The 56,716-nt window shown below is 51.7% G+C and overlaps 5 protein-coding genes across 8 annotated transcripts; 4 read left to right on the top strand and 1 right to left on the bottom strand.

Moving 5' to 3' along the window:
- Positions 1–12,083: 12,083 nt before the first annotated feature.
- Fbxw5 (F-box and WD repeat domain containing 5) lies at positions 12,084–16,699 on the bottom strand. Of its 3 annotated transcripts, none has more exons than XM_051184839.1 (9): positions 16,567–16,699; positions 15,322–15,537; positions 14,944–15,101; positions 14,478–14,652; positions 14,242–14,390; positions 13,630–14,059; positions 13,193–13,340; positions 12,897–13,109; positions 12,084–12,816 (listed from the first exon to the last, which is right to left on the bottom strand). In XM_051184839.1, exons 2-9 carry the CDS (start codon positions 15,512–15,514, stop codon positions 12,573–12,575), a joined length of 1,710 nt encoding a protein of 569 aa, XP_051040796.1. In that variant the 5' UTR covers positions 15,515–15,537; positions 16,567–16,699; the 3' UTR covers positions 12,084–12,572. The 3 variants fall into 3 exon arrangements, with proteins under 3 accessions (XP_051040796.1, XP_051040797.1, XP_051040798.1); XM_051184840.1 differs by lacking the exon at positions 16,567–16,699 and adding an exon at positions 15,891–16,547; XM_051184841.1 differs by lacking the exon at positions 15,322–15,537 and having other exon boundaries at positions 16,567–16,673.
- Positions 16,700–16,810: 111 nt separating this feature from the next.
- C8g (complement C8 gamma chain) lies at positions 16,811–18,729 on the top strand. Its single transcript, XM_051184843.1, has 7 exons — positions 16,811–17,324; positions 17,431–17,567; positions 17,752–17,822; positions 17,914–18,015; positions 18,250–18,351; positions 18,434–18,472; positions 18,560–18,729. The coding sequence occupies exons 1-7, from the start codon at positions 17,190–17,192 to the stop codon at positions 18,571–18,573; spliced, it is 600 nt and encodes a 199-aa protein (XP_051040800.1). The 5' UTR covers positions 16,811–17,189; the 3' UTR covers positions 18,574–18,729.
- A 4,611-nt stretch (positions 18,730–23,340) lies between these two features.
- Positions 23,341–25,826, top strand: Lcn12 (lipocalin 12). The gene is made up of 5 exons (XM_051184009.1): positions 23,341–23,527; positions 24,128–24,204; positions 24,269–24,385; positions 24,520–24,621; positions 25,738–25,826. The coding sequence occupies exons 1-5, from the start codon at positions 23,520–23,522 to the stop codon at positions 25,764–25,766; spliced, it is 333 nt and encodes a 110-aa protein (XP_051039966.1). The 5' UTR covers positions 23,341–23,519; the 3' UTR covers positions 25,767–25,826.
- Positions 25,827–44,120: 18,294 nt separating this feature from the next.
- On the top strand, positions 44,121–47,553 carry Ptgds (prostaglandin D2 synthase). Its single transcript, XM_051184838.1, has 7 exons — positions 44,121–44,336; positions 45,059–45,198; positions 45,304–45,380; positions 46,070–46,186; positions 46,359–46,460; positions 46,952–47,012; positions 47,431–47,553. Exons 1-6 carry the CDS (start codon positions 44,217–44,219, stop codon positions 46,969–46,971), a joined length of 576 nt encoding a protein of 191 aa, XP_051040795.1. The 5' UTR covers positions 44,121–44,216; the 3' UTR covers positions 46,972–47,012; positions 47,431–47,553.
- Positions 47,554–54,775: 7,222 nt separating this feature from the next.
- On the top strand, positions 54,776–56,286 carry Paxx (PAXX non-homologous end joining factor). Of its 2 annotated transcripts, none has more exons than XM_051184837.1 (7): positions 54,776–54,978; positions 55,050–55,110; positions 55,274–55,323; positions 55,416–55,606; positions 55,700–55,768; positions 55,912–55,996; positions 56,073–56,286. In XM_051184837.1, the coding sequence occupies exons 1-7, from the start codon at positions 54,854–54,856 to the stop codon at positions 56,089–56,091; spliced, it is 600 nt and encodes a 199-aa protein (XP_051040794.1). In that variant the 5' UTR covers positions 54,776–54,853; the 3' UTR covers positions 56,092–56,286. The 2 variants fall into 2 exon arrangements, with proteins under 2 accessions (XP_051040794.1, XP_051040793.1); XM_051184836.1 differs by having other exon boundaries at positions 56,069–56,286.
- Positions 56,287–56,716: the final 430 nt, after the last annotated feature.

Raw genomic sequence — 56,716 nt, 5'->3', positions numbered from 1 at the left:
TAATGGTGTTAAAGTTTTGTTTCTAACAGTGGGTGTCTAACAGTGGGCAGTTCATTTATATGTAATGTGTACTTATTTTTCTTTAGAAATGTGTTTTAAAACTAGCATTAATTAGGTAATTGAGATTGAAGCCTGATTTTGTTTGTTTGTTTTTGTTTTTTGGCTTTTGGTTCTCGAATTTCCTGTATAGACCAGACTAGCCTTGAACTCACAGAGGCATTAAAGGTGCCCACCACCTTGCCCAGCTGGTAACTTTTTAAAGGCAGAGTTTCTAGTCCTAGCTTGGCCTCTGACTCTCCAAGTAGCCATGGATAACTTTGACCTTCTGGCCATCCAGCTTCTGCTTCTCGAGCGCTGTCGCACAAGTGTATATGGCTATGGTGGTACTGGGGATTGAACTCCAGGCCTCTTGTAAACTCTCTACCAATATCAGCCCCAAACTGGTGGATTGTCACATTGTAGTTATGTTCTTCTCATTAAAGGGAAATAGAGGGACTGAGGGTATAGTACAGTGGTAGAACACACTTGTCATATGCAAGCCTCTGGGTTCCATCCCTACTGTACCCAACATCCAACACACAGGAGATGGAACTGTAGAATAGAAAGTTATCCACAGAGGACCGGGCATGGTGGCATGCACCCTCAGTCCTAGCATTTGGGAGGTAGAGGCAGTTTGGGTCTCTGAGTTCAAGGTAGCCTAGTGTACAGAGTGAGTTTCTGACTCAAGAACACAAAACAAAACAGCAGTGTCCATAGTGACTAAGTTAGGGAGGAGTCATAAGAGAATCTGAACCTGTGCAGTGAGGGAGTGCTTCCAGCAGCAGACGGTTGCAGTGGTCAGCTCTCCATCTGTTGCAGCCCTGGGGGTGGGGAGAAGCTTGCAGCTGACGAAGTTGCTCAGACCTCTGAGCAGCTGCCTTCTAAGTCCTTGCCTTCTGTCTAATAAGATAGATGTTGAATTGTCCTCTTCCTTGATGCCACCAGGGAATTAGGCTACAGGGAAGAAGAGAAGTCTAAGTCACCAGCTCTATGGAGGCAGCCCATGAGCAGGTGTGGCTTTGCTGTACGTTGCCTCCCAGGGAGGTTACTAGCTACAATACATCTCATGAGTCCCCAGGTTTTACAAACTCTTCCATCAGCACATGTACATATTCAGGATAATAACATTAATTAGAAGTGTAATGCCTTTTAGCATGATGCTTTCAAGGTCCATCCATGTTATAGCATGTGTTAGAATTTTTTCTTATGTGGTGCATTTGTACACATAATGTGTGGGCACCCATGTGAAATTCTGAAGTTGATATGGGGAGTCTTCAGTCAGTTTCTACCCTGTATATTGAGACAGGGCTCCAAGAATCCCATCCCTGCTTCCTGAGGCAGACCACCATATTTGTCTGATATGTACATGGGAGATCAAAACTCTGATCTTCACTCTGGCTGTGCAGCAAGGGCTTTATCCACTGAGCCATCTTTCCAGCCTCTGCTAGAAAATTTGGTATCATAGGTGAGCAATGATGGTGCACACTTTTAGTTCCAGCATTCAGGAGGCAGAGCAAGTTCCAGGACAGCCAGGGCAACACAGAGAAAACCTGTTTCAGGAGGAAAAAAAAGTTATCTGGATAATGTTTTCCTATGTGCATGGAACATTTTTATTTGTTGGTTTATCCATCATTGGATATTTGAGCTTTTTCTACTTCCTGGCTGCTATGAAATGCTTCTGGGAATATTTGCTTCCTGTTGGTGTGGATACACTTTCATTTCTTGCAAGTCTAGTGAAGCTATTAGGTTGTATGCCTAGCTTTTTAGAAACCATCACACTGTTGGGTTGTCATATTCCTGTAATCTCAGCACTGAGTTAGGAGGATGGAAAATTCAAGGCCAGCATTGCCTACATTTAAAACCCTGTCTTAAGCAAAAAAAAAAAAAAAAAAAAAAAAAAAAAAAAAAAAGAAGAAAAGAAAGAAAAAAAAGTGCCAAGCTCTTCTACACAGATATATCACTGCATAATCTACCAAGGAATTATTTTTAGTTTTGTGTGTGTGTGTGTGTGTGTGTGAGAGAGAGAGAGAGAGAGAGAGAGAGAGAGAGAGAGAGAGAGAGAGAGAAAGAGAGAAAGAGAGGGGGAGGGAGGATCACTCTATGTAGCCCTGACTGTCCTAGAACTCAATGTTGTCAACAGGTTAGCTTCAAACTGCCTGTCTCTGCCTCCTAAGCACCACCACACCCAGCCTTTTTTTTTAACCATTAAAAATTTAAAATAGGTGTATATATACTGACCTTTATTTCAAGTGTATGTTGAGTGCCCACATTTATGTTTATGTAGTGCTGTGTGCATGTAGTCCTGGTGCCCAGGGAAGCCAGAAGAGATCCTGGGATCACCTGCAACGAATTACAAGTGACTGTGAACCAAGTGGTTGCTGGGGACTGAACCTGTGTCCTCTAGAACAACACATGCTCTTAACTGCTAGCCCCTAAAGATTTTATTCGTGTGTGCGCGCGCGCATGCAAACGTTCCCGCATGCACTAGCACATTTGCATGCTGGCGCCTGGGGAGGCCAGAGAGTGGATCAGATTCCCTGACAGTCGAAGTTACAGGTGGTTATGAATCATCTGACATGGATGCTGGGAACCAACTCCTGTGCTCTATAAGGCAACAAGGGCCCTTAACTACTGAGTCATTTCTCCAGCCTCAGGAAAAACAATTTACACCCCCTTTGGCCCTCCTTTCCTATTATTACCTAGAATCAGTTCCATCATGTGTTTTTGTAACACTAATAGTTTTAAATATTCAAAGCAGGCACTTTAACAACAGCCCTGCCTCCTGTCCTTTCTTTGCTCTCTTGCCTCACTCCCCCTTTGAGAGAGTCTGAGACTACATCAAACCAGGCTGACTTCAGACTGCAGAGATGACCCTGCCTCTGCCTCCTGAGTCTTTTGTTTGCCTCCTCTTTTTGGTGAATTTTTTTTTTCTTTTTGTTCTTTGTTTATTTGTTTTTCGAGACAGGGTTTCTCTATGTAGCAGCCCTGGCTGTCCTGGAACCCTGTAGACAGGCAGGCCTCAGACTCAGAGAGATCTGGCTCCCAAGTGCTGGCATTAAAGGCATGCACCACCACTGCCCAGCTCAATCTGTCACTCTTTTTACAGTTAAAATATTAAGTAGATTCTTTAAACATCACACAATAAATTCAGATGTTCTTCTTGGTATAGTTATGATAATCTCAAAGCATGGGCAGTTCTGTGCTAGCTCCATGGTAAACATGACATGGATGAGTGTCTCCATTAACCTCAATCCCCTCCTGCTCACCCACCACTACCAGAACCTCAGTTTGTCCTCCTCAGTGAATTAGGTGACTATTGGTAAGATGATACTTCACAACCTCAGCAACCTGGTCCAGGTTTTTTCAGCTTCCACATTACAGTTCATCAAAGGTAATCAGGACAGGAACCTGGAGGCAGAAGCTGATGCAGAAGCCATGGAGGGTTGCTGCTTCCTGGCTTGCTTAGCCTGTTTTCTTAAAGAACCCAGGACCACCAACCCAGGGATGGCACCACCTACAATATGCTGGGCCCTTCCCCATCATGATGTCACGAAATGCCCTGCATGCTCAGTCTTGAGATTTTCTTATTTAAGATTCTGTCCTCTCAGATGACTTTAGCTTATATCACATTGATGTAAAACTATCCTGCACACCAGGTTTCTTTATAAAAGAACACTCCGGAGGCAGAGACAACTGGATTTCTAGGAATTCAAGTCCAGGCTAGTTTCTATAGCAAGTTCAGGTCAGCCAGGGCTATATACTGAGACTTCAAAGGGAAAAAAAAATGTCCAGTGTCTTTCCTTCTACAGGATGGTGTTCACCGAGAACTTTTTAGGTTTTTTTGCAGCTGACTGCAGCTACTACAAACATCTGTGTTCTACATCTTCATTCAGCAAGCTGTATTTCTCAAAGCCACAAGAGTGAAGCTGCCAGGTTATGTATTAGATGTGTATGGGTTGTTTTGTTCTTGAGACAAGCTTTCATGTTCTGCTTTTACCTTCCGAGTGCCAGGATTATAGGCACCACACCAGGTCTATGCAGTACTGGGACTGGTGTATTTATTTAATCCATTTATTTTATTTATTTGGTTGGTTGGGGTTTTTCTTGTTTGGTTGTGTGTGTGTGTGTGTGTGTGTGTGTTTTGTTTTTGAGACAAAGGTTTCTCTGTGTAGTAGCCCTGGCTTTCCTGGAACTCACTCTACAAGACCAGGCTGGCTTTGAACTCATTGAGATCTTCCTAGCTATTGCAGCTGGCTAATGCTGGGATTCTAACTCAGAACTTTGACTTGTTAGGTGAGCACTCTTCCCTACCAAATGAGGTACGTCTCCAGGCTCTAAATACATTCTTTGTTGCAGGGCCTTGCTGTAATCTGTGCTGATCTCATAGTCACAATCCTGCCTTAGATTCCCTAGTGCTATGATTACAGATTACTATGCCCAATGGAAAATGGATTTCATTTAATCTTTTTGCTTCCTTATTGAGATAGGCCTTGCTATGTTGCCCAATCTGGTCTTAAACCCAATGGATCCTCTCCCTCAGCCTCTCCTCCCCTACCCCCAGATAACTGGGCTATAAGCATGCCACCATCCCTGGTTGGGTTTTATTTTTTTGAGACAGGATTTCTCTGTGTAACCTTGGCTGTTCTAGAATTTGTTTTGTAGACCAGACTGGCCCCAAACTCATAGAGGTCCACCTGCCTCCACCTCTCAAGTGCTGAGATTAAAGGTATGTGCCACCACACCTAGCTGAAGTGACTCTATTTGAAATCTGAGAAAGGCGGTGTCTCACGAGCACCACTGCAAGCTGCATCCTTGTTGCCCACACCCCAAGAGCACTTGGCTTTGTTTTCATTACAGGCACTAACCAACATGTAGTCATATCCCCCCCACCCCCACGGCCCCTCCCCCCACCCCCGGGACGGGGTTTCTCTGTGTACCCTTGGCTGTCCTGGGGCTCTGAAGGCCAGCCTTGAACTCACAGACATCCTCCTGTGTCTGCCTCCCATGTGCTGGATTTAAAGGTGTGCTCCACCACCACAAGCCCATGTAGTCATATTTTTCTATAGTTTAAATTTGCATTTTCTAATTCATATCTTTATTAGGTTATATCTTTAACCTTTACTTTATATATATATATGAGTGCTCTATCTGCATGTTCACCTTTATGCTGAAGAGGGCATCAGATCCCACTAGAGATGGTTGTGAGCCACCATGTGGCTTCTGAGAATTGAACCTGGGACCTCTGGAAGAGCAGCCAGTGCTCTTAACCACTGGGCCATCTCTCCAGCCCTCTCTTTAACCTATTTTTAAGTTGTATGTCTTATTAGTGTTGAGTTTGAGACTTTTGTTTTTGTGTTTTGAGACAGGGTTTCTCTGTGTAGCCCTGGCTGTCCTGGAACTTGTTCTGTAGACCAGGCTGGCCTTGAACTCAGAGATCTGCCTGCCTCTGCCTCCCTAGTGCTGTGGAATTAAAGGTGTGCCCCATCACCACCAGCTCACAGCTTATGTGTGAGTATAACTTGTGGAGGTTGAGTCTTTTTGCTCACATTGTAAGCATGTTACCAATGAACTATCTCCCTAATCCTCTCAGAATTCCTTGCTAACATCAAATTAAGACAGCCTTTTGTGATTTCTAGAAGTTCTGGAGTTTCTTAGGTAACAGTCAGGTATGTTATTTCTTAGTTTGTTTTGTTTTTGCACAAGATGTAGGATTTGTGGTTGCTTAGTTGTTGCTGTATTGAGACAGTGCCTGTGGCTCAGCTCTGTATGAAATGCAGATTCTCTAGCCCTGGGTTGGCTTTAGCCCTTTTGGAGGAAGATTAGCCTTTCCCCAAGGAACTGCTGTTTCCTGTCATACGTTTACTTGTCACAGCCATGTGATCTGTGTGCTTTCTCAACACTAGTGTTCTGATCATCTTGTTTATAACAAATATTAACTCAAATGGTGTAGTTTGTTCTCTCCAACTTTATTCTCAGTTTTCAGAATTGAACTGTTTCTGCTCTTTGGGCAATGCATAGGAATTTTAGAGTTAACTTCCCTGTAGTTATAAAATAGGCTGGGATTTTGATTGGCATGTGTTGAGTCCGGTGACGTGTGGAGTTGACACTTGCTGTGATATGCTAAGTCCCTTGCTCTCTGTTTATGCCCCAATATCCTCACCTAGTGGTTCTCCTACTTAGGCTGTATTTGTTTATGTACTGGGGATTTTTTATGCAAATGGCTATGTCACCTATAAGAAGCAACAGTTTTGTTTTTTCTTTCCATTTCCTTTGTTCACCCTGTTCCAGCAGCTCAGGCTTCAGTGTGAGACTGACCAGGCATGGTGAGAGTGGGTGTCCATGATGCTCTAGCCGCCATACTGTTGCTGTGATGTCGCTGGAGGGGTGTGGGTGCCCTTCATGGGGAGCAGCTCCTAGCAGTTAATTTTTTGTTTGTTCTGCTTAAATCACAGCTGAGCGTTTTGTCACACGCCTTCTTTTGCTTTGAGAGACACATCCTTATGGATTTCCTTGGTCCTCTGCCTATGGTGGCAGCTTACACTAATTGATCACACATGTTGTGCCAGCTTTGCATTGACTCTCACACCACCCTGGTATTAGCTTCCTGCCTGGGTACCTGAGATGTGGGTCGTTCCTTCTAGCACGTCCACCCTGTTTCCTGCTCACTCAGTCACTTACCCATCTCAGGTATCAGATGGACGCATGGTCTATAGAGCGGCTGTCTTAATCTCCTAAATACCTGAGCACAAGCACATGCTGGCAATTCAGGCCTGCTGAAGAAAAGTTGAAAGTGCCATGTCTTTCATATTATTTGTCTACTTATTGTGTGTTATATGTACTTGTTCGTGTGAGGGTTTTGTTGTGTTCTTTTTTAATGTGTTTGTGAATGCATGTGCTTGTGGAGATCAGAAGTTAACCTAGGTGTCATCTCTCACTCTATGCCTTTAATATCTGGAGTAGGGAAGATAGCTGCTGGAATTTATTTCTGTTTGGTGCAAGTCAGAGTTATGGGTTCAGGAAAGCTCAGTGGGATGAGAAAGAAGGGCAGGTAGGCAGGACTCCAGCCTAGTACCACAGAAGCCTGGGCTGGTGCTTCTGCAGGTCCTGGTACAGGGGCCTGACACTGGCCTGTTGGGATTGGCTGTCTGGCTGTCTGGCTATTTCCTCATAGTGTCAGGAGCCAGGCCACCAGTGACCATGCTGTTGGAGGTGGGGGATGGGAGACAGTTGCCATGAAAGGAAGAGTGGAGATTATAGAAGATGAAGCGTGGAGAGATAGATGGCTGAGTGGTTAAGTGGCTGGTCTTCCAGAGGACCTGGGTTCCAGTCTCAGAACCAGCATCATTAGGTCACCACTCTCTAACTCCAGTACCAAGGGATCTGATGCCCTCTTCTGGCTTTCTCAGGCACTGCATACATGTGATACTAAGACATGCATGAAGGCAAAACACTCATACGTATAAATAATTTTTTTTTTTTGAGACAGGTTTTTTCTGTGTGGTCCTGGCTGTCCCAAAACTTGCTCTGTGGACCAGGCTGACCTTGAACTCCAAGATCTGCCTGCCTCTGTCTCCAGAGTGCTGGCATTAAAGGTATGTATCACCTCTCCCAGCAAAATTATTTAAAAAAAAAAATAAAAGATTTGAAAACTTTTTGAATAAAAGAAACATTTTTGTTTTGTTTTGTGAGACAGGGTTTCTCTGTGTAGCCTTGGCTGTCTTGGAACTTGCTCTGTAGACCAGGCTGAGACCTGCCTGCCTCTGCCTCCCAAGTGCTGTGATTAAAGGCACTGGCACATAGTGAGCCCAGCTAAGATTTATTTGTGTATATTAGTGCTACATCTGCAGGGACACTTTTTGTGCCAGAAGAGGGCACCAGATCCCACTAGAGATAGTTGTGAGCCACCATGTGGTTTCTGGGAATTGAACTTGGGACCTCTGGAAGAGAAGCCAGTGCTCTTAACTGCTGAGCCATCTCTCCAGCCCCTTATGTTGAAATTTAATGATCACTGTAGCATTATTTAGAGGAAATTACAGGGTAAATCTCCGTCTTCGTGGATAGGATTGGTGCTGTTTCACAAGGCACGCTCCCCATCCTGAGTCCTCTCTACCAGATAGGGATGTGCCGAGACTCTCACCACATGCTGGCTGCTGCTTCTTTGACTCCTGCTCTCCACAGCTGTGAGTCAGTTACACTGTTGGTTACGTGTTAGCTGGTCTCAGGTGTTCTTTTTATAGCAGCCAAAATAGACTAAGACAAGACCAGAAATTTTTGTCTCACCCAAACTCTTATGTTGAAACATGCCTCCAGTGAGACAGATTTTGAAGGTGATTGAATCATGAAAATAGAACCTTTGTGGGCCCAGGGAAGTGTACTCATGCCTCCACCATGTGAGATCTGTCAGAAGATAGCCTTCATTACCCAGGAAACAGCCCTCACGGGACACCGAGCCTACAGCACCCCAACCGTAGACTTGCAGCCTCCAGAACCGTGAGAAATAAACTCTTCTCCATGAGCCACTCGGGCTGTGGTGTTTCATGAGTGGACCAAGACACAGAACTATTCGGTCTTTTAAAAAGCTTGGAGGTGTTGGGATTTGCTTGGTGATCCACCCAGGCTGTGGTCTGACTTGGTGGGTTTTGTTTGGGCACTGTAGGAGGGATATGTCCTGCTAATGGGTAGTATGTTCTGCACAGACCTGTTTCATACAGCTAGTTCATTGCAGAGGGTGGATTCTACACCCTTCACTACCTCAGAGAACTCCTAGGCCATCAGAATGGAAAGTAGAATCCTTAGAAAGTTAGTCAAATTAAGACAGTCATCAAAGTGGTTCCTAATCCATCCATGGCCCAATGTCTTCATAAAAATGGGAGCCCTTGATAGACACACAGCAAAGGTGACAGGTTACAGGGGACAGATACCTGTGGGAGGACAGAAGACATGAGTGCTGCTATCACAAACCAAGATTGTTTCAAGTCACCAGGAGCCAAGAAAGACAAGGACAACCCTCTTGGCCCTGTTGACCTCTGGAGTCAAGGACCCTATTATTTGTGCCTTCCAGAGCATTCTGCAGTGCCGGTGGCTCTGTCTGGGACGCTGGCTGCCCCACAGCCCTGGGCTGCTTCATTTTTCTCCATCCGAGGCTCTTGCTAACATTCCTTTCTCCACAGAGCACTGTTCCTGACAATGCTGCTGCTCCCTTGGGCTTTGAGGGCACGTAGGTAGCGACTCTTGACACCTGGATTCTGGGGTGACATTTGTCTATTCTTTAACTTAGTTGTGCTGGTGGACTTTAGGGAGTCCCACAGGCTTGCTGCCAGACCTCACAGCAGACTTGGATTGAAGTTTTTATGCACTATGTGGTGGTACACACCTATCGTCCCATCTCTCAGGAAGCCTCAGCAGGAGGATCTCAAGTTTGAGGCCAGCCCAGGCTATATAGTGATACCTGTTAAATGAAAAGGTCTTTTTTATATGATTTTTTATATGCTTAGATGTTGTGTTCCACTGGTTTTCTGGTTTGCCTACCTATAATGGAATGGTTATTTGAACATTCTAGTGCTCTGCTATAGTTTATTATCACCTTAACTATCTCTTTGTATAGTAATTTTAGCATTCCAAAGATTAAAAATACACTTTAGGGCCGACACGAGAAGGCTCATTTGGTAAGGCACTTGCTGCCAAGCCTGAAAACCTGAATCTAATCCCCAGAGCCCACATGGTGGAAGGGAACCAACTTCTGCAAATTGTCCTTTGGCCCCCAAAAGTGTGTGTCCCCAAATTTTTAAGAATTTAAATATGCACTTAAGTTTTCAGTGGTCTGCTTGGAGTTGTTATTTTGAACTTTAATTCAAATGTAGAATTCCCACGGTGTTCTGTTATATCTTTGCTTACTGAAACTCTACCAGCAGATGTTGAAATTTATTCTTTTCACTTTCCTGTGCTTCCCCTTCAGGTCCCTCATTTGGCCATTTAGCCAGATGTTTGGGGTTCTAGCCACCCAGCTGTGCTGCCCTTCCTCGGCTGGACCACAGTAGCTTCCCTATGACAAGAGGATAGAGGGAGAACAGTAACACAGTGCCCACCTTCTTGGGACTGTAGCTGTAAGGCAATGTGGCTATCTCCCGTCACCACTAGGGTACCCAAGAGACCCAGCAAATGCAGGGCATTTCCATGTAGCCCACGCCATCAGTGCTCTTTCCAGGCTCTGGCTGCATGGAGTCAGGCCCTGGATGCCAAGGGTTGGTGTCCAGAGTGAATGAATACTACCAGCTAATGGGCTGCCTCCTGCCCTGCACTCCAGGTTCTCAGTTGTTGCTCTGGTCAGTTGCAGCCACATTTGTGGAGCTGGAGCCAGCCCCAAGACCTGTTCTGTCTACTCTGGAACCGGACTGTCTCCTCAAGAGACAGTCCTTACTGGGCTGAAGTTTCATGGGCATGTGTGCAGTGTGCCAAATTTAATACTGAATCTCTCACCGTCGCTGTGTAAGTGGGAATGAGTGTCTCCCCTCTTTTAAAGTTTTATTATGTTTTTATGTTGTGCATGTGGGGACCATGGCAGGCGTATGGAGGTGACAAGACAATTGTAGGCGTCAGTTCCTTCCTTCTTACTTGTGGGTCCCAAGGACGATAGTCAAACTTGTGGCAGACTCCCTTACTTACTGAGCCATCTTGACTAGCGTGTCACCTCTACCTCTTCTGGCCTTCCATGATGCTCAGTCTACTCCTTGACAAGCAAAGCCCAACATTTAAAAAGGCTGAACTTGTAGTTTGTTACTATTATCTTCCACAGTTCAATTTTAAATCTCTACATGCACCTTATTTCTCCCTGGTTTTGTTCTGTAGTGCACTGCTTCTGTTATCTAAATAGGTGCTACTGTTTTCTTTTTACTTTAAATCCGACAAATCCAGAGTCCTTTTCAGGCAGTTCCTGCAACATCTTGGGAGTATATATGAACTTGTTGGACTTGGGCTAGGGCGAGAATAGTCTCTCCTGAGCTCTGACTTCTTAGGTTGAGGCTCGTCTTGTGTGGAATGATCAGCATTGTTGCTTTTGTCATGCTAGGGAGGGAACCAGGGCCTAAGGGATGCAAGGCAAGCGCTCCACACTGAGCCCCAGCCCAGTCTCCACACAACCATTTCCTCCTGGCTTCCCTCAGAGGCTTTTGGATGGCCTTGTGGTCCCAGTGCTTTCCGACGGAGGCTGCCTCCTGCCCCTTGGCACTGCTGTTCATGCTGCTGGACACTTGCTGCATCAGCAACAGGTCACAGACAAGGCCTGGGTTCCTGGTGCCATCTGCATGCAGTGTCCTGTCCCATCCCGTTGATGCAGCCAGTGTGGTTCCCACCAGAAGGATCGGAAGCAATCCCTGTTCACTCAGCCCCCTGGGTTAAGTTTCCTGTTCTTCATAGCAGGGCAGCTAATGAGATCACAGTGTAACAGGCTGCTCACCCAGCTCTTACTTGGGTCACCCAGCTCTGTCAAAGCCCCAAGTCTTCCCAACTGCCACCATCACACACGAAACCCTTAATTGGATAAGGCAGATGATGGGAGCTCTGAGGATAACCTAGAGCAACCCTTGCACCTTGGGTTCTCACACATCCTAGGAGTTTTGTGTTTTGGTGGCACTGGGAAATCCAGTGCATGTCAGGCAAGCACTATTACTATTAAGCCACAACCCCCAACTTTCTTTTACTCTCAAGCCGGAGACTAACCAAGTTGCCTAGATCAACCCTGAACTTGTTCTGTAGTGCAGGCTGGCTTTTAACTCTGTCCTCCTGCCTCAGTCCCCTGAGGAGCACTATATCCTGCTCTGGAAGTTCTCCTGATGGTACTGATTGTGTTAAAGCCCATCCTACCCCAAGCACTGTGTCTACCCTCCTGCATCCATCGGCAGTTATGGACAGGAATCCCTGAAGGCCTGGGGTACACACCTGAAGCAGCACTTCCTCTTCAGCCTCCTGGGGGATCCCTGAGGCAGACACCACCAGGATGACATTGACCAGCAGAGCCTGCCCCCCCCATAAACAGACTAGATGGCATGTGCTGTTGCCAACTGTTTATTCATTAACCCAAACAGTTAATGAGTGCAACATGCAGCACCCACGGTCCACTGCAGGCTGCTCAATCAGTAGCGCAAATCTAATTATCAGAGACCAGAGCCTATGGCCTGTCACTCAGGATATCCGAGGGTGTGGGTTTTGCTCAGCATAAAAGGTAACCAGGCAGTGGTCAGCCTGGAGCTGTGTGAGCTGCAGCCCAGGGGACGAGGGTAAGTGAAGAACAGGACTTCTACTGTCCTGTATACTCCAAGCTGGCCAAGAGGCTGACATGGGATCTCTGATGCTGCCAACAAAGGCTACCCTAGTGTTGAGCCTGATGGCTAAGTGAGCAGGTTGCATGTGAGTGTGTTGGGGTCAGGCTGTCCCCTCCTAAGGCATTACTGCTGTGAGCTATTCTGCCCCAGTGCAGTAAACAACCACAGGGTATCATTTTCCCCAGTGGGTCCAAATGGCTCAAGTCACTGATGCCTTCAGCGCCTATGGCTGGCAAACCAGGAGAAGAAGGGGCGTGGGCGTGGGCGTGGGGCCTGGAGGACACGAACAGTGCGTGGTGAACGCCAGGCTTTGATAGTGGCATCATCGCTGGCTGTCAACAAGAGCTCCTGCTCCTGGGGGCTAAAGGCTACCGAGTTGACCACATCCTCGTGCCGCAGCTTGGCTAGGCAGATGTTGTAGTGGCGGTCCCAGATATAGCCATGCCGATCTTCAGCCCCACTGTGGGATAGCATCTGGATGAGCCCACACCCACCTGCTCAAGCCCATACCCAAGCCCTGGGGCCCACCTGAGCCCACACCTGGCCACAAAATCTCTGCTGACATCCAAGAAGATGAAGAAGCACTCGTCATTGGGTGTGTAGGCACGGTGCGCTCGCAGAGCCCGCTTCACCTCCCGCATGGTCTTGAGGTCGAACACCAGCAAGTCAATCTCCTCTGCAATGGGTGGTGGCTGCATGGGGTCAGCAACCACTGAGCCAGGAGGCCAGGCACGGCTATTCACATAGAGGTACCTGAGCAAGGGATACATGTTAGGTACAAGCATGCTATTAGATCTGGGCCATCTGTGGTGTCCCACCCAGCACACCAGGCCCACCTGTTATCAGGAGACAGGCCCATGCCAATGATGTGCCCATGCACGTCAATGACATGGTCCAGTGCATCAAAGAAGGCATCGGAGCCCCGGCCCTCACCCAGCACAGGCCCTGCTGTAGTCATCTGGTGTGGCAGTATCTGTTTGATGCCTGCATGGAGACCAGGGTTAGGGGTCATCCAGAGCCTGCAGGGACATCACCACCAGGGCACTCCCAATCCAAGAACAGCCCTAGTGGTCCACAAACACTGCCTACACTTAGACTCAAGCACAATTGCCCACCTGGTCATTTGCCAACCAATCCTCTGCCTGGGTTGTCACCGCTCTTACACGGAATCGAGTGTGTCAAGGCCAGAGCTGTGCTATGGACTTGCTGGTCTTGGAAGCACCACAGTGGTTTCTGACCCTCCCAGGCCCAGCTCTGCCCTGCCCACCATTACCGATCTGATGTGGTGAGTAGGTGAGGCAGCCAGTGGTGAAGATGAGGTACTTGTTCCTGGTGTTAGCATCACTACACTCTGGGGGTTTGGTGTGGCCCTGGGCCAGCAGCTCAGCCACCTTGGTCTCCAGTGCACAATCTGTTATCTGTGCATGTCCATCCAACACATTATCCAACATGCGCCGCAAACCTTCCTTGACACGGCCAGAACCAGAGGTGTGCAAACCTGGGTCAGGGACTTCTTCTTCACTGTCCCCACCTAGGTCAAAGACTCGGCAGGGGAGCCCAGCCTGGTCACCAGCATCCAGTAGGAGGTCCGGGCTATCAAAGCGGCTGCAGTCAGCCACCATTACTGTACGGATGGTGCTAGCGTTGAGGTTCTGGATCTTAAAGAGCCGCTTTACCACGTTGACATTCTCTGACTCCACATCCTACGTGGGAAATAAGCCAAGACCCACAACAGGTGGGTGCTGGCCAGAGAGCCAGGCCTACCGAGCAACCTATCCTGGGCCCTGCATCTGTCCTTCCATGCCCAGCCCTGCCCAAACCATCTTCTCTATTACCCTGCCCTACCCCACCTGTTTGCCCAGCCTGTCCCTGCCCCAATCTGAACCTGGAAGGCATTGTTGAGCCATAGCACTGAACAGGAGGTGATATCTCCAATGCGGTGCAGGTTCCCCGAAATGAGACTGGTTTCTGTGAGCCAGCAGCCAAACACATCGTAGGGCTTGTTTCGCACACGGGACAGCAGGGCGAAGGAGTCTGGGGGAAAAGCCACAGCTGGGCATGCTGCTGACAGGGCACATTGGGGCAGGCAGGCAGGCAGCCCAACCCAATGCCCACACTCACCTAGGCTGATGACAGCTATCTCGCCTGAGGAGGAGTTGTGTGGCCCCAGGAACACCCCCGAGGCCAGCAGCAATGAGTCATCTTGGTTGAACTGGGAGAACTGGGTGTAGCTCCAGTTGTATGGCCTCATATCTGCACTGTGCAGCAGCGAGATGGTCAGGTCATTGTTCCAGATCTGCACCAAAGGGGCTGCATGGTAATTACCTGGCCAGTTCAGTCTGGCAGCACCAGCAGTCCTGACTCTTCTCCACTGAGGGTGGAGTCCTCACAGGCAACAATCTCAATTCTAAGCCCTTACCACCCACTCGCATCCCATCCCATCAGTGTAGAGGGCTGGCCCCTGGAGCTAGAGGTTAGAGCTGCTCTTAACTTGGGGTCGTGTGTTGTCCTATCTGGCCATCTCTGCTTTTCTCATCACTGGCTTCTCTTGCCCCTCAGCTCTGCTGCATAAGAGGAGCACTCTCACCTTCACTGTGCAGTCCTTGGAGCAGGAAGCGAACTGGTACCCCGAGTGGGAGAAGCTGAGGTGCAAGACCTGGTCAGTGTGCTCCTTCAGCGTCTGCACCTCCACACAGGGTACCATGTCATAGAGCCGTCGGAACTCCTCATACCAGGACGTGGCCGCTGTGGGCAATACAGTGTCAACTCTCCTGAATGCAAGGCTCCCTTACTTGTAAAGACCAAGAGCTGATAGCATGGCTACCCTGAGCTGTCCTGTAGAATCTCTGGGACCCTCCACTCATCAATCAGGTCTCAGCTATCACAGAGACGCCTCCCGCCTTACCCCCCAACACAGCCCATGTGTGTAAGGTCCTTGAGTCATGAGCTCTATGTGGGTACTGACCTGGGTGGCGGGGCACATCTCGAGCCACCTGATAGTAACGGTAGAACTGCTCCCTCCATAAGAACTCGTCCCGGGATACAGCCTGCCATTGGCGGCATACCAGCCCAGCAGCCAGCACATCTGCAGGGCCCAGGCTCAGAAAGATCTGGTAGATAAGGCTGTCGGGGAGCAGGGGCATGCCCCCCTCGTCCATCGTGACATTCTGCCCAGACGGTCCTGAAACCCACCAATGGCTGCTCTGAGCCCAGGCCTCCTCACTCCCAACCCCAGGGAGAGACTGGTGGCCTGGTACTCCAGCCATGGCAGTCCCTGGCTGTTCCTCCAGCCCCACCAACTGCCCAGCCAAGAATTCTACTGCACTGAGCATGTGCAGGGGGTGGGGGTACCAGCAGCGCTGTCCCACCCAACACTTCCTGAAGCACCCAGACAGTAATGTTGAACCACCTCACATCCTCCAGGGGCACTTGCTGGACCAGATGTTAGCATCTCAGTACCACGAGGACCAGTGCAACAGGAAGAGTGGGGGGTGGCCCCCATCTTCATACCTTCCAGGTGGGGGCCTTTCACACCTTCCCCATGCTCCTGAGCCCCGGGAGACACCTGAGCACCAAGGCAGGCAAACAGGTCTGGGCTGACCAAACTGGCAGCTCCAAGTTCTACCACTAAGGGCCAACTGATGGACACCCCGCCGTGTCTTTGACCTTGCTGCCCCAAGACTTCAGGCCAGGGCTGACTCTCTTCTGAGAAGAGGCTCCTCCTGGCCAGTGGCCTCTGCCTTGTGGCCTCAGGAGAGAGCCTGACCAGGAGGGTGGTAAGAGTGGGTGGGGTTTCTGAATGTCAGAGCAGACAGCAGGAATCAGCCTTGCTGCTTAGCTAGACTGGGCAGCAGCTCCTTCATTCACCTATTGAACATTGCCGGGTGGACTAGGATGGTGACAGCCTGCCAAGGCCATTACTGGGCAGATAAGGTGACAAAAGGCTGTACATGTGTACACATTGCAGGAAAAAAGCTGGTGACAGTGGACAAGGGCCGCGAAGGTGGCAAAGGCCAGTGAAGGCAGGGCGAGGCCCATGACCGGGACAAGGCCCGAGAAAATAAACGAAGGCCAGTGCCGGGGATAAGGGACACCAACGGTGGCACAAGGCTGGTGACGGCAGGACTGGGAGTGATGGGGCACAAGGCCGGTGACGAGGGACAGGGCAGATGACACAAGTGAGCATGGCGGGGCCAAAGCCGGGACTCACCGCGGCGCCTCCGCCCGCTGCGCTGCGCCCCGCTTCCGCCGCCGCTCTAGCCCCCGCCTCCGCGTCTTTCCGGAGGAGCCAGGCTCGACGCCGCGAGCCCCGAGGCATCGATGTCCGCCACTCTTGCGCCTGCGCCTCGGGCTCCGAGTCTGGGCCGGCGTTTCTTTATGCGCCTGCGCGCGATCGTACGCTCTTGCTCATAGGACAGTATTTGCCCCTGGCTACTCGAGAGGGTGGCAGTAACGAGTACAGCTGGACGGGTTCGAGCCTCTGCGCCGGCTCTCTCTGCTGCTGAGCTTTGAACAAGTAGCTTTAGGAGCACGTTGTTGTTGGCTGTGGGGATAAGACCAGTTACTGGCGTGCAAAGGGTTGATCACTGACCTGAAGTGGAAATCGGGGCGCAGAAGTCAACTCAGATTTTGCACTTGGAACGCAATGCCAAGCGCCTGTCAAGGCCAGGTTCTAGTTTGGACCCTAGCTTGGGGTAGGGTTTCAGTAAGCGGAAGACAGATGTGGACTTCCTGGGCTGTGCTTCCGTTGGTACTGGACAGTGGACTCTGACCTGGGACAGTGCAACCCTCCACCTCCCTCTCCTGTCGCCTACTGTCCCTGACAGGCCAGCCATGCTGTCCCCTAGGGCTGTGTTGTTCACTCTGCTCTTGACAACCAGTTCGCTGACCCAAAGGGCTCGAAAGCCCTCTAGGTCTACATCCCCCATCAGCACCATCCAGGCCCAGGCCAATTTCAATGCTCAACAGGTAAAAGCTGGGAATGAGAGGGGTTAGGTAAAGGAACAGCGTGGCAGGATTGACTCAGGATGCCCATTCCCTGAGTTAGTCCTGAGCCCTCCCAATCCACTTCCAGTTTGCAGGGACATGGTTCCTTGTGGCAGTGGGCTCTGCGTGCCGCTTTCTTCAGGAGCAGGGCCACCGGGCTGAGGCCACCAAATTGCACACAGCTCCTCAGGGTGCAGCTATGGCTGTCAGCACCTTCCGAAAGCTGTGAGTCCCAGTGCTGCCTCACCTTCATCAGAACCCCTGAGCCCACCTTACCCTGTCCTCTCAACTCTAAACCTTACCCCCAGCTCTTCTCTAGCTTAAGTAGATATTCCATATGGCCCCACCTGGGTTGGAGTTCCTAGAGCCCTGGGTGCCTCCTTATAGCATACCTTCTTCTCTTCCCCAGAGATGGGATCTGTTGGCAGGTACGCCAACTCTTTGGAAATACAGGGGTCCCTGGTCGATTCTTGCTCCAAGGTGAGGCAAAGGCAGCAAGCAAGAGGGTACAGGGCTGGAGGCAGGGGTGAGGAGCTGACATGCTGCTACTATGGTTCTACGTCAACCCCAGGGGCTCGTGTGCCAGTGCATGTGGTTGTTGCTGAGACTGACTACCAGAACTTTGCCATCCTGTATCTGGAGAAGGCGAGGAAGCTGTCTGTGAAACTCTATGGTGTGTGCTAACTCTGCATCTACACATGACCTTGTGCTTTGCATCCTGAAAGGGCCATCCTGATGGGCTGGGTGGACACGTAGACCCTCCCCATTCCCATTCTGTTCTGATACTATCAGTAGCTCTCCTGGGAAGAGCAGATGCATCTGGGCTGGTGTGGGCATTAGATGGGGCAGGAACAGACCTGACTGTGTCTGTCCTGTTGAAACCACACGAACTCTGTCTGTTCCATAGTCCGCTCATTGCCAGTGAGTGATTCTGCCCTGGATGTGTTTGAGCAGCGAGTCAGGGGAGCCAACCTGACAGAACACCAGATCTTTTTCTTTCCCAAGTATGGTGAGTTTTCCCCAGCCCAGTCTCCTCCTCCCTGACACCCTGCATCCCCACCCCACCCCCTTACTGCTGCCTGGGCCCCTAGGTTTCTGCGAGACTGCGGACCAGTTCCACATCCTGAATGGTGAGTGCTGTGTCAGCCGGGCAGAGCAGTGGGGGCTGAGGTCAGGGTTGTCCTTTCTGCCCCTGCTAAGGCTTGTGTCCACTGCAGAGTTACCGAGATGAGGCCACCTGGTGGGGAAGCTGTGGACAGTGGACTGGCCTTCCAGAGTTCTGAGAATCCTGAACCTTGGAGTCTCTCCTGTTTGTCCCTAGAAGCAACCCCTTCATATATCTGTGTTGTTCTGGGGCTTTCCAGTAAACATCAGACTTGGCCATGGATTTTTTTTTCTGTCATCCTGAATGGGAGTTCCACCAGGCTGAGGTGGGGAGGGAAGGCAACTTGCCCCCTGGCTATTTGAGGATTCTGCCCTAGGGAGAATTCTACCCAGAAGCAAACATCCCTGCTCTCCCCGAGCCTGTTCCCCTCTGCAATGAAGGCTTTCCCTGCCTGGCACTTGCCTTCCCTTACTCCCCTACCCCAGCCCACTGTGCTGGCTTAGTGCCCATGGGGGTGGGACTCAGGACCATATCTAGGGTGCCTTCTCTAGAGAGACACAGGCCTTCCAATAAGTCCTCTTAAGCCCCTTCTGACCTTGGAAGCTAAAAAGCTATAGATCTAGGAGCACTTTCCAGGAAGATACCAGGGTGGGTTTGAGGGGACAGAGTATATAGAGTGGAAAACTGTACCTCAAGAACAGGGAGCAGGAAACCTACTTCATGGACCAGTTAGGGGTGAGCATGGGGCTCTCAACTTATAGATCAAACCTCTGATATAGCTGTGCCCCAGCAACCCCTACCTAGACTGTAGTCAATGTTACCAGGGAGCTGGAAGCAAGTTGTGTATATCTCCATAAGGGAGGAGTGGGGCCTTTCTAGATGGGAGTGTTGTTCTTTCCAGAGCTGGGATGGCTTACTTGGCTCTGGAGGCCAGGGCTGGAGTTCAGGGAACTGCACATCATCCCAGACACAGCTGGGCTTGCATCTGCTCCTGTTTCTTCCCCAGACATCGTCTTGCTGGTGGCCTGACATCTTCCAGCATTCGTTTGATAAGCATTTCTCAAGTGTCCCGGGCCCTAGGGACACAAACTAGGCAAATCCTTGCTCCTGGGAGCTTAAGGGCCAGGCTCAGCCATCTGTTGATGACAGGAAGACAAAGGTGGGCTAGCCCTTTGCCTCCTTAGCCCACCATGTCCTCCTCTCTAGAAGCCCCAGGACACCCCAAGTGATATTTAGTTCTAGAAAGACAGCTAGAGCAAAGTCAGATGAAGTCTTGTCTGCTAGCCCTTTGGAGGAATGAAAGCTACAGCGATGGGGTGGCTACTCTTAGGACCATGGCTACCCCGGAGGAGGCTCTAATCATTCAGGGTCTCTGGGCAGCTAGACTTTGGAAGGGCAGGAAAATAGATTGGAAGGAAAATGGAGCTCCAGGGGCCTTGGGAGGAGGAATTTCAGGAGACTATCCTATCCACAAAAAATAGAGCTCAGAAGAGCACCCTGCTCTTGCGGGCCTGCCTGGCTTGGCCTCGTTGCCCTGATCCCAGGAACAACTTTCACCTTCTTGTCTTGTATTCCTTAACAGAAAGTGATAGCCTCACTCTGGTAGGGCTTGGGCCCACACAGCCAAGACACTCAGCCCTCTGAATCTCTGCCTTGTTGCCTTGTAGGTCTCAAAGGGCTGAGTATGAAGACTCTCTCTCTCTCCCTCTCTCTCTCTCTCTCTCTCTCTCTCTCTCTCTCTCTCTCTCTCTCTGTGTGTGTGTGTGTGTGTGTGTGTGTGTGTGTCTGCCTGATGGGTTGGGGGATATATGTTTGTGTGGTCAGAGGGTAACTGCTCTCTCCTGCTACCTTTCATAGATTCTGGGGATAAACTGAAGAAAGACAGGCCTAGAGACAAGTATCTATCTGCTGCTGAGCTATCTTACTGCCCATACATATCTTTTTTTATTTTAAAATATTTGTTATAGGGGCTGGAGAGATGCTTAGTGAGTAAGAATGCTTGCTGCACAATCATGCAGACATGAGTTTGGATCTCTGGAATGAGTATAAAAATCCTAGCATGCAGGGCAGTGGTGGTGCATACCTTTGATCCCGGCACTCTGGAGGCAGAGGCAGGTGGATCTCTGTGAGTTTGAGACCAGCCTAGTCTGCAAAAAGAGTTCCAGGACAGCTAGGGCTGTTACACAGAGAAACCCTGTCTTGAAAAAACAAATCCTGGCATGGCCAGTCCTACCTTCAACGCCAGCACCAAAGGCTTTGGACACAGACAAACTTGATGCATCCCAGCACAGCTCCAGGTTCAGCGAGAACCCTGTCTCAGTAGAATGAGGCAGAAAGGACACCCATTGTCCTCTTGCTTTGCATGCTTGCACATGCATATACATACATGTGCATGATATACAACACAACACATATTCATATACAAATGTTTCTTATAATTTTTACATCAATTTTGAATTTTAATAGGTAATTCATAATACCTAAGAAGAAATAACTTTAAAAATCTGTAGAAGCCGGGCTAGAGAGATGGTTCAGTGGTTAAGAGCAGGGGCTACTCTTCCAAAGGTCCTGAGTTCAATTACCAGCAACCACATGGCGACTCACAACCATTTGATGAGATCTGGTGCCCTCATCTTGCTTGCAGGGACACATGCAGACAGAACACTGTATACATAATAAATCTTTTTAAAAAAAATCTGTGGAAGCCAATATGTAACTAATCACCTTGCCTGAGACCACAGGACTAGAGGACTTGACCTGGAGGGGGACACACAGAGCAGGTGACCTGTCCTGCCTTGCCTGGACATGAGGGGCTGTGCCATTTCTCAACAGGCATGGACAAGCAGTAGTACACCTGCCCTCCTGTTCACCCAGATGCTCTGTGGACAGATAGCCCCTCTCAGGGGCCTCCTGCCACTCAGGAAAGTGTCCTGGGAAAGAATTCTGGGGTGAGGGAAGTGAGCAGAGGGCAGCACTCAGGAGTCTTCCCAGAGAGAGGAGACAGGGCAGATCGAAGGTGGTTTGCTCTGACTGCATCGGAAGGAAAGATGGAGGTAGCTGAGGAGGACAAAGAGGACAGTGGGCAGGTGGAAGGAAAAAAGAGGGCAAGGCAGGGGTCCTGGGTTGTCAGTGGGATGGTCGCCACCTGAGCTGCCTGCTTCTCCAAGTGTCATCACCTGCCCCCTCCCCCTGATCCTGGTCTTGTAGAAGGCCTTGGTCAGCTTCAGGACACTACACCAGGATCCCAGATGCCCGAGGTACCAGGATGACTGGATTGTTGTTGCCATAAATCTAGTATGTTACCCTGGGCTGCCCACCCTTCATTTCATGACAATCCTGAAGGGGAAATGGAGTGAAATAGCTCCAACAGCCTCCAAGACCTAGGAAAGAGCAGAGCCAGGATGCTTCTTAGGGCCCTGCCCTGTGTCACCATGGGGCTTATCTCCTGAAGGCAAGTCCTCTGTGAAGTTTCCATAGGCCTGAGAAGGCCTGGCCCACCAAGGGCCCTGCCTGAGCTGGGTCTGGAGGCCTGGTCTGTCCTTGCTCTACTGTCCATATCATCCAAGTGTCCTGCCTTACAGAAAAGACAACACAGGGAACATGCTGAGATGGCTCTGACAGGAACCACCTACACTAAGTTTGCACAGCTTGAGTCAACGGCCTGTGGCCAGGGATAGCATGGCACCTACCTCTCACAGCCCCTATCAGGACCCTACTCAGGGTCCTGCTCCATAGCATCTTGCAACTATGGGACCCCACTTCCTTAGGGACCCACTCCCATAGAGCTCCACTGCCACAGACCTTGCTCCCATGGGGCTCTACTCCAGAGAATGAGACTCCGAAAGGCCCTACCCCCACTGTGCCTGCTCTCATAAGATCCCCACCCCCACATTGTCCTTCCCCAGCGCCTCCCCTCCGCATGGAAGGCCCCTTTGAAGGACCCCCAATACTTCTCACCTGGCCCTGGTGTTCCCAAAGCCCTTCCCTCCTCCCTCTTACCAGCCCTGTGCTCTGACAGTGAATATTCAGTGCCTTATACTACATTGGTTTTAGAACATGGAGGTGGGTGGGGGTGGGGCGGGGGCTACGGAGCTGCTTGGAGGCTATCAGGCCAAACCCATGGTTAAAAAGCTGTGGAGACTAAAGATAGCCATGACCCCTGCCTGGAACAAGTCGTTCTTTGGCATGAAGGACGGATAGGGTAGACGTGGGCAGTGGCAAAGGTGTTTGGAGTCACAAGATGGCCCCAGCAGGCTTTCTTTTCCTCGGCTGGGACCCAGGAGACCCTGGCAGGTGTTTAGGGTGTGAGGAGGGTCAGCCCTGCCCTCCTTCCACACCCACCTGGTCCGCCACACTCCCAGGGAGGAGCATTGGCCAGGTGGGTCGTGAAGAGATAGGTTTCTGAACAAGCTTCACCAGTAGCCGCTCCTCAGTCAGGCCTTGTCCCTCTGGGGCCTGGTCAGTGCTGGGATGGGCCCTTGGTGGGCTCTGTGGCTGATCCTCACCCTTCCCCAAATCCTGGAGAGCCAGACTCCAACCACACCTCAAGGCTTTCCCCAGCTGACGAATTTTGAAAGTGATCAGGTACAGGGCTTTCTTTCAAAGGAGAAGACACAGGTTGTAGCTGGCTAGGGTGGAGGGAGGGTGGGTACTGCACAGGGAGGCCAGGGCAGAGCCTGAAGCCAGAGTTCCCGAGTGAGCCCATCTGTACTGCCTGTGCTAGCACTCGTCACTCTCTCTCTGTGAACAGAGACAAACACAGGTTTGGGAAGGCCACATGGCCACCACCTACCTGCTAGATTAAAAGCAGATTCAGGGTTCTACCAGAGTCACTGATGCAGAGGGGGCCTGAAGTAGCCCCCTGAGGAGGGGGTCGCGGCCGGATGTGGGCTGCCCAGGGAATAGTGGGAAGTGGCTAGCTTTGCCCATCACCAGCCGTGCAGTTTCAGGGGGAGTGGTTTGTCCTCGGCTTGGCGGGCAACACCTACAAGAGAGAGCACAGGTCCTTGCTGCATCCCTACATCACATTGTTCGAGCTAAAAAACAACAGCCATTTTCGGGTGACCAACTCCATGACTCGGTGAGTGGGATGCCTCTCCTGTCCAAACAAAGACTCAGGGCTGTGTTCCAGGAGCCTTGCATGGGGTTGAGAAAACACATCGAGAGACCATGTCTATCACAGCCTGCTTAATAACCATTGCAAAAGCCCAACCCAGTGACTGGCTGAAAACAAGAGGGAGCCATGTTGTGAGTCACTCTGGAGACAGAAGGCTAATGGGTTTTCGGCACTCTGGTGTGGCCAGGAACCTCCTTCTCTGTCCTGTTTGGCTCTGCCTGTCCTGCCTGGATCTCCATCTTTACAGTGGCAGGCAGCCCTTACTTGAAGTCCGTTCTTGGCCATTTCTGGAGCCTCTTGGCTTGGGTGCCAGAGGAGGCTCTTTACTGACACTCAGAAACTTTCTTTTTGGCATGACAAGTCCCTGTGGATGTGAGGACCAGTGCTGGGTTGAGCAGGACTCACTCTTATGGCGCTGAGCCAGCCAGGCTCCCAGGAAGGAAGGACCCCAGAGTGGAGGCCTGGGGAGGTGGAGAGGGCTCTTGTGGTCCGACAGGGTGGGCTGGCTGACTTCCTCACCCCTTTGCCCCACCCCTACACCTTCCTTGCCTATCTCCCCCACAGGGGCAAGCGCTGTGACACTTGGTCCTATTCCCTGATCCCAACAACCAAGCCTGGACAGTTCACTGTGGAAAACAAAGGTGAGAGAGGCATGGGCGGGAAGGGCCGCAGCTACCTTGGTTTCCTTACATGTGTGTCCCTCAGGGTCCAGGGCAGACAAAGAAGACATGCAGGTGATCGAGACAGATTATATCAAGTTCTCCCTGATGCTGTCCCTCAGACAAACAAGCAGCCAAACCATCACCAGGGTCAGCCTTCTGGGTGAGCCGCTGCTTCCCTGGGTCCTGTGCAGAACCCTGGTCAGGGTGGTGCTTCCTGGGTTGGGGATGGCTTGGGGGGCAAATACCTCACCACCGCCAACTGTTGAGAGCCATGATGTGCTCCTCTGGCCACAGGTAGAAACTGGAGGCTTTCTCATCAGATGATAGACAAGTTCATCTGCTTGACCAGAACCCAAAACCTCACAAAGAATAACTTCATCTTCCCTGATGTGACCGGTAATGGATTTGCAGGCAGTGGATTATGGGAAAACGGGGTGGGTGGGATCTGGACACAATGGTGGCCCCTTCCCAGTCTTCACAAGTCCCATAAATGGCCCCTCTCCAGATGGGCACTGCAGATCCCCAGGGGACTGCAGTCCCAGAGTCTGAACCCAAGTGCTTGTTCACTGAGTTTAGCCTGAGTCAGAAGTGAGGCGCTCATGGCTCTTGATCTGAGTTCCAGGCCACTTCCTCCCAACCCTGTGTCCCTACCCCAGGCTGCCCCTCCCACACACACTGGTTCTCCTGTCCTGGGAGGACAGTTCCCTGTTCACAGGAGACTGGAGTTCATCCAGGAAAGTCTAAGAATTTGGACAGCCTGTTTGTAGCAGGAAAGTCTCCGAGGGCCCAAGGCCAAGGGGCTTCAGAGCCGAGCCCTGTCTCCAGCCTCACTCTTCTTATGGACCAGGATCCCCCAAACTCCTCCTGTCCAAGGACCTTCCCCATCATACCTGCCCAACCACATTTGCACACCCAAGCGTGTGCCCACAGACATGCGGACAGGCCCCTGCTCACACACACCTGCTCACATACACATACATTCACCTTGTACCCTTGTCATTTTGAGTTAGGTGTTGTTGGTTATTTTTTCCTCTTTTGCTCTTTGGGGGCCCGCCACTCAGCTCCCAGATAAACACACACAAAGGTTCATTCTTAGTTATGAATGCTCGGCCTTAGCTTGGCTTGTTTCTAACCAGCCTACCTTTTACCTCTGGGCTTTTATCTTTTCCTTTCTCTGTTCACCTTACTTTCACTCTTACTCTGTGGCTGGCTGGGTGGTTGGCCCCTGCGGTTCTGTCTTTGTTCTATCTCACTCTTTTTTCCTTTCCCAAAGTTTTCTTCCTACCTATTCTCTCTGCCTGCCTGCCCACCCTGCCTATCCTTTCTTCTGCCTCATTATTGGCCATTCAGCTCTTTGTTTAAACTTTAAGCTTTTGTGCATTGATGTTTTGACTGTATGTGTGAGGGTGCCAGATCCCCTGGAACTAGAGTTACAGACAGTTGTAAGCTGCCATGTGGGTGCTATTCGTCTTCCTTATCCACCTTCCCAACACTTTGTCCCCACCCCATTAGACTGGTTACCTGATCCAAAACTTTGCTGAAGAACGGAATGGCTCCTGCAGTACAGACTCACCCTGCTTTTGCTCTCAGCACAAATAAACACACTGCCTGTGACTCCAGATATGACCACTGTGACCATGGGTGAAAGGCAAGAACACAGGCTTCTGACCCCGCAGGGCCATGAGGGCCATCCTCTGAGCACCACCAAACTGGCTTCTCAACCCCCACAACCAGATTCCACACCTCCCCTGACTCCCAGCTGTGTGAGATCACAGGCCATACCTGGACCTAGCAGAGCTCTGGGGCCAACATGATGGGTACGGTAGGTCTAGGGCAAGCTCTTGGAGCACTGGGTCTCAGATGGCAGGCAGTAGCAGTCAGAGCTCCAGAGCAGAAGGAAGCCTTGATGCTGATGCCCCAGGCTAGAGAAGGGACAGGGTATGTCTTCTTCCTATGGGATGTGGAGACAAACATTTCTAGGCCTGACTGCCATTCTAGGGAAGCCATTCAGAAATAGAGAGGAACAGAGGGACCAAAGCAATGTGTCCAAAGCCTAAGCGATCCAACTCCAAATGCACCCCTGTAAAGAGGTTGTCAGTACAATGTTTACCTTATCCAGTCTTCAACAGCAGACCACTGCTTGGCCCCATTCATGCCTAAGAGTACCTCAGCCCCAATAGACAGGCAGAGCAGGTCATGGCCCAAAGCCATCCGCGGAGGTGACCCCATAATCTTCAATAGAGAGCAAATAGCATATAGAGATAGCCCGCCAGATTTAACCTTTACCATCCTAGAAATGCTCTACTGTGTGGGATAGTGGTGCAGGGCTTGTGGGGGTGGGAGTGTTTAGGATCCCTCTGATGGTAGACCTTCCCCATCCCCTGGGCAGTGGTGTATGGCCTCATGCCCACTTCCTTCCTATTGAGCAAGTTGTAGAGAAACCAAGCACATTTGGGAACAGGGCTGGGCCATGGTAGGTATATACCTGAAGCCTTTCCTGGTGACACCAATAAGACCACCTGCCGTTCTAGTCTCAAGGGATACCACATGTAGAGGCTAGGGACACAATTCAGCATTCTGTTGTATATCTGACTCCCAAGTCAAACTCTACAAGGGAGGCACAGACTCTTATCCTTAATTGTATCCCAGATGTATCCACGATGGCACCCTGTATGGTGAAAGTGACAGACACCTGTCATACTGTATGACTGGATTGAGGCATGGCTGGAGACTGGAGGATGGTAGATGGGTATAAATGGACGGGTGTGTAGACTGATAGATGTGTGGATGGATGAACTGAGGTCTCAGACAAGATAGAAAGGAGATAGAGCTGAGCAGCAGCATCCAGCACTCCAGTCCATCCTTCCTGTGGATGCAAGGCCATCAGCTGCCTCATGTTCCTGCTACAGTTCTCCCTCGCCCTGATGGATGTACTCCCTGAACTTGGAGCTGAGGTAACCCTCTCCTTTGCTGGGTTGCTTCTTGTCAGATACTTATTCACAATAATGAGAAAGGTAATGACGCAGGCACACCAAACACCAGAGCGGGCTTAGCCTCCATTTCTATTAACCAAGCCCTCCTTGTAAGGAAGGGAGTTTGACCATCATGTGGTGTCACAGACAGGTGTCAAATGAACCACCAACGTGCCCATGCCAGAGGGTTCCAACCCAGCCACAATCCCCAGAGCCTGACCCAGCTGGAATTCAGTGGCAGAGGGTGCTGAGCCCAGACATAAAGAGCAGCGTGGGCTCCAATCTCATCCTAGAACCGCATCCCGGGGGCACATGGCTGCAGAGCTCCTAGACGGTTGTGTCTCCTACACATCCTTGAAGCTACAGTGAGTCTGCTCTTTCCATATTAAGAACTGAGGCACAAGGACATTCTCCAAAGTGTACACTAACAAAAGGTTTGATCCTCCAAAGACCGGACTCTATCATAATACTATTTGCATTCATGGTTTTTACACTCCCTTTTGTAGGAATCATTGGGGGGGAAAGCCCCCCAAAGAGGTAGATTCCACCATGATTTGGTAGAAAAGGGGTCACTTAAAAACAATATGCCATGTACCTCAGAAATATTTGTTTTTAAACTTTAAAATCCACAACATATGACACCCCTACCCCCCCCCCAGGTAGTTTCTTATCTCCTGGCAGTGACAGCTCATTCCAGTCCTCTTTGGAATGCTTGCTTTCAAAAAATCATTTTGTGTAAACTGTCTCTAAAGAATGAGGGTCTCCCATAACAGGTGAACTAGCCCTTGGCCATGAATTGGACTCAGTACCACTCAACTCAACATTTTGGAGAAATGGGAAGCTGCAGGCCAGCCTCTGCCCCAGCTGGACCCCAGTGACACTGTTTGGTTCATGTTTACCGATGCTGAGACGGGAACAAGTCACCTAGGGCCTCATATGTGCTAGGCATGTGCTCAACACTGGGCTACCCCTTCACCCCTCATAAGGTCCAAATTTCCAGAAGACCTTACCTTCGCTGACCTTAAATTGGGGTTGTTGGTATCCTGTGACCTTCACTAGTAGGTATGGAAGTAGAAAATGTACCCCAGGGACCCCCCAGTTTCACAGTGAGCATCCTCTCCTATTCTGAAGCAGAAACCCAACTCCCCTGGTGATGAGAGATGAGTCCCTCTAGCTAAGACAATGACCCCTTTTTCTGCTGGTCAGCTCAGTGGTATGAAGACCCCAGTCATATGAGGTCTTCATATCCCTATGTACTCAGGGAAGTAGAACCGAGAGCTAGCTGACCAGACAGAAAACACGCTTGTGAATGGGGGATTGAGTGGGAGGGCCTTCCCCAACTCCTGGAATCCCGTAATTGGGGAGACAGTAATCAGCCATCCCCCTGCTCTTAAAACAGAGCAGCCAGGCTCTCTATCCCTACGGTCAGGGAACTGCCCTGCACATCTCCCAGGACAGCCTATGTTAAGGTGGGGATGTCATGGCCACAGGACCAATTTCACAGAGGCCTCCTTGAGCACGGGTGTTAGTTTAACGCCTCAGCCTGCTTTCTCCTCCCCACAGGCTCCCCCACACCCTTCTTAGTCATGGATATGGGGACACAGGAGAAGCAGAGACCCACTCCCTCCCCAGTATGGAGGGGGCCATGTTTGTGAGAGGCTCCTCTCAGGCTCCCAAGGGGTCAGTGTGCAGAGGTGAGTGTGCAGGCGCCAGGGTGCGGCCCCCATCATGCAGGTGTGTAGGAGACAGCAAGCGGTGGCCACAGTGCAGGGGTAGGGCAAGACTGGCATGGGAGTGGGAGCTAACACACATGGGGCGGTGTGGGGGGCGGAAATGTTCAGTCTCATCCGGGACCCTCGGCTACACCCAAGCGAGGGTGGGCTCCTTCTAGGTTCCACTTGTAGACTCTGTGTCACTTATACGGCCCAGCTCTGCCTGGACAACATACCCAGCCCTGAAGCCCGGCCAAGCGGCCAGAGAAGTCTCTTTGTTTTGGCCTGTAAGCAGCCTCTCCCATCACCACCTGGGCCTGCTGGGCCTCATTGCTGAGCCTGCAGTTTGCTGGAAGTGAAATGGAGTCAGCTGGACAAGGACCAGGCCTGTGAGCTGCCCCTCCCATCACCACCTGGTCCTGCTGGGCCTCAGAGCTGGACCTGCAGTTTCCCGGAGGAGGGCGTGAGGCCTGACCCAGCGCCATAGAGCGGCCCTCCCTCAAGATACTTCTACTTTATCCCTCCTTTCAGGGTCCTAAGACCTGCAGGTCCTCTAGGTCTTACAGCTACCCCTTCCCAGGGGGAACCTGCTTTTCCCAATACTACCCTTGTCCTGCCCTGACTGCTTTCCTTTAGAGTTATCCCTAGGGACATCCACAGGATCAGGACACACGTTCTGGTGACATGATCTGAGGGACCTTCTGCTCTTCTTGGTCTGTAGGAAAGAATAAAAAAACATTGTAACCATGGCATCTCCCAGGCCTCTGTGAATATGAGATTCTCTACCATGCTTAAAATTGGTGACTTGGGGCCGGGTGTTGTTGGCACACACCTTTAATCCCAGCGCTTGGGAGGCAGAGGCAGGCGGATCTCTGTGAGTTCGAGACCAGCCTGGTCTACAGAGCAAATTCCAGGACAGGCTCCAAAGCCACAGAGAAACCCTGTCTCAAAACAAAAAACAAGCAAGCAAACAAAAATTCCTGACTTGAGGTTCTAATCCTAGCCCTTCAGGCTGTTCATTCCTGGTGGGACCCAGTGGAAGAAGTGGAAGCAGGTGCCTAACATCAACCAGCGACAGGGAGGACAGCCCTTCTTCCCCACCAGGCTGGCCAGGAGCCCTTCATTCCTCAGCAGAGATCAGGTAACCAGCTGGGGAGCTGAGGTTTGGGTAGAGAAGAGAAGCCAGGAGGGAGCTCAGGCTGAGGCCTAGAAGGACATGGGGGCAGGCAGGCTGAAGCAGTCCAGGGAGGAGGGTTGGATCTACTCGCGGGAGGACAGGACCTACTCATGGGACAGGCCCACCCTCTGGATGGCAAACAGGGCAGGCAACCCCAGAAGCACCTTCTTGGAAGAAAATCAAGTCCCTTGCTGAGGGCTTCTCCTTGGCCCCTTGGGTTGGGGCTAGATCCTACCCTGCCATTATCTGAGTGGGGTAGGTACAGAGTGGGAGGTCCTGGTCTGCTGGCGTGCCCAACCACAGGAACTCTCAGGATTAGACAATGTGTTTGATCATCTTGGCTAAGGATTTGCCTGTGGTCAGAGTGCTGATCAGGGTAGCATCCCTGTGCTGGTCACTGCTGTGGTCTGGAGGAACTCCCCATCAGATGACTAGAGGCTATCAGGTAACAGGTAACAGAGCCTGGCCTGGGGAAACTAGGGACTCTCAGCTGGAGCCAAGCCTGGAGGCCAGGGGGCACTGACCCTGAGATCCCCCAGGCTGTATATCCCTGGGGCTGCCGTATTGTGGCTGTCACCACCATGACTGAAATTGTACTATTCAAACAGCTTCTCAGAGGCACTGCCCACTGCCTGCCTCTTGTTGCCACTCAGAAGGGACTACAGGGCTAAGAGGCAGGGCAGGGGAGCCAGAAGGACATTGGCTTCTGGGCTCAGATAGAGGATGCAGCAACAGTCGGGCCTAGGTGTGTGTTTCTTTCAGTCAGTGGGAACCTCTTAATGAGTAAGATGATGGCCAGGTGGGGGCACCAGAGATGTGCGGGCTGCCAAGGGGTCTGAGATTTCAATTGTGTAATCCCATGCTCAGTCTGGGGGCCCCTCCAGAGAGGCCTGAGACTGTCATAGAGATTCAGATCCTGTGACAGATCCAGAAGATGCCACTTAGACCTGGGACCAGGGAGAGGCAGGTTGAGGTGCTCATGGTGGCCTTGGAGGTGGGTCTAGGGTTAAAGTGGGTTCTTTTCTGCTCCCTGTCTCCTATGGCAGTGGGCATCATGGCCAGCATGACACAGCATCCTTGTGACCATGGGATATCCTGGGCAGAGCCTGGGCAGTACAGGGGGTTGACCAGGTTGGACAGGGAGTCTCTAGGATCCAGCGCCAAGAACTGCCAAAAGGGTCAACTGGCCTCTTCCTGGCTACCTGGGTGTGGTTCAGAATTGCGTGTTCCAGAGTGCTTCGCACTTAGTGCCGCTTGGCTGGGGGAGACTTTTTGTGGGTCTTCTATGTGACCAGTGTTCAAACTGCATGGCTCTGAGAAGAAGGAACCTTGCTTCAAGTGTTTGGTCTCTCGTAGCCCTGTCCTGAGCTGGAGAATGGAGCACTGGGCTGTTCAGGGAGATGGTGAGGGTGATACAACAGTGAATGCCCTGGGGACAGAGAAGAAAGAGGTACTTGGGTGCACCAAAGTCAGGTCATGGTGGGGAATTCAAGCTGCCTCTGCTCTGGCTTGATGGCAGCCCCTGGGTGTCTTCTTAGAAAGTTTTATTCTCTTTGCAACTCGCTATGGCCACCTGGACAGTGAGATAGGCATGAGGTTCACACTTCTAAAGGGTGGACCAGAGAGTGGTCCCTTATTATGATGTGGACCCTCAGCCTGGGCTTGGGTAAGCATCAGCCAAAGTTTTTATAGTAGAGAAAAATGATCGGAGTATATTGTGGGCTCCTGTTCCCTTCCTATGGTTTTGAATGCACTAGGGACCCAATTGTTTCTCCACTGGGTTTTCCAGTGACTGAAGTAAGCATGTGGCCCTTCAAAGGCCTGAGCTTCAATGTCCCTGATAGCTGTATATGGGATGGCCCCAAACTACAAATAATACCCACGGCTATCGGTTGATGAAAGGTGATGCGTTTGGAGGAGAGTGGCACAGTAACGCCCTGTGGTTATAGATGCTATGAGGGACTTTACTTCACTGAGCTGAGTGAGGGCATGGAGGTGATCAGGACATGTTTGCTCCCCTTAGGGACAGTGCAAACTGGCCTGTAGGGGCCAGTGGTTTGGGGGCAGTGGAAGGAGGTGGGAGGGAGGAATCCCCAAGATAGCTTAAGAAACCTTTTAAAAAATTTTTTGTTATGTAACGTGGTTTATTAAGGATCAGGAGAACCCATCAGTTATGTGTATGGCTGTTTTGTTTTGTATGATCTGTGCATGACCAGGGTCTTCAGAAGCCATAAAGGGTATTAGATTACCCAGGATTGGAGTTACAGTGGATTGTAAACTGCCATGTGGATGCTGGGAATCAAACAGGGGTCCTCTGGAAGAACAGCCAGTGCTCTTAACTGCTGAGTCGTCCCTCCTGCCACAAGGAACCTTTTAAAAAACTATTTATTTTTTATCTTTTAAGTGTGTAGGGGTAGAGGGATGTCCACAGAGGCCCTGTTGGATCTTCTGGATCTATAGTTATAGGCAGTCATGTGCCACCTGACATAGTGCTGGGAATCAAATTCAGGTCCCCTGGAAGAGCAACAAATTCTCTTATCCACTGAGTCATCTCAATAGCCCCAACTCAAGAACTTTTTTTTTTTTTAAAGACAGGGTCTCACTCTGTAGCTGGCCTGGAACTCACTACCTAGACCAGGTTTGCCTTCAACTCACAGAGATCCACCTGTCTCTGCCTCCTGATCAAGGAATCTTTGTCGAATGGCAGGCACATGCACTGTCTTAGTTAGTGTTTCTATTGCCGTGAAGAGACACCATGATCACCGCAACTCTTATAAAGGAAAGCATTTAATTGGGGCTGGCTTACAGTTCAGAGGTTTAGTCCATTACCATCATGGCGGGAAGCATGGCAGCATGCAGGCAGACATGGTGCTGGAGAGGGAGCTGAGAGTTCCACGTCCAGATCTGCAGGCAGCAGGAGGAAAGCATGACATGGGTCTGGCTTGAGCTTTTGAAAACTCACAGCCCACACCCTGTGACACACTCCCTGCAACAAGGCCAGATCTACTGCAACAGGGCCACACCTCCAGTAATGCCGTTCCCTATGAATCAGGGGGCCCTTGCCATTCAAACCACTGCATTCACTATCTCACTACTGTGCTGATGGTTTCCTACACACACACATATATTATAGCATCAACAATTTGAAAAATCCTATAAAACCCAAACCCACAAAGATGGAGTTATGTCACAGGGAGTGTCACCAAGCCAGTCTGAGGCAGTCTGAATCCTCCACTATGCTTTAAGCCACTTGCATATATTTTTCTGCTCTCTTCCCCAAAGGTAGCATTAATGCATTCCCTCTGGCCAATGCTGAAACAATTTAAGCAACACAATGAATAAGGAAGTACAAAGTTACACCCCAAAGAACAGATATGGTCCTTGAGTCCACCCTGACATAGATAAGCTAGTGAGTAAGCAAACGCTGATACAGAAGAGGCAATGGCACGAAGATGCTGTCATCCAGTAAGGCAGAGTGCCAGGCTACACACATCCAGGTCCTCCCAGAGGACAGTGAGAAATGAGAGGGACCTTATAATGGGAGGACTAGATGTGACATTGCCGTGGCTGTACTGGGAAGGACCAGGAATTAGAGTAGGGGAGAACAAGCAGCATCTGCCTCCTAAGGTCCCGATGACAAGCCATGATTCCTGGACTCCCCCCTTGGGGAACCGATGAGTTATTGGGCTTACCCACGGAGCCTGAGTAAGGATACTTACTGAGTAAGGAGTATGAACCCAAAGCAGTCAAACTGGAAAGTCTTCACTCAGCACGGATAACAGCTTCACTAGCCACACAGATGTACTTCCCTTCCCCCGCTCTTGCGGGGCTCAGAGACTGGGAGCCAAGTATAGCTAGGAAAGAATTGTATACAGCTGGTTAGGAGGAGTGCCTAAATACTTGGGTAAGGGTCTGATGACCCTCCCCATCCCTCCTCTATGATGGAAAGTCAACTATCAACAAGAGCAGCTGTGATGACTTTTGCAAGCAGGAGAGCTGCAGGTGGGCTCAGAGAACAGTCGTGTATGACAACCTCCAAGGCCTTGCAACCAAACCACCAAACCAGTCACTAGGAAAACGTCAACCAGCCCAATAGGGGGGCTTTTGCAAAACACCTGACCAGCACTGCCCAAAATCATCAAGACTGAGGAAGAAGATACAATTGAAAGAATTATCCCAGCCCAGAGGAGCCCAAGGGCCGTGAAGCACAACCTGCTGCAGGGCCTGGATCAGACGCTGAACTGGACAAGCCCTGGAAGCTGGCTAGGAAGTTTTTCTTTTTGTTTTTGTATTGGATGGGCTCCAGGACCACATGCCAGCCAAGCACTCCACCGAGTGAGGTTGAATTGTGATTAAAACATGAACTTCACATGGTTTAGCATCTCAATATTCAATGTTGCCTCAGCACAGCCTCCTTAGTTACACCAGAGTCACTGGTGCTGTGTGTTATAACAAGAGCACTAGCCCCAGATGTTCCCTGCAAATCTGAAACTGTTTGAAAATCAAAATATGTGTATGCATTTGTACCACGTGTTGATGTCTGTATACAGACACAGACACAGGTATAGGTCAAAGGACAGCCTCAGATGCTATCCACCTGCTGTTGCTTCTATGGGTTTTGTTGCTGTTTGAGACAAAGTCTCTAACTGGCCTGAAACTTGATGAGAAGGCTGGCCAGGCAGTGCAGGGTGCCTGTCTCTACCTCCCCAGCACTGGGATTGGAAACATATACCACTACTTCCAAGCAAGAACTTTTACTATCTCAGTTATCTTCCCAGCCCTTCTCTAGCCAGTACACAGGTTACTGTATGCCCATTTTCACTTCAGCAAGCCTCAGGGCTTCCTGGTCTCTGAGCATCCCACAGCAATTCTTCTCACTTCGTGTGTGTGCATCTTCTTCTTCCTTTGAATGTCTACAGGAATTTTTCCAGTTCATGTACCTGAGGTTGAGCTGCCAGAATTCCTCTTGGCACTTGCTGTGCCATGCTTTTCACAGGGTGAATGACAGTAGGGAGGCAGCCATCTCCCAGAAGCCTGCTTCCAGAGCCCATTTTGGCCTGGAAAGGAGTGACACCTGAGGGGCCTTCTTTCCAGGTTACCTTGTAGGTAGCCACCTCTTTCCTGGGTATGCAGTGTAGCTTCCTGTATTACATATGGGAGCCTGTGCAGAACCTTAGCCATATGAGAAAGATTCGTGAAGCACATCGGGAGAAGGTGAGCCACACTTCCCTGGCCTCATCCAGCCACATGAATTGCTGGGTACCACACCTCTACCTGGGGCAGAACAGAATCCTCCAGCTTGAGCCTGTGACCCAGGCCTCCTGAAATGATCCCAATTCCCCTGTGAAAAGGTTCTGGAAAGTGAGGAGACTAGGGCACCCAGAGGCAAGGATGAGATCTGTACTTCAGAAAGCCACTCAACCTTGGTAGAGGGCAGGAAAAGGAACAGACATGACCCAGGAGCCTGCCAGAGGAGAACAGCACCTAAGTCCCTCAGTCTGTGTCTTGTCTCTACTGTGAGCATCACTGGAGGGGCCCTGGTCACTCAGGGTCTGTGCCACCAAACTCACATGACCCCAAAGTGCTGAGACTTGGACCACCAAGGTCTCTAGGAAGCATCTAAGCCGACCATCAAGGTCTCCGGAGGTACTGCCCATCTCCAGGGGTATACTTCAGAACCAGGGTGATGGAATCCTAGTAACCACCTCTCCCAGCAAATGATGAAGGGGCCAGGAGGAAATAGAGTCAAGAGGAGGCTACTGTGGCCCTCAGGTAGCCACCACAGCAAGAGGCTGGTGGCATCAGCTGAGGGCTCCATCCAAGGATGAGGTCAGGAGTGGACAAAGTGCCTCACAGGAGGCAGTAGCCCCGTGAGTGGCCATGGCCCAGTTTGGCCCTGTGGCCTGAGTAGGTGGCCCTGGGCCAGCTCTGGCACAGCACACTCTGTCCCTCTTTGCCTAGCCCAAAGAACAGCTAAATTCTGCTCCCAGGCAGGGGGTGGGAGTGGATGCGGAGCCTGTGCCCAACAGACCAAGACAAGCGTGGGTGGATCCTGGGGTGGCCTCTTACACTGGCACACAGTGAATCCTGACAGGTATCTGCTGTCATCATGCCCAGATTTGAGCTTCGAGCTCTGTGATAGTTTTCCGATGCAGTGCAGGGCACTGAGAGCGTAGGAGGGGGGCAATGGGGCAGGAAGGGCTGGGGAGATGATTGGGAGATAGAGCGCTGCCTTGGCATGGGAGGTGGCTCAAGTGTGAGGAAGCCAGAGGAGCCCAATCTGCCCCCTCTTGTGGATACAGGAGCTGCCCACTTTGGGACAAGGCTAATGTGAGCTCAGTGACAGCCTGAGCCCAAGGCCTCACTGCCCCTTTCACCCAGATGGAGCTCCTATGGATAGGTCTCATCTTACTGGAGATGATTCAGACCCAGGTCCAAGGCCCAAGAAGGCACGGAGGGCTCCCTCAAGTCCCAGGCCCCAACTTGCCTTTTCACAAGATCTGTCTCCTGCCCAACCAGGGGAAGGAGAGGGTGACTGGGAACCCAGACCGGGTAGGCCCAGTTCGCATGGGTAGGAGCAAGGAATGGGATGCTCAGCCCAATGCCAGCCCTACACAGACTTCACATTCTCCCGCGGCCCTTGGGACCCTCCAGGTGGGGACAACTCTCTGTGCACGTGGGGAAGCTGAGGCTTTCAGTCATGTGGTCTCTGCTAGATCTAGCATCAATAGTGCACATATGGCTTGGAGACACATCTGGGATGGGAGAGGGCTGGTCCTGTCTGTCACTAGGCCTACAGTTCCAGGGAAAGTGGTTCATCCACAGCTTGTTGGGTCACACCTTCAGGAGGGAAGATGGGGCCCCATCCAGATATGGGTGACAACCTTCAAGCTCAGGGACAATCCTGCTCAGGTGAGATTAAGTTCTCAGAGCCTTTGCCACATGAGGGAACTGTGGTAGCTGGTGGTGGAAAACCAGCATAGACAGACAAGGGGGAAGACCCCCACAGCGGTGGAGACTATGTCTGCTTTCAATGGATTCATGGATAACTTCCAAATACACGCACCTTCTTAGTCCTGAGACCTGTGCTTTGGAGGAAGAATCAACAGGGACCAAGGATGGTCAGGGAACAGTGAGGGCTTGAGCCCAGAAAGATACCCAAGCCTAAGAGGGCAGGACCAGGTAGCACAGTGACTCCGACTGAGGTACCCGTGGGAGCTCTTGGAGTCCAGGCTGCCATGAAGAGTGACCTGTCTTGGAAAGCATGAGGAACAGGACCCTGAGAGAAGAACCCAAAGCCTCCCCTTCCCAACACATCCCACATTCCCCCTCGAAGTCCAAGCAACCAAAGCCTTTTCCATTCTCTCCAGGGTCCCACCCTATGAACCTCTGAAGGTCAGCCAAACTCGGACCTCGTCAGAGTCTGAGAAGGTGAGTCCTTCCCGCCTGACGGCCAAGTAAGGCCCAAGCAGCCCTGAGTCAAACATCGTCCTGGTACCACACCCAGAGGGGCTGTGACCACCTGTCCCCTCCCACCAGAGTCCTAATTCTTCCCCACTCCTCCCGCTCTGGATTAGGGTCAGAAAATTGCCAGATGGACTGGGTAGAGGTTACAAGAATTGCCCTGATCCTCCACACAGGCCCTGGGTGGAAGATGGACCAGCAGAGGGGTCCTACTAGGGAAGGCATCATATTCCCTTTGTGGGAAGAGGGGTCCTTCTCAAGGCCCCCCAGGGAGCAGATGGGAAACAGAATCTTCCCTAGGGCTCATCTCTCATCCTGACACAGGGAGGAGGAAGAAGCTGGATTCTGATGGGGAGGGGACTTTTATTAAGTTTGCTGGGACACTGGGTATCCTCAGGACCATGTCATCTTCTTGTCCAAAACTGGTACAGGGGGCCTGGAATGGTAGGAGGGGGCACTGGGCTGCACAGATGGCTGGGAGGTGTCCTGAGCCCTGAGGACTCATGTGTGGAAGTGCATTTGAGCTGGGGACTCTGACACTCTGAGAGAATCCCACACCCAGCCCTGGTCCTGGCAGCTAGAGGGCAGAAGGGTGGGACTGAGGTCTCCCAGGTACATATATGGCAGATACCGAGACTCAGGAGGCTGTCTAGGGCAGACCCTGGGGGGTGAAAGAAGGCCCCCAGAGCTAAGTAACAGAGGGACCTGAGGATGGGGGGGAAGGCCCACAATTGCTGCTAGAGAAGAGGCATCTGTCTTATTATGAAGCCAGGGAAAGCTCGGGGCTGGATGATACAGGCCTTGCCAGGTATGAAACCTGCTAGGAGGCATCCAGATAGAGAGTCTTGGGGAACGCGGGAGTGGGGTATACTATACGAATCCACCCCCAAACCTGGCACAGTATGTGTGAAAGAATTGGAAATGAGACATGACATGAAGTCTAGGCTTCAGAAGGGACATTGTGGTAAGGGTGAGGCCAAAGTCTTGGCTTCATGGTTGTACCAGAATCAGGAGTATGTGAAAAATGTGTGTTTCGGGGCAGGGGATTCCAGAACACACTGTTGCCTGACATGTGCCTCCCACCAAGTTTCTGGGTCCTCTGGTCTAGATCACCTTCTTCCTCCATTTGAGCTAGGCCAGCTGTGGGCTGTGTAAGGAAGGGACTTTGGAGGTCAGAGGTCATGCAAATATGTTCTTAGGATCCTGGGCTCCCGAACCCACATTGTCCCCATGGAGGAATATGACCCAGACTCCTGAGTAAACTGTGCATATGGCTGGTAGAGTTGACCCTGGCGTGTGTTTGTGGGGGGCAGCAGCTGAGACCCTACCTGTTGCTCTCTTGCCTTCCTGTGGCTCTGGGTTCTAGTGCATTCCCTGAACCCCACTAGCTCCCCTTAGACCCTTCTTGCTCCAGTTTCTCTCCCATTTCCCTGCTTCTCGTCTCCCTTTTCTTCCTTAGGTCAGAAGATCACCATCAGAACTGGCTGACCATGGCAGACTCAACCCTCACCACGTCCCAGCTAGGCTTGTGCCCCTCCTCACAGCACAGGCACTCAACCTCATCTGCCCAACACAAATAAACACAAATATCACAGGGAGGAACAGGCTGGCTGTCATTGATTGCTGTCCGGGGAATGTGAGCCAGGCTGGCGGGGGCTGCCAGCGATACCACCTCAGTGTACCAGGCCTGTGCAGAAGCTGGAGTTTCTGATTTGGGGGCTTGATGTCCCCACTTGTCCCCATTTGCTATTTTTCATTGGTCAACCTCTCCTCCTTAGTCTCAGAGAGACAGTGATAGGCTTACACAGCACCTGGCCCCAGCCTGAGGAGCAGGGGGCGTGGTGTGATCCCAGGGGCCACCTGGGATATTGAAGCCCAGATCCCAGATGAGCCTGTGAAGGAGGCAACCAAGCACAATGCCTCGGAGCATGGTAACTAGACTCCTTTCTAGGTACCTGCTATGGCCTTGCTCAGAGGTTGTGGACCAGCTTCCCTAGATCATCTTAGACCCCAGGATGAAAGGCAGGGCCCTGTCTCAGGTCTGCACTTAGACTAAGATCCATGTTCACCTTTAGTTCTAGTACTCAGGAGGCAGATATCTGTGAGTTGAAGGCCAGCCTGATCCACATAGAGGGTTTCAGGCCAGCCAAAGGTATACAGTGAGATCTTGTCTCAAAATAAAGTGGAAAAAATTCCAGGTCTTGTGGCTGTTGTGAACCCACAGATGGGAGCCAGGAGATGTTGAAGGCCCTGCCAGCCAGCCTGGCCCAGGAGACCCAGCCTGACCCTTGGGGAGCAAGACATTCTCCGTTCCTCCCAGCCCTACAGGGGCACAACAAGGTCCCTCCATTGACTCTGCTAAGGGAACTGTAGCCCTCCTGGGGTTGTCTTGTTCATCCCATACACTCTGTTCTTTAATCCAGATGCTGGCTGCTTCTGGAAGCCAGAGCAGGCCTTGGAGATCTGAGCACCGTCCACTCCATTACTCCAGCACTGATACTCCCAATGCTGGAGAGTATGGGTATGTAGCTGCCGAGAGCAGGCCAGACCCTCTGCAGCTCAGCTCTTCTCTGGGCACCCCATTGCAAGAGTAGAGCGAGTAGAGGGGGCCACACCAGATTCTCTGCCTCTGCCTGCCCAGACCCGATTCCATGAGCAGCAGTTGTCCTGTCCAACCTGGGACCCTTCTGGGCCTGTCTGACATGCACACAAGACTCAAACCCAGGGAATGACCTTGTCCCAATTCTCCTGACTCCTTCCTCTTTGATCCTGGTCCCCGACCCTAGGAGCTAGGAAAGCATAGGAACCCTAGGAGAGTGGGCAGGGAGATGTAGCCATGTCCAAAATCAACAGAGGTGAGCCCAACAGCTACAGAAACCACCGGGAGAAGAGCAGGTGGTGGACTTGGATGGAGACTCAGAGACAGCCTGGCGAGCTGCCTGCACAGCTTGGCTAATGGGCACAGTCCCTTACATGGAGTGCCTGAGCTAGACTGTAACCTCCTCAAGGGCACTAGTTTTCACATGTCACAGACTAGGGTACTATGCTAAGCACTAAGATCTACTTTCAGAGTCCAAAATATTCCACTCAGCAGCTTCTCAGCAGCCTAGGACAATGCCATTCTTCATTACTGCCCTTTGCGGGCCATTTCTGGGAAGGGCTGTGAGATCTGGCAGGCCTGAGAAGTTGGGGGTCTAGGTCTCCCAAAGCCCTTCTCCTCAGGGGCTGTGCTCAGGCAGCAGGTGGCCCTGATGAGTCCCAGGCTAAAGCTGGGGACTCGGCCTTTCTCTACCAGGGCTGTCACCCAGCCAGCAGTCACTCAGCTAGCTCAAGTCCCAGCAGGCCTTGAGGATAAGCTATCTGTGGAGATGTCAGAGAGCTGGCCTCCCACCCAGGGAACTGACTGCCTCCAGAGAGGAATCTGCTTCCCTATAGGACAAGGCCAAGAATGTTCTTGGGCTTTTCAAGGCTAAGTCCAAGAGGTCCCCCATCTCAGAGCCAGGCCTCGTCCCCAGCTAACCAGTCCCATCTGCAGTCTGTGGGTTGATTCAGGGTCTCACCACTCAGGATGGCCTGAGTGCTACAATGGGCCCAGAGAAGGGAGAGATAGGCCCAAGACCAGGTGGAGAAGGGGCCTCCAGGCCAGTCCACCCGATACCTTGTCCAATTTCTGACACTTGGTAAGGGTGAGAGGAAAACCTTGGCTAGGGCCAGGCTGTGGGGAGGCTGTGGGCCTCGCCTCAGCCCAACCGAGTCCCTTACTTACAAACAAGTCTCCATGATCTTGTAGGCTTACATTTAGCACACTTCCCAAGAACCCCTGCAAGGTGCAAGGTAGGGCACAGATGGGGAAACTGAGGCACATAAAGGCTGGACATTGGCCTGGGAGACCTTGTCTTTGCCAGGCCCAGGAAGGCCTCTGAGTTCTGTTCAAACCATCTACTCTTGGCTCTGAGCCACAGGAGGAGACAGTATGTCCAGGCAGGAGGAGATTCTGCGTGATCTGAGGCTCTAACACTCAGCTGTCCTATAGTTTATGGGAAGTAGATGCCCTCAAACTGGTAAGAACTTAGAAGGGGCCTATAGAGATGGTTCAGAGGTTAAGAGTACTGGCTGTTCTTCCAGAGGGACCTGGGTTCCATTCCCAGCACCCACGTGGCAGCTTACAGCTGTAACTCCAGTTCCAGGGGATCTGATACCTTCACACCAATGCACATAAAATAAAGTTAAATAAAAAAGAACTTAGAAGAAAAGACCTCAGTGACAGGGTTGGCACCTGGGAGCATGTGGAGGTTCAAGCTGGGGCACTCAGACACTTGCTCCATAGTACAAGCTGAGTTCTGGCATGCTGTACATTCTTGCTAGTTCACGTGAGCCTGTTTCCTAAGTCCTCATAGGACACTAATCAAAATGGACAACATGGTCCTTCAAATAGGATGGTGAGAGCAGGGAGGAGGGACCCCAGTATATTCAAAACCTGGAAGGCTTCCTAGAGGTATGGTCAGGTTTTCCTGAGCGGGTAGTACAGGCGGCAGGCAGTGATGCATACACATCCTGGGAGATGGGACCAGGAATGCACACACAGGAGACAGGGCCTGAAGAGGACTTGAAAGGGCTCTAGGTATCCCACTCCTTGTTACTTTGGGGAGGCTGGGAAAAGGCCCTTCAGGGGCAAGGAGCTAGGTGGGAGAGAGGAAGCTTCCTACTGTGGTGGGGTTGGTAAGGCATCAGAATCTTGTTCCCTTCAGAGGCGGCCCAGGACCACACCTGGTGCATCCCGGGCACCAGGTCCTGAGTGCTGTCCCTTCTCACTCACTCTCGGTCCTTGTTCCACTGGGATCAGCACTGTGTCCCAGTTTCCAGTGAGCCAGTCCAGCCTGAGCAGCATTGTGGACGGGTGCCGAGCAAGATGGGGTCATGGGACAGGACCAGGAAGAGGTGCTCTCAGAAGGGGCACACAGGAGCGCTTGGATAGACAGAGGCCCATACTGGCTTGGAAATGGAGCAGCCCCTACCTCACCAGGCAGGGCTGACTTTGCAGAAAGAACTGCCACCAGTTTCAGCCGCAGTGCCACGGTGTTGTCCAAGGGACCTGCTAGTTTCTTTGTTATCACTAAAGCCACAGTATCCGGACAGGAACAATGCTAGGAAAGAAAGGTTTATTTTGAGGCATGGAACCAGGAATGACAGAGAGGAGAAAGCAGCAGGAGCAGGGACCTTCAAAGGCCCTTCTCCAGTGACCCACTTCCACAAGTGAGCCCACACCTGAAGTTCTACAGATCCCCAAATAGCGCTTGCCACCAGCAGAGCAGTCAGCTAAAACATGAGCCTGCTGGGGACATGTCAGGTTCAAACCAAAGGAAGACTCCACCCTTGGAAGTACTTCAAAATTGCTCTGCATGCGGGGTGGGGAGGGGGATCGCTCCATCTACAGAACCCCTCTCCACAGGTTGACGCGGCCAGACCTTTCCAAGCTCTCCCTCTCCCCATCCTCAGTTCCTCTGGAGAGAACTCCCAGCTCTGCTGCTGGGTCAGGCTGGGGCCTGGGGACTGTGTGTTCCAGAGCCTTCCTCCTTAGGCCCAGGGCATGGATGGACCTGAGTGGGCTATCTATGGGCTGTCCTAGGCATGGGCTGATGGGAGGCTGTGTGGAGAAGGACTCTTAGGCTCCTCTGGGTGGTTCTGGGAACTACCCTACTTCCTCACCTGGAGCTCTGCTGGGCCACTTTCTGTAGCCCCAACATTAGTGAGAGAGCAAGAATCCTTCCTGGCAAAGCCCACTCAGATGTTAACGGTAAAACATCTTGTGCCTCAGAACCCCAAACTCCCTGGCCACAGGGAAGGGGGGGGGCAGTGCATGCCAGCCCTCTCTTCGCCACAGACTGCAGCCACCTGTCCCCACTATGGCAGCTTGAAGCCCACTGCTCCACCTTTCCCGCTCACACAGCTTCCTAGCCCTAAGGGAGCACAAAGGATCGCCTCGCCTGTGAACCCCAGTGGGCTGACCATGGCCGAGGCTGTGCTCAGCCAGCACAGGCGGTTCTTAAACTCCCTGCAGGGTAGATTGAGTTTCATTCCTTGGTGAGGGTTCCTCATGGCCACCTGGACTGCTGGCCTTTCAGGACCAAAAGTTCAAGGCACAAATGGTGCTTTGTGTTCCCTGCTGGGGTCATGGGACTTGGAGAGGATGATAGGTAGGGCTTGTGAGGGGAAGGTCTTAGCCCCAGGTGGGAAGTGACTAGATTTTCCAGCAGCAGGGCAGCACCAAAGAAACCTCAGGTGCCATCCCTACTACTGAGGTATGTGGGCTTTGACAGGAGTGGGGCAAGGTCTGGACCAGTTCTGTCTCTGGGGCTAGGGTGGGGAGTGGGGGTATGCAGAGGCCTCGGCCTGCTGCGACCTGCCCTTTCTTCGCTGAGGTGCAGGGCTCAGCTGGAACCTCTTACATAACCAGCCCTGTTACTGATGAGGCTGCAGCTGGGACAACCACCCTCCCTCACACCAGCATCACGAGCCTCCAGTGGGCCGGCCTTGGGCTTTGGGTGGAGGCCAATCCTGGCTCATAAATAGGGGTCTCCACAGTGCCCTCTGCTCCTCCTGCCCACGGTCTTCCTTGCTCTCCCCACATTGCTGGCTTCAGGCCCAGACACTGCTCCTCTCCAGGCAATGGCTGCTCTTCACGTGCTGTGGATGGGGCTGGTCCTGTTGGGGCTCTTGGGATTCCCACAGGCACCAGCTGAGAGTGACAGCCATGACTCCGTGCAGCCCAACTTTGACCAAGACAAGGTGAGGTTCCCCAACCCCACTCCCAAGACAGCAGAACCCTCAGGTCGATGAGCACTTCCTGTGCTTGGCTTTCTCCCACAAAAGAGAGTGCTTGTTCCAGAATTCATGCTCTCAGAGCCTGTGCTGGCTGAGACCTGAGCCAGCTGAAAGAGAAGGAGTGCTGGCTGGTTAATCCTCCTAAGCCACAGCCAACCTCTCCTCAGAGGGTGCTTACACACATGTGGGCCACATAGTGTTCATGGTTTTCAAACACAACCCCCCTACAAGCCCGACACCTGGGACATGCTCAAGCACAGGTCACACATCTGAGTCTGGGGACAACTGTGAGCTGGCTAGCACTTACTTTCCAGTGAGCTCCTGGATATGCTGGACATTGCCAGTCATGTACGCACATGCACTGGAGCTGGCTGGGACCCCACTGGCACACTGCCTGGTTGGTCCACCTGACTCCTCCAGGAATGTGGCATGCTCTGAAACCCACTCTACCCCTAGGGGATCAGGATGAGGACTGGGACAAACATCCTGGGGAAGAAGGGAGGGTCTTTGCTACCTACCTCCTCCACAGGGCAATGGGCCAGGCCTGCTAGAGAGGGAGGGGACAAGGGAAGGGGTGCTACTAGGACCAGTGTAGTGGGGGAGTCAGGGGAGGAACAAGAAGCCCACTGGGTCTGCTCATGAGGGGTGTATGGAGCATTGCCAACCTAGGCATCCACTGGTCGCAGTTTCTGGGGCGCTGGTACAGTGCAGGCCTGGCCTCCAATTCAAGCTGGTTCCGGGAGAAGAAGTCAATACTGTTTATGTGCAAGACAGTGGTAGCTCCCTCCTCAGATGGCGGCCTCAACCTCACCTCTACCTTCCTCAGGTGAGAGAATGGGGTGCAATAAGTTCTGGGACCCAGAAGTCCCCACATCATTGCCTGGGGACATGCTGGAGCTTGTTTCTTACTTCAAGGGTGATCTGCCCACAGGAAAAACCAGTGTGAAACCAAGGTCATGGTGCTGCAGCCTGCAGGGGTTCCCGGACAGTACAACTACAACAGCCCCCGTGAGTGAGCTGCTTGCTGCCTTACCTGGGTCAATTCTCAGGTCCTTGCTGACAGACTGGACATCCCCCTATCCCAGTATTGTGGGGATAATGGTCACCTCTACACTGTCAGTCATCCACGGACAGATCGGGTTGTGAATCTGCCTCAGGCATATGAGGCACAGGTGTTGGGGACAGACAGACCTCTCTCTGGGGACTGTGTCCTCTCTGAAGCCCACCCATGTTCTGCTAGGCCCCTTTCCTGCCCAAAGGGAATTTTCCAGTTCTCTGCTGCCCAAGTGGGTTACTCATAGGCATTCCCTAAATCCTGCCTACGCGTCAACAGTTCCTACCCAAGAACCATCCTTCACCTAAGATATGGTTCCCCACAAGAGCCCATTTTCCTTCTGCTGGCTGTATTAGAACCCAGCCAACAATTTTCTGAGCCTAAGTGTTTTCTGCCTTCTTCCCAAGACTTGTGACTTGGGGACAGTGCTCCTGGGCTGTTCAGGCAGGAACCCAGAAACTGACAGGTGGCCACCTAGGGACAAGGAAGGCAGCCAAAGTGACAGTGGGATTGAGAAGTGTCCTGAGAGCCAAAGACCCAAGACCCTCCCTACAGTGAAGCCCTCAGAAGTCACCCCTTCCAAGTAGAGGAGGACCTGAGGTGTGGGAGCCATGTGTACCAGTGTCATTTCTTGGGTTCCCAGATTGGGGCAGCATCCACTCCGTCTCCGTGGTAGAAACCAACTATTTTGAGTACGCACTGCTGTTCAGCAGGGGCACCAAGGGCCCAGGCCAGGACTTCCGCATGGCCACTCTCTACAGTAGGTATCACACCCCACCAAGCCCCCACACAAGGGAGACTCCTTAGAAGCTTGGCCTGAGGTTGGAAAAGACCAATGCTTGATCCTAGGGGAGTGTACCAAAGGGGTGGTCCCCAAGACACAGCTGTGGGGCAGAATGGAGCCTTTTCTTCTCCCTTTCTTTATCTACCAGGCCGAACCCGGACTCTAAAGGACGAGCTGAAGGAGAAATTCACCGCCTTTAGCCAGGCCCATGGCCTCACAGAAGAGGACATTGTTTTCCTGCCCCAACCGGGTGAGGGAGGCTAAGCTGTGGGGGGTGGGGTGGGTGGGAGGGAATTATAGTCAGATTAGAGCTAGCCAGCCCTCTGATTGCAGCTGGGTGAGGGGATCCTGGGGAGAGTGTGGCCTTGTGTCACCACCTACTAGCACAGGGAACTCCAAGGAAATAAATGGAGGTGTCAGTCTGTCCCAACATTATTACATCTGCCTGAAGCCCCTTTGTTGGGAACCCCTTTCTTGATGGATAACTAGCACCCTGTCTGCCAGTCCCCCAGCTAGAGGTTTAGGGGTGCTGCTGGAGAAAACAGAAAGACCACCCCTTATGTTCTGAAGAACAGACTGGAGCAGAGGGATGGGATGCAATCTTAAGTCTGGGGGCTCAGCAAAAGTTAACTCTTCTTAGCCTTGGGGGAGGTTTCTCTGAGTCCAAGGAGAAGCACCAAGGCCTGGGACAATGGGTCTAGGCCTGATTCTGACTGCTTCCCTGGACTTCTTTCTTGGCAGATAAGTGCCTTCAAGAGTGAAGACAGGTGAGAGAAGCCAGTCAGTGGGCGAGCTTCACTGCGTAAGTGCTGCTCTTGTCCATTTACTCACACAACATACAACCGCTGAGTGGTGGGGACACAGCTCCCCAAGCAGAACAAGGGCCAGGGAGACAGTCTGGAAGAAATCCCAGTTCTAATACCAATGGCTAATGGGGCTAATGGCCAAGGGCTCATGGGCAGAGGGATAAAGGTGTGGATGCCTAATCCCAGACAGAAGGAGGAGGGACTTCCCCTCTGAAGCCCATGGGGGGCTGATCGGGGAGTTGGGAGGTGGGATGGAAATGGCAAGTCAGAGGGCTCGCCACTGCTGCTGTTGACTGAGACTTTGGGACCATAGACTCTGGGGAATCCTCCAGAAGGAGGCTCTGCCAGAAGTACAGTTGGGTCCCATGGGGACAAGATGCTGCCTGTGTCACTGATGGATCTTGTTCTGTCCAGGTGACCTGGCCCTCGGGACTCCTTCGCTCTGTCATTCTTGAGGTCCTAGCCCTGGCTCCCCAAAGTGCCTCTACACCCTCCAGCTTTGTCTTGACTGAGAAATAAAGTCCAAAGCAAGTCAGATCATGGCTCTTGTCTGTTTGTCCTCTGGGCCCCTGAGCTGCTCCTTGCCCCTCCCATAAATATCTCAATATGATAACCAGAGAGGTATCTGTTTCTGCTGAAGTCCTGACTAGGAACAGTCTAAGGGATATGCTAGACTCAGCACCTACCCTGCATAGGGCCACAACCTTACCACATGCCCAACCCCTCTAGCCACAGCCCCTTCAAGCTGGGGGCAGGACTTAGAGATCTAGCCCCTTTAGAAGTAGGCTCCTCAGTGAGTTCTATACCAGGCTCTGCCCTTTGGCCCTTGCACCCTAGCAGAAATCTGTGAGGGCCTCACTTCTTGGGCCCCTCGGCTCTTCTGGGTCCCTCCTAGCCACCGCGCACACCTGCTGCTTTTCAATGCTGGTCCTTTTTCTTAAACATCCCCCATGGGCTAGTCCTGGGGGCCTCTAGACTGTAAGCCACTTGTCTCTTCATGTCACTTTAGATACAAACAGAACTCCTCCTATACCGAATTGTAACTAACCAAAATGCTGGACTGGGCTGGTGGAGGTCAGTCACTTAATAGCTAATCCCTTAGACATATGTCTACCCCTACTCTGACAGTAGCCATTCAAGCAGGAAAAGGCTCCAGGGGGCCTCAGATCCCATAAGCTTTCAAGGTACTGGACGAGAACCTTTGGATTGGTCATAAAGCAGGAGGGACAAAAAGGAACTATTTGTTTGATGGGGACTAGATGAGCGTCCATGCTCCCCATGAACAGAGATGGCTGAGGACAGCCTACCTGTACCTCTGCCTACTCCTGCCCTCTGGTGCAATTCAACCAGTGGCCTATCCTGGTGAGTTGTGTCTTAGGGCAGGCCAGTCACCTCAGGGCATCTTGGGGACATAGAGGCCACAGAGGAAGCCACCCCATCTCTTCTGCCCCGAGGATCTTTCAATGCTATAGGCTTTGCTCCTTGACCTTTTTAGAGTGTCTCTAGGCTGGCCTCAGGTTCCTATCCAGGACAACTTTGATGTCAGTCAGCTAAGCTCATACTGTCTCACATCTGTTTCACCTGCTTGTTTCTTCACCCCAGGCTTCTGCCCACACTTTCTTTGATTCCAGCTTATCAGGGCCTTGGACTTTATACTGGACCAGGAGTGGACTTGCAAGTACACTGCCCAGAACCAGCAGTTAGAATAAGCTGCCTCAGTCTCCTAGCACTGGCCTGGGGTTGATCTAGAGACAGAGGCTGTGAGCACTGGGCATTGAGCCTTGGCAAGGAAGCATCCTGGCAAGGTGGGGTGGGTCTCGCAGGATGCAGAGATTTCCAAGCAGCGTGCCTACCCCACCCTGCAGTTCAGGGCTCCTGGTACATAGTTGGGGCTATGCCCGATGAATAGGGCTTCCAGGACTCCAAGGATGACATGAAGATGCACATGGCCCTTGTGAACTCCTTGCCCAGTGGTGATGTGTCTGTCAAGCTTGGGTATCCCACATAAGTGATCCCATGAACCTCATTTTCAGTTTGGCCTCAGACAAGTGTGCAGCTAAGAGGTCAGGGAGAAGCAGCTTTGTGTCTGCCATGAGGGAAGTGCAGCCTACAGGCTCCTGACAGCCTAGGCAGTGGAGACCCAGATAAGGATCATGGAAACCTGCTCTCCAAAGGATGCCAGGCCACACCCACACCAAAAGCCTGCCTGAGGCCTGAGTGAGCAAATGGGGTCTGTATGTCTAAGTGTGTGTGACCACAGAGGAGGCTAGGGACTCGACACTCCATGGATGTGTGCCATAGGCAAACTCTCCTTACCTCCCCAACCCAACATGCCTTTCCTACCCTGTAAGACAAAGCACTCTGTCCTTGGAGGATTTTTGCGAAGGCCAACAGGAGATCCTGTGGCAGCTTTGCGTGGCAGTGTCCTTGGATCACTGGGGCTAGGGATGCCTGAAAAAGCCAGGCGGATGTTGGGGTAGGGCGCCATCAAGGTTCACCACTCAGGGGTGGAGTTTCTCCTCCTCGGGCAGATGGTGAGGCTGAAGGCAGATGCCAGGAGGTAAAAACAACCTCCACCAAGGGTGCTACAGCCAGACAGTTCAGCAACCCAGGTGAGGAGGTAGATAGATGGGAAAGTGTCCCCTGGCAGCAAGGAAAGAAGTGGGGTGGGTACCTCATTATGTAGGCTGCGGAATTGGCAAAGGGGTAAGGCTTCCTGGGTGGAGTGTCCCAGGGGTGGCTTCCATATCGTGGAGCTTCCTAGGCAGGCCTCCTTGAGTCCTGGTCAGCAAGCCAACTCTCACTCTTAGCTGTGGTCTAGAGTGACATTCACGTGCCCTTCATGGACTACCAGCACTTTGCTGTGGTGCACGACAGGACCAAGAAGCAAGGCATTCAGGATGTACGGCGGCTGTGCTCATGTGGGTTGGCAGAGGGGCTGGTCCTCATAACCCATGGTACCAGAACAGTTCCGGAACAGTAGCCCCAGCCTGGGTGAGAGGACGGCTCAGGGTCACATCTCATCACATGCTGATTCCCAGAGAAAAAAAACTTTGTTTCTCAATGTGTCTTCTTGCAACTTCAGTACCCAGAGTCTGCAGCAGACCCCCCCCCCAACCCTACCCCATCTTTGTCCCTGGCCATCTGTGCTCAAGCCCTTCCTTGCTTGTCCTCAGTCCACACCTCACAAATGTTTCCTGAAGGTGCCCAAAAGATTCATCAGCTGGCAACTCAAGTAGGCTGCACCCCAGCCAGGGTGCCCTGCTACCCTGTCAGGAGAATGCTGCCTCCACCCAGCTCAGGGCTGCAGGAGCCAGAACACTGAAGGCCCAGACTGGTCGCACAAGCCCAGAGTCACCTACAGGCTCCAAACCAAGACAGAAGCCCCAGAGGAGAGACACCCTTTGACTGGCTAGGTCAGGTGAGGGCCGAGAATGTCCAGATCACTTGGCACAGGAGACTATCATTAGCTGAGGTGGAGGACTAAGGGAAGGGGCAAAGGTGCGCATGAGACCTGTTTTCTCAACAGATCAGTGTGTTGATGCGCTGGCATAGGCGAGTGGCCTAGAGATCCCTCCCAAGTCCTACCCCCACCCAGACCTAGAACTGCATTGGGTGTAGTTTCTGGTGTGGAGAAGGCAGGGAGGCCTGGTCATCACAGCTTCAAGCAGTTCCCCTAGCCCACTACACCATCACCCCCACTTTAGTAGTGCTTGGGGATGGGCTACACCTGCTCCTTGTCTTGCAGTAATGGACCCAGACATCTGGGAGGTTAGTTGGGGTCATGCTGCCTCTGTGCAGAAGAGCTCCTGGTTTCTCACTACAGCACCCCAACCTGACTGACATACGCAGTGTTTCATAGAGGAAAACAGAGTGGGTGGTGGGTGGCAAGGACTTGGCTAAGGCTCCCAACCACATGAACTGGGTCCCTCAGGACAGTACCCGCATGGTTGGGTGTAGTCATACATTCTGGGTGCTGGGAAAGGGTGGGGACCTTGGGTCTGCTCGAGGAAGACCCAAGCGTGCCTGAGGGTCCTTCTCGATCCTGTAGTCCCCAGGAGTACAGTCCTGCTGGCTTAGCTGCCTAGAAGCTCCTGGCCTGAGACTGCAATTACATGGGGCAAGCCATACCCCAGCCTGCCCCATGTGTGCCCTGGGCCCTGGGCGCCACTGTGGACAGATTCAACCTTCAAGAATCTCAAAATACAAGGCTGTAGAGATGTCTCAGTAGGTCAAGGGACTTGGTGCAAAGTCTCATGATCTGAGTTTAATTCCATTCTAAGGATGGAAGAAGAAAACCACCTTCTACAAGCTGCCCTCTGACCTCCACATTTGCTCCAGTGCACACATATGCCCACATACAATAAAGTAAATAAAAGTAAATAATAAGGACGATTGAGGAAGCCACCTAACCTTGACCTCTAGTCTCTGCCTGCATGTGTACATGTGTGCTTACATATATACACATATATACAACACACACACAAAGGTAAGAGCACTGCTGCTCTGTGTATACAGGACAACGTAGTCTTATTTATTTAATCCCTGCTGTCTATCCCGGGTGACCAGGCCCCTGAGGTCCTCTGGCTTCAGCCTTTCCATCTGGGTTTACACGCATGCTCTACTGTGCCCTGGAGCACTGTTGTTTTCAAAAGACAAAATTGTCCAGAAAATTTTGAGGGTAAAGTTCAATGCTGTCTGTAATGTAAATATTCTGCAAATTTTAATAAAATAAAAATTTAAAAATGCCGGGTGGTGGTGGAGCATACCTTTAATCCCAGCACTCAGGAAGCAGAGGCAGGCAGATCTCTGTGATCTGTGAGTTCAAAGCCAGCCTGGTCTACAGAACAAGTTCCAGGATAGGCTCCAAAGCAATACAGAGAAAACCTGTCTTGAAAAACAAAACAAAACAAAAATTTAAAAATACTGATTGTAAATTTTTCAAAATGTTGATAATTCTCCTGTCTAGGGCTCATTACACTATTACTTCTGCTTTTTACTTCGTTTGGAATTTTTCAGTCAAAACAACTTCCTGTCTTTCCAGACTAGTTTTCTTGATTGGGGCTGACTGAACCAACAGGTCACAGGGAAAAGAAGCACACACACACTCCTTCATGCATGGACTCCAGTGGTCAGCCCACCCTTTTAGGGGCCCAGTGCCTTCTGGTCTCCAGGTCTTAGCCAGTGGTGAGCTTGGTTGGGGTCTGGACAGTGAGGAAGGGCCTACCAAGCTAGAAGATCTGCTCCCATCTACTCCCATGGCCACAGTGCCTGCAAGCCTTAGGCAAGGTACAGTCAGCCCACTAAAATTCCGAGTTCCCAACCCCAGAGTTGTTTTCTGAGAAATGCTGCCTGAGTTCAGGCTGATTAATGTTCTATCTGTTGTCATTCAGCCTTGCCATAGGCCAAGAGGAGAGACAGAAAACCTCATAGGCCAGACAGCAACAGAGATAAGGCAGACCCTCAGCTTCACCTCCATGAACTCCCAAAGGGTTTAGAGTGGGGAAAGGCAGGATGCTGTCTGTCTCAAGGACACCATTCTCTTCCTCCTGGGGTTAGGAGGCCTGGTTCCTCAAGTCCAGTAGTGCGATCATTCCCTGTTGTTAGCAGTTAGTCTGCTCGTTATATACTGCACCACCTGAGTATGACCACAAGGGGCAGCCCTCAGCCAGTTCTTTAACCAGAAACAAAGTATGTCAAATTACATACAACAGTACTATAAGCTATGTCAAATCTTGCCCTTATTGCTCAAGATTCCTGGACTCAATGGGTCCACCTTATCTAGAATGGTTTTGACAAGCTGTGTCTTGATATGCTGCTCAAGCTGGTCTCAAATCCCTTGGTTTTATGGACTAGAGAGATAGCTCAATAATTATGAGCAGTTGCTGCTCTTCCAAAGGATTGGGGGTTTCAATTCCCAGAACCCACATGGTAACTCAGAACTACCTGTAATTCCAGCTTCGGGGAACCCGACACCTTCTTTTAGATTCTATGAGAAGCTGCACTCACATGTATACAGTCACACACATATGCACATTATTTAAACAGTAAAGAACACATTCTTTGGTTCAAGCAATGACCCTCCCTTTGTGCCCAGTGGTCAGGGGCTGTGCCTAGTTCAATGCCTAAGCACTGAAGACACAAAATTGGTAAAAACAAAACAAACACAAGCAAAAAACCCACAGCCACAAAAACAAAACAAAAAACAAACAAACAAAAAACCCCAGCAGCTTCATAGAAGACTACAGAATTTAGGACATCTTAGGACAATAAAGCTGTTATTTCTGGGTCTGTAAGGTCTGTTACAGGCCCTCTAGTGGAAAAGGAGGCAGTGTGCTGTCTCCCACGCCTGTGGGCTCTGCTTTCTAGCTCCCTTGTGAGCAATGGCAGGCCTCATACTTTGCTAATCAAAGGTGTCCCTGGCTGCACTGTGTTGTGGTGAGCAATACAATAGGGATAGGAGAAGTGACAGTCATCCAGACATTCAGCCATATTCCAGTGGCTAGACGCAAGACTTTAGGTACAGCTTCTGGGAGGGATCATTTGGGGGTAGAATGCAAGAAGACATCAGGGCTGTCTACAGAATCCTAAAACCACAGTGATAAGCAGGAGAAATAAGTAAGGACACGGGAGACAGGGATGGAGACAGACAGAGCTGAAATGTTCTGTGAAGAGCCTCAAGAGGACTCTCTCAAAAGATGCTGTTTCAGCAGAGAGCTAAGAGTATATACAAGGCTGGGGACAGGAACCAACCTACACAAAGACTCTGAGGCAGGAGCCTCAGCAGGCCTGAGCAAACCTAGAAAAAAGTGCAAATTGAGGTATGTTTGGCTGACAGCACTCTTCAAAATTGTTGGCACAATTCACAAAGTCACTAACCACTCTTGCCATGGCTCTCAGAGTCATGACAGCTCTCTTGCACAGCCTTGGGAAGACTTCTGTTCCCTTCAGGCCTCCTCCTGAGTACACCCTTTGCTGGCCTCCCTCTGCAGACCGCAGCTCAAACAATATCAGCTGATATTCCGAAGCCACGTTGTGCATTCTGACCACCACAATCGCAACCTGAGTGCTGTCCTGTTGATTATTGTCTCTTCCATCAGATCTCAAGTTCCAGAGACTTTGTGTTGGTCAAGGTGTCCTCGGGGCTAAGATAGCAGGAGCAGGGGGTGAAATGGGGAGGGGGGGAGGGTTCAGACAATGGGAGGGTATTACATGGGGTGGGGAGGCTTCCCTGTTTGCACTGTTTATCAAACGTACTGTACTCACTCTTGCATTTTGGTTAGTTATAATTCAACATGGAAAGAGTTGTGTTCCTATCTAAAGTGACATGAAGGGACAAGTGGCTAACAGTCTGGAGGCCTCTGCGATCAACCCATGGGGGATGTTTTGGAGAGAGGACCAGCATTGAAGAGCGGCAGGTGTGCGCGGTGGCTAGGAGGGACCCAGCAGAGCCGAGGGGCACAAGAAGTGAGGCCCTTACAGATTTCTGCTAGGGTGCAAGGGCTAAAGGGTATAGCACTGAGGAGCCTACTCCTGAAGGGGCTATATATCGCTCTAAGTCCCGCCTGTCCTCAAGGTGCCTTCAGCCCCGCCCCCACGCGCTAAGCCCCGCCCTCCAGGTCGGATCTGCGCGCCAGGTCTGATCCCCAGAAACTCTGGCAGCCCTGGGTACCACCCGGTCCCGCAGTCTTGTCCTTCCTTCCCTCCAGACACCAGAAGTTCCGCCCCCGAGCTTGCTTCCGTCTCCGTAGCTTGCGAGTCACTAGATTCGTACTTCTGCGCAGGCGCCCTCAACCCGCAGCAGGCTTGTCTCCTGCGGCGAAACCGCTTTGCTGTCATGGCCCCTCCACCGCTGTCGCCTCCGCTTTGCATTCTGCCGCCAGGCTCGGGCCCTCCCCGCTTCGTGTGCTACTGTGAGCCGGAGGGTAGTGGAGACGAGGACGGCGGCGGCTTCAACCTCTAGTGAGTGTGGTCTAGGGGTGTGGGGTGCGGGAGCGCAGTGGGCGCCGGGCCTGACAGCCCCTCCCGCCCAGTGTGACGGACGCCGTGGAGCTCTGGAGCACCTGCTTCTCGCCTGACAGCCTGGCGACGCTCGTGCGTAACAGTACTGGGGATGGGAGACATCTAGGAGTCTGGCACCCCTTAGCCCCCTTCCCCTTTGACTGCGGTCTTAGTAGTATTCCAGGGTTGGGCAGTTTGGAGTGTCCAGTGGGTCCAGGGTCCTGGGCTGTTAGTGACAATACCGTGTTCCCAGCAGAAAGCCCGATTTGGCTTAAGTGGGACAGAGGACATCTCTTCCCGGTTCAGGTGAGTCCCAGTTAGGGAGGCCATGTGGGTGAGGAGCTTGGGGGAGGGATAATACATATCTTGGCCATAACACACATCCTCTCCGTACTTAGGGCAGCCTGCCAGCAGCAAGCAGTGACTGTAAGCCTGCAAGAGGATAGAGCCTTGATGACCCTTTCAGGGGACACCTCTGCACTAGCCTTTGACCTCTCCAAGGTGCCCAGCCCAGAAGCAGCCCCTATGCTACAGGCTTTGACTCTCAGCCTGGCAGAGCGTGTGTACAACCTAGAGAAACGGCTAGCAGGTAGGATATATTTGGGCACCTGTATCCTCACTCGGGGACCTGCTTTTGCATACCCTCCTGGCACTGAGTGGGGTGTCCATGGCTTTCTCCCAGCTTCAGAAGAGACCACCACTAGTCCCAGGAAGAACACCCATCCAGCGGGCCCTCAGCTCTTCTTACCAGGTAAGAGGCAGGCCTGGCATGTTTCTCTGGAACTGCTTCCCCAGGTGCCTCATGTTCTAGAGAGAATCTTTAGGTGTAGATCGAATTCTTTCTGGTCAGGGTTCTTTTGGGTTCAAGACTTCCCTGATCTGATTTTCTGGCAGAACTTGATCACCAGAGAGGCAGCTCTGGACTTGGGGTCAGGAGACGGTGTCCAGGGGAGTCTCTCATCAACCCTGGCTTCAAAAGGTACTTGCCACATGTCTTTCCTCCCCTGGTCCCTTCCCTTTCCTCTGTGCATTACATATTCTTGTCTTCTAGTAAGAAACCAGCTGGTGGTGTAGACTTCGACGAGACCTGAGGATACAGCAGAACCTGAGACCTTGACAGGAGCTTGTCTACAAGGAAAGGGTAGACCTGAGACCCCATCAGTCAGAGACACCCCTTGCTTAACTTCCACTGGCTGATCCTACTGTTGGGCAGGACTGCCTCTCATCCCTTCCTGGTCAAATAAACTACTGTCTCGGGTAGAAATGCTAGACCAGAATTGACTAGTGAGGACCGGCCAGCCTTGGGGAGGAGGTTGGCTTTGGGGAGGGGGCCAGGGAAGACCCTTTTGCAGATGCACAGGCTCTGTGCAGTCAGGAGTCTCTCCTGGCTAAATCTAGGGTAAAGCTTTCTCAGACTGTGTTGTTTCTGCATGTCCATCCCAGAAGCTGAGAAGGTCCAGCCTGGTAGGGCCAGGACTCCATAAGGCTGGAATGCTGTCCCACACTTGTAAGCCCCACCCACAAAGGGCATGTCACACCTGTCCCAAACAAGGATGCACAGAATTGTCTAGGGGAAGATACATGTTTGGAAGGCCACCACAAAGCATCAGACAGTTGAAGCCCCTTATAGGAGGAGATGGAGTTTGTCCTCAGCCTGTGGCAGGACTAAGGAATGTAGGCCTGCCCCCACCCACCTGGC

Source organism: Phodopus roborovskii, unplaced genomic scaffold (genome assembly GCF_943737965.1).
Source record: "Phodopus roborovskii unplaced genomic scaffold, PHOROB, whole genome shotgun sequence".
Taxonomy (NCBI): domain Eukaryota; kingdom Metazoa; phylum Chordata; class Mammalia; order Rodentia; family Cricetidae; genus Phodopus; species Phodopus roborovskii.
Note: the sequence above shows the minus strand (reverse complement) of the source record. Positions and strands in the feature narration are given on the sequence as shown.

Excerpts from the sequence above, each read along its gene's own strand:
- Fbxw5 (XM_051184839.1), bottom strand. The coding sequence starts at position 15,514 with ATGGACGAGGGGGGCATGCCCCTGCTCCCCGACAGCCTTATCTACCAG. Across the intron at positions 14,060-14,241 it reads GGCTCAACAATGCCTTCCAG|GATGTGGAGTCAGAGAATGT; the intron begins GTTCAGATTGGG and ends TTTCCCACGTAG. Across the intron at positions 13,341-13,629 it reads CTACTCACCACATCAGATCG|GCATCAAACAGATACTGCCA; the intron begins GTAATGGTGGGC and ends GTCTCCATGCAG.
- C8g (XM_051184843.1), top strand. The coding sequence starts at position 17,190 with ATGCTGTCCCCTAGGGCTGTGTTGTTCACTCTGCTCTTGACAACCAGT. Across the intron at positions 17,568-17,751 it reads GTCAGCACCTTCCGAAAGCT|AGATGGGATCTGTTGGCAGG; the intron begins GTGAGTCCCAGT and ends TCTCTTCCCCAG. Across the intron at positions 18,016-18,249 it reads GCTGTCTGTGAAACTCTATG|TCCGCTCATTGCCAGTGAGT; the intron begins GTGTGTGCTAAC and ends TCTGTTCCATAG.
- Lcn12 (XM_051184009.1), top strand. Across the intron at positions 24,386-24,519 it reads CACCAGGGTCAGCCTTCTGG|GTAGAAACTGGAGGCTTTCT; the intron begins GTGAGCCGCTGC and ends CTCTGGCCACAG. Across the intron at positions 24,622-25,737 it reads CATCTTCCCTGATGTGACCG|ACTGGTTACCTGATCCAAAA; the intron begins GTAATGGATTTG and ends CCACCCCATTAG.
- Ptgds (XM_051184838.1), top strand. The coding sequence starts at position 44,217 with ATGGCTGCTCTTCACGTGCTGTGGATGGGGCTGGTCCTGTTGGGGCTC. Across the intron at positions 45,199-45,303 it reads CTCACCTCTACCTTCCTCAG|GAAAAACCAGTGTGAAACCA; the intron begins GTGAGAGAATGG and ends ATCTGCCCACAG. Across the intron at positions 45,381-46,069 it reads GTACAACTACAACAGCCCCC|ATTGGGGCAGCATCCACTCC; the intron begins GTGAGTGAGCTG and ends TTGGGTTCCCAG.
- Paxx (XM_051184836.1), top strand. The coding sequence starts at position 54,854 with ATGGCCCCTCCACCGCTGTCGCCTCCGCTTTGCATTCTGCCGCCAGGC. Across the intron at positions 55,607-55,699 it reads CCTAGAGAAACGGCTAGCAG|CTTCAGAAGAGACCACCACT; the intron begins GTAGGATATATT and ends GCTTTCTCCCAG. Across the intron at positions 55,769-55,911 it reads CCCTCAGCTCTTCTTACCAG|AACTTGATCACCAGAGAGGC; the intron begins GTAAGAGGCAGG and ends ATTTTCTGGCAG.